Source organism: Phodopus roborovskii, unplaced genomic scaffold (genome assembly GCF_943737965.1).
Source record: "Phodopus roborovskii unplaced genomic scaffold, PHOROB, whole genome shotgun sequence".
Classification (NCBI taxonomy): domain Eukaryota; kingdom Metazoa; phylum Chordata; class Mammalia; order Rodentia; family Cricetidae; genus Phodopus; species Phodopus roborovskii.
The window spans coordinates 23899065-23970861 of NW_026125052.1; the positions used below are offsets into that span (position 1 = coordinate 23899065).

The window sequence follows — 71797 nt, forward strand, 5'->3', positions numbered from 1 at the left end:
CAATGGAGAAAACTCTAAGCTTTGAACGAGACAAACTTTTCAAGTAGTTTATTACATGACCCACAGTGGACCCCTAGGAGACGGGGGAGGGGGGGATCGCAGAAGGTGAACACAGGAGGAATAAAACATATGTGAAATAAACTACCACAAGGAAGACTTAGCCGATGCAATAACAAAAGAATTAACATCTTGGGGACATAAGTAGAACAAAATAATCTAAAAGGAATCTGAATTTTAAAAAGATTTTTAAAATTTTGCTAACGGATTTTAAAGGGAGGGGGGCTGTAGAGATTCTTAATGGGTAAGAGCACTTGCTATATGAACCTGAGGACCCCCTCGAACTCAGGGAAAAAGGCATGGGCCTGCATGTGCCTAGAACGCCAGCACTGAAGGGGCTGGAGACAAGAGAGTCATGGTGACTTACTTTGCATAACACAGAAAGAGATTTAAAAAAAAAAAAAAAAAAAAAAAAAAAAAAACCCTTTTGAAATAAAGGAAAGCAAAGCCCCCCAAAATCAACCAACCAAACAACAACAGCAACAATAAGGGCTAGCATCAGGCATTAGTGCCCTGAGTCCATTATCATCCCATGCCTTCGCCCCCTGCTGCGGCACAGCCCAGGAAGCTCACACCCACCTCCTTAGGTGGGTCAGATTTCCTAACTCACAGCCCAGGCAGTTGCCCCTGCTGCCCCCGTGGCGCAGAGCACTAAGCACAGTAACGGTGGGTTGGCCTGTCCGCCACGCATACTATAAACTTCCCGTACACGCCTCCCCTCGGGTACAACACCTCACACAGGGCAGGCACGCCTCACATTTCTGAACAATGCCACGTTGAAGTTTACACTTAAGCACGGTCCGTGGGTTGGTCCCCAAATGTGCCAGCAGCCCTAGCCATTTGCCTCTGATCTGGGCCACACACACAGGAAAGATGGGCTCACAGGAACTCAGGGCAGAAGGGGTAGCAGGGTGGGGGAGGGGAACCCAGGGAAGGGAGCAGAGCCTTCTCTTTCATTGTAACAAAACTTGAACTCATCTAAGGAGTGACGCTTCTCCCGGGGAGGAAGGGAAAAGGGCCAGCTAGGCAGGAAGCAGGGGGCTTTTTGCTGCCCTGGCTTCTGAGAACAAAAGGCCCTTACTTCTGTCCCAGTCTGGACCCAGTACTCCAAGTTCCAAGGACTAAGGAGTGTCTCTCACAATCTCAGACTCAGGGTAAAGTCCAGGGTCACCCTTGTGATTCAGAGGGTGGGGCTGGAGTTAGAAATTGCACCTTTGTTTTAAATTTAAAAAAAAAAAAAAAAAAAACCCAGACTCCAGGGAAGGCTTCAGTTCAGCCCTCTGTCCCAGGGGATTGGCAGAACTACTAGGGTTAAACTTTTCAATCAGCCACCTCCCGGCAAAGTCCCCAAGCCACGCCCACCCCTTTCCTCACCCTCCCAGAAAAAGCCAAGCTGGTTTCTAAGTCCTGTTGACCCTGGCTTTGAAAAGGGTTCTAGTCTCTCATACATAGCCAGTCGCTACCCCAACCCACCCCCACCCCCGCATGCCCGCCACGCTCTGGCTGACATCTCCCGCTCTCCACCATCTCTCCAGCACTGGCCATGTGATTTCACCTGGTGCACAGGTGATTCTCACTGTGACAAAAGTAGTAAGGAAAAAAGGATCCTGATGTCATGATTTGGAATCCAAACTCTACCTACTGAGACAAAATCATACCTCTCCAGCCTCGGTTATGTACTCGGTTTTTGAGTAATCTACTCTGCTTGGCACACACTGGCTCTAGGGCTCTCCCCCCCCCCCCCCTTGCAGTGCCTGTCGTCCACTTTCGATTGGCCTGAGAAATGGCCACCAGCTCCACGTAGCTACTGACAACCTGAAATGCGGCTAAGAGTAACAGAACTTCCCATTTTACTTAAGGTTTTAATGTAACGACACTCGCCGCAGTTACTAGAAAATGCTTAAATACAGTTGCCTGAAACTTGGTTTTTGTGACTCAACTTTACCAACTGTGAGTTTTGAGGTATCTAAACAAGGCACGATGATGCTGTATCCCAGCCCTCCAATCCCAACGCAAAACGTGTGTGCCTTTCATTACCTGAGTGCCCATGATGTAAATTATGTAGCCATGCCAAATTGGCATAGCACTTAGCAAGATCTGGACCCTGGGTTTGACAAAGGTGTCTGAGCCAAAAGCTACCCCCACCTCAAGTCATTTCCTTGGACTCTATACTCCTGGTGTCAAGTCCCAGAGAAACCAAAGACAAGGCTCCTCCCAGCACTTCTCACCCTGTACCCTACTCTAAACTTCTCCAGCCCAGGGTCTAGGCTTCCTGTCCCTTACCCCTCTCCTCATTCCTATATAAACCTGCTGTTTTGACCATGTACTCTCTTGATCTTCCACTCTTGGCTCCTGGTCCCCTCTCCTGCCCCTCTCTCTTCTGTTCCTCTCTCCCTGTCCCCCTCGTCTCTTGCCTCATTTCAATAGGGACTCAGATGATGCCTCGGGCATCTACAATAAAATCCTTCTCCTCAACCATACCCAGGACAATTATGCCCTTTTCATTCACCTGGTGCTCTCCAAATCCAGCTATTAACCCTCAGAAGTGCAAGCAAAGAGCAGACTGTAGCCAATGGCCTAGCCAACTTGAGTGGGTCCTCGCCTACTGAGACTTTATCATACACGCCTATTCCCAGAGTTTGCTAACTCTGCCCCTGCCCCCAAGAGGGCACATTCTGGCACGGTAGGCAAGGGAGAAGATGGGTTTAATATAGTGTGATGAGTACTATGATGGAGAGAAACAAGGATACTGCAGAACTTCAGAAGCCAGGTACCTTGTTCATTCTGGGGTAGGATGGAGAGCAAAGCAGGGAGAACTTTTGTTCTTTTCCAAGGCTAATGGCTGTACTAGTGGAATGGCCAAGACAGACTTGATGATACATTCACTAATCCAAGATGGTTGGGAGAAGGGAGGAAGGCTAAAGCAAGAGGGCTCCTAGCCAACTGAGGTTACTATAGTGAAAACCCTGTCTCCAAAACAAAACCAATGGCTAGAGGGATGGCTTAGTGGTTAGGAGAGCTTGCTGTTCTTGCAGAGGGCCCGGATTCTGTTCCCAGCATCCACATCCGGAGTTCACAACTGCTTACATGCTGGATAGTTTGTGTTGTGTCCCAAGTAGAGTCATCTGAAAGAAGGGAACCCCAGATGAGAAAATGTCCCCAGAAGATCTGGCTGTAGAGCATTTTCTTAATTAGTAATCAATGTGGGAGGACCTAACCTATTGTGGATGGTGTCATCTCTGGGTTGGTGGTCCTGGGTTGTATAAGACTGAGTAAGCAATGAGGAGCAAGCCAGTAAGAAGTACACCTCCATAGCCTCCCCATCAGCTCCTGCCTCCCGGTTCCTGCCCTGTTTGAATTCCTGTCCCAACTTCCTTTGATGATAACTAGTGACATGGAAGTGTAAGCCAAATAAACCCTTTTATTCCCACCTTGCTTTTTGGTCATGGTGTTTCATCATAGCAATAGAAACCTTAACTAAGACAACTTGTAACTCCAGCTCCAAGGGATCTGTTGTTCTCTGGCCTCAACAGGTACTTGCAGGCTTGTGGGCACATAAAGTCATGCAGATACACATATATGAATAAGTAAAAATAATAAGTAAATCTTCTTTAAGACCAAACAATATATATTAGGTATACATTATAGCAATATATATAACATATACTATATACATTAAATCTACACACACACACACACACAAATACACAAATACACATGGCTGGAACTGCTAGAAAGGAAAAAGATTAACCAAGAAAGCAATGTGTTATAGACACATTGCTACTCTCTCAGAAGACTCCACTAGGCTCTGGAAGGATAGCTTGTCAGAATCACCACATAGCTCCTAGTTGTTAACAAACTTCCCCATTTATTGGGATTTTGCCATTCTCTACAAGGCATGGAGGAGCAAATCTTTCTGCAAGCAGGTCCAAGTTGAAGGCACGTGGTTTTAGCCTTGCCTTTGGAACTTGCTGTGTTTCTCCTGGCAAACTTATCATGAGTGACATCTGGCTGTCCCAAGAGGGGTAAAATGGCATCCCCAATTCCAGTCCCTCAACTATTCAAACAAATGAGTCAGGAGTCTTGGTGATCCGGTCATTTCTTAGAAAGAAAACCAGGACAGATTTTTTTTTTTTTAATTCCTTTTTAACTCTAAGCACCACCCCCCACACCCTTGACCTGCCCCTTTGCCTGAGATCAAACCCAGGGTCTGCCACATGCCAGGCAAGCGCTCTACCACTGAGCTGTACACCCCAGTCCCCTCCACCCTTTTCGCTACACATGTGGCTCAGTAGAGGAGGGAGCTTTTTATGGGTGTCACACCCTGCCTCTGGTTTCACCTCTGACAAGAAGCAAAGCTACCTCTTCTTGAAATGTGTTTAACTCTTGGGGTTTCTTTCCTGAGCAGAAACCCAGGGAGATCAGATAACTGAGGGTTAGTTAAAAAATAATTTATATTATGCCCCTGCTTTTTCCATAAATTGTTATTTTGGCTCTATGCCCAGGCTGACCTTGGGAAGGGCAAGGATAACCAGAGCCTCCCCAGGCTCCTGTGGGAAGGGCACTAAGTCCCTAGCTGAGGACCAGCTAGTGAAGGACTGTGATGGAGTGACTGGGCTGAGAGCCACTTCCAGAGCCTGGGAACTTGGAAGCTGCTGGTCTAGTCTGGCCTCTGAGAGAGGGGCCTCTTCCCAGCCAGTAACACCTTTCACTCCAGGCAAGAGAGGCCTCCAGTTGGCTTTGACTCAGAGGATCCACTCTAGGCATCTCCTGATGCTGTCCCTAGAAATGGGCCAAGGTGAAGAGACCAATCAGGACCTATATATGCTTCCTTCTACCTCAAACTGCTAGTACGAAGACCCCAAACTTCCTTATTCAATCAGGTCATGTCCACTTGCCTGGGTATGAGTCTGTTAGAGGGGACCTCCATGCACTCAGCTCCAGACTGAGGCCTGTCTGCTGGTGGCTGTTGAACCCATGGATGTGGGAGGAAGAAACAAGGTCACGGCCGTGACCTTGACAACAAATTCCAGTTCATCAGTTGGGCAGTTCCAACAGAACCGAGTGTCTGCTCCACCATCTTCTAAAACTGCTGCTCTCTCCCTCTTCCCTTCCCTTCCCTCCTCCTCCCTCCTCCTTCTCTTTCCCTCCTCCCTTTCCTCCTCCAACCCTCCCTTCATCCCTCCTTCCTACCCTCCCCTCTTCCTTTTCTTTTGAGTCTCGCTAGCTAATTAGGCCATGTTGACCTCAAATTTTTGGTGACCCTCCTTTATAGATGTGAGCCACCATGCTGGCAAAAGCCCAAGCTCTTAATGTACTACTCCAAAAGCTGCACTTACCCCTCTGCTCTGGCTGATAAGATGATTCCTTAGGCTTCTGGTGGAACCACTGGTTTTTTGTTTTGTTTGTTTGTTTGTTTTTTCTCTCCTTATAACAGGCACTTGCAACCAGAGATGGATCCTACTAGGAACACACCAGCATCCGTGAGTAAACTCAAGCATGGGAAAGAGGAATCAGGAAAACTTGTCTAAACTGCCAATAGGAAGGCTTCGGAAGGATCCAGGGGCATTCTTGTTCTTTTTATTTTTTACTACATTTATTTATTTGTGTGCTTCCTATGTGTGCATGCATGTGTGCCACAGTGGAACTGGGGAGGTCAAAAGACAACTTGTGGGAATTAGTTCTCTCCTTCTACCATGTGGGTTCCTGAGATCAAACCCAGGACATCCAGTTTGGTGGTAGGTGCCTTTACCTACTGAGCCATCTCTCTGGCCCCCAAGAAGAACATTCTGACAATGACAATATTGCAAAGTTTCCTAAGAGTTTCAACACCATTGACTTACTTCTTCCTCCAATAGTCTAAAACAATTACACAACAGACACTGAGCACGTATGTCTATATTATTTAATCTTCACCACTCTTTACATGTAATGACCCCTGTTTTGCAGATAAGAAAGGCAAGATGGGGTCCATCAACCATTAACCAAGTTCTTACCAAGTTTCCTCATCGTAGTCCATTCCTTCTCTGAATTAGGAAATCACTAGCCGGGAATGAGTCACCGTGGTTCAGATGGAGGAACAGTGGCTGAGCTCTCTACCTAAAGGAGTTTTTGTTGTTTTTGTTTTGTTTTTGTTTTTTTCCTATTTCAGCTCAAGCAGTCACAAGCACAAATTCCTGGTCACATCTTGAGCCACTTCTGGCTTCTGCCGCCTCCTCTCCCTGCTGGATCCCGGCAGGCCCACCGAAAGGAAGGCTAACCCTGAAGCAGGAGGAACCTGGCCTGAGAGCCTTCCAATACCATCATTCTGACTCAGCAGCTGCTGTCTTGCCCTGAATCCTTCCTTTCTCACCGTTTTCCTTAGCAGCTGACACTGGACTCTGAAGGATGAGCTGATGACATTATTTGCTCCAGGAGCCTTGTCACAGACAGACAAAAGCCACGTGGGCCATTTCTCGGCATCCCTGGGTGAGCCTTTATGGCTGTGTGACAAACACAACCAGCTGACGTATTTTTTTAGTGAGGCAAAGGCCAGCTTAGCAGGCTGCGACATGTGACAATACCTGAAAACTGAGCCTGCCAGCCAGCCACGAGAGAGTGGTTGCCAGAAGTGGCAGGTCCAAGCCTGCTAACCCAGTGTTCCATGGGAAAGCTGCCACTGCCGCTAGATTGGGAGCAGATTCTATTCTTGTTTCTGTCAAGAAAAACAAGAGCCTCTCATCTTTCAAAGGGACAGGAGAAGCAGGCATGGTGGCATGCACCTATAATCCCAGTATACACTCAGGTGACTGAGGTGGGAGAATTTATTTCAAATATGAGGCCAGCCTGGGCTCCGTACTAAGACCCTGTTTCAAGGGGGGAGGGCGGGGATGGGTGGGGAGATGGCTCAGTGAGCAAGAGTGCATATTCTGCAAGGATGAGTTCAAGTGTATAGCACCCATGTAAAAAAGCTGGGCACCACTGAGTTGCCTATAACCCTCAGGGGACAAAGAGTGGCTATCCAGGTCTCAGTCTAATTGAAATGGGGAACTTCTGCTTCAACGAGACTTTGTCTTAACATCCTTCTCTGACCTCTGTATGCTCACCCAGGGGTATTTGCACCTGCACACCCCCGCCCCCCACAGACACACAAAGTGGTAGAGGCAAATAAATGAGATAGAGCGGGTGGCATGCTTTGGGGATTCCGGGAAGAGTCTCCCATGTGCTCTCAGGCCCGTGTGCAGTGCTGTATAAACGATAGCCTGTCCATGGGTTTGATGTTTCACAGTGAGGTGTGTCTATAGGCTCTGATGCATGCCTTTGACCAGCACAGGCTCCTGATTAAGGATGAGCTGAGGTTTCAGCTGACCATCAACAGCTCATGGGTGTGTTCTGGAGGCTGAGAGAAATACAACCAAGAATTAAAGTCATGTTTCCCGTTATTAACAACAACAAACAAAATCACCCACCATTCAATCCCACATGTCTACCTCCATATGAATCTTTCCACATGAGAAGCATTACCGAAACAGAAACATTGCCTTTTTAGATCTAACTCACGCTGAGTGAGTAACATATGGGGTTTACATCCCAGGTAAATATTGCCATAAGCTCTGCTCCTCTCCCCCCTACCCCCATCAGCCACCTGGAACATTTTACAACCGGAGCCCAAGCCCAAAGTAGGGAACATTTTACTAGAATAAGTCTAACAGCTGGAGAACTTCAAGATGGCAGCCAGCCTGGAAGGAGCTGAAAAAAACAGACAGACCAATCCGCAAACAAAACTGCAGAACTCTACAGTGTCTCAAAGCTAAATACAATTAACTTCTCGTCTTAGGTTTGAGTGTCGCACACCCAGGGAGCTTGAGCATTAGGGTATTTGTGTGTCCGAGAGAGAGAGAGAGAGAGAGAGAGAGAGAGAGAGAGAGAGAGAGAGAGAGAGAGAGAGAGAGCAAGAGCGAGAGCACTGTGGTAAGAGTCAAAGTAGGACCTACCCATGCTCATGCTTGTGATTCCAGCATTGAGGGGTTAAGAGTTCAAGGCAAGGGGCTGGGGGAGATGGCTCAGTGGGTAAGAACCACTGAGGTCTGAGTTTGAAACCCCAGCACCCACATTAAAAGATAGGTTGTGGTCCCATGGGCCTGTAACTCCACTGCTGCGGGATATTGAGACAGGAAGATTTTGGGGTTTGCTGGCTGCTAGCCTAGCTCTAGGCTCATGGAGAGACCCTGTCTCAAGGGATCAAGGGAACAAGGTGAAGAGCCATGAAACAAAACAGCCAAAGCCCTCCTCTGGCCCTTATATACACAAGCACAGTTGTGCATACCTGTACACGTGTGTGCATCCAATACAGACAATGAAAGAAATTCAAAACCATCCTCTGCTACATACAGAGTTCAGGACCAGCCTGTGCTATATCACATGAAACCCTGTCTCAAAAATGCATATAAGGAGGCAGGGAGAGGCTGGAGAGATGGTTCAGCAGTTAACAGCACCTCTTGCTCTAGGAGAGGACCCAGGTTCAGTTCCTAACACCCACATGGTGGTTCACTATTACTTATAACTCCAGTTCCAGAGGATCCAATGACCTCTCCTGGCCTCCTCGGGCACCAGACATGCATGTGCAGCCCATACATACATGCAGGCAAAACACTCATACACATAAAATCAATTAAAAATTTATTTTAATCAATTAATTAAAACAACAACAAAAGAGCTCAAGATGTGCTACAAGAAACCCTGTCTCACGCCCTCCCTCGGCCCTCCAATCAAAATAGGGTTCCTCCGGTTCTGGCAGGCTCTGTAGCTGGCCACAGTGAGCAGAACTTTGAGGGAGTCCTTTAAGCTTTTCCTCCTGGCAGCTCCTTGCAGTGGCCAAAGAGCATGAGGCTAGGGCCCGGTGTTCCGAGTCAGGCTATTGTGAGTAGTGAATGAGATAAAGTAGGTCAGAGTGCTTGCAGGCATTTTAAACATCACACTCTGCAGGGCTTGTATTATTGGGCTGGTGGGGAGGGGGCACGCTTGCTTAGGAATTCCCTATCCCCTTCCGGGAAGGGAAGAGGGCACAGGAGGGAATCCATGCCTGTTGATCTGTAAGAAAGAATTAGAATCCAACTATTTTAGACTTATGGCAGAGTTGTGCAAGGCTCATGCTGCATGTGTCATTGTCCCCATTAGAAAATTAACCCAAGGTTTAACTACCGAGTGATGTGACTGATTTTTAAATAAACATTTCTAAATGGCTGTTGCCCCACCCTGACTAGTAAGTAGCCACCTTGGCAAGCGACAAACTTATTTAAATTATATTTCCCATCATTCAAATGAAAGACTTTTTTTTTTTTTTAAACTCCTCTTTGGAACTAGTCCTGGAGCCTCTGGCACATTCTTTTGAATATGTCTGAGGGTGACACATTTTTGTCCTTTGTGGATAATACTGATTTTTGTAAACAGGCCAATGCTATTTGGCACAAAGGCTGGTAAATAAGCTAAGCAATACCGTTTTTTAAAAAGTAAAAATAAACCAGGACTACAAAACAAGTCTTTCAGCTCCCAAAGAAGGACTACAAACGGACTTGGAGGAAGACAGTGGATGGGGAAGGGCTCCTTCTTCTGTCTTGCCACTGAACTTCGTCCTTCCAGAAAGAACAGCCCAACTGCTCTAGTGTTCCTATCATTGTAACCCAGCTTGGGGGGGGGGGGGCAGGGCAGGCCTAAACCACTCTTTTGCATATGGATTAACTGGCTGGCCATGATAGCGACCTTTCCAACTAATTAACATTTGGACCAGTTAGAAACAGCACCCAGCAAATTCAGTTCTAACAGGTAGGCTCTGCCCTCCCTTAGAAGTTAGGCTATTTTGGTTTTCTCTAAGAAAAACATCATAAATGGAAATACCACCAACGCCATGACAGTGTGAGTGGAGACAGTGGGTAGAATAGGCTTTTGCTTCTGTTGTAAACCACTCAGACTGTATTAGTTTAAACACAATGATTGCCCTTTCATTCATTAATGTTACACACTGTGGCACTCCCATAACTTCAATGCCAAACGGTGTCGAATATCATTTTTGTAAAATAGCTCTTTGTTTTGTTTTGTTTTTCTTCTTCTGTAGTAAGATTCTCCTAACATACAAATCATCATCTGGCCATTTTCACACACTCAATTCAGTACCGGGTACATTTACAGGGTTCTGTCACCATCACTATTGTCTGGTCTCCAAACATGTTCATCACCCTCAAGAGCAACACTCTGTTAAACACCCACTCCCCCTTCTTACCTGCCACGCAACCCCTGGCAGCCACTACTATGTTGTTTCTGTAGGGTTATCTAGTCTGGACAGTTCACAGAAAGCAAACCATACACTATGTACCTCCTGCACTAAGGTTAATGTTTCCAAAGTTGATTCTTGTATCATGTATCAGTGTCCCTGTCCCGGCCACCACACACACACACACACACACACACACACTGCATGTGCACACGTGAGTGTATCTTAATCACTTGGACCCAGAACTTGCTGGTTTGGCTTATCTAGCTAGCCACTACGCTCTGGAATCCTATCTCTTGTCCTCCAAGCCACCATGCCCACCTGGCATTTTCATGGGCTCTGAGGGACTGGAACCACAGCCCTCATGCTTGTACAACAGGCCCTCTAAACACGGAGCCATCGCCCAGCCCTTGTATCAGTACTTTCACCCCTTTTATGACCTCGCAATCTATTGCTTCGATGAATCACATTTTGCTCATCCATTCATTCACCAATGGGCATTTGGGTGGTTAAGTGTTACGAGTTTATTTTGCTGTTATTCTTAACAGCTGCTGCAACGAACATGGGTGTTCAAGTTTCCAACTGAGCAGTGTTCCTAGTTCTCTGGAGCCCCTAGGAGTGGGGCTGCTGGGTCTCGTGCCAATGCTACATTTAACTTCTGAAGGACCACTCAAAGGACTCACTTTCATGCTTATGATTTACAAAGTGTCTTGATCACCAGTTAAAGAGCAGCAGCCAAAGGAGGGGGAGTGTGGGGGGTGGAGGGCTTTAAAGGTTTCTTTCCAGAAACCCTGACTAGAGCAGCCAGGTTCAACCGAAGCCACATTTGTTCCAAAGCAAGGTTCCACTCAGGACTTTGAACAGCCTCTCTGCTGTACTACATGTCCCAACAAGAACTGGCCGGGCAGGAATCCCTTCCTGCCTCCTAGGCATCCTTGTTTTTCCATTATGTTGTGCACACCTCAGGAAAATGAAGGTAGTTAATCTAAAGGCATGCATTTCCCTCCTCTGTTTTTGCTAAAGAGTTCATCTTAGAACCCGGTGGTAACTCAGGGGCTTCGTACTACCTGCCTGTCCTGGGTGGAAGCTATTTTATTTTCTTCTTGGCTCTAGAACGGGGCATTCCTAAAAGTGCTATCTATATACAGACCATCGTCCACTCACTTCCAGCAGGCTTTTGTCTCAATTAGGTCTGACCCTACATCCATGGATGCTGGCTGTGAGCTGAGCCCACTTTACAGATAGATGGTCTACTCTGTGGGCTCAGGTCCACTCTGTAGCTCTGGTGGGTGTAATAAGAGATAACTCTTGTTACGGGTATCGTTTACTGCAGCCAGGTACTGAGTCTCGGGCTTCTCAGTCACCAACCCAAATGACAGTAGCTGATTGACTTAGTACTGGTTTTTAAATTTAAACTTGTGCACTGGCCTCTCACTGTGCTGACCTCTTACCCCTGGCTCCCTCCCTAACACACCGGAAGCGCTCGAGTTGCAGGAGCCCAAAACCAGCAGCAAAAAAATATCGAGGCAAAACCAGACAGGCATCAACCACCGCCTTTCCCCTTTGAAATTGGCGAAGAATGAAGAAGTTGGCTTCTGAGGTCCCTGCTGCATACTCATGCAGGCAACCCAGCTGTCATTTGTCACGTGTGTCTTCAGGAGTCTTTTCAGGTGCCCTGGCCTCATCTGCTGTTGTGACAGGGAAAAAAAGTCTCTTGCCAGTCATATCCTCTGTAATCTGGCAGGAAACCTAAAATGTCCTGCTACAGTCCTACGCTGTTGGCTTATCTGCTTCCTTGGGAAGAACGCGCATCACAGTGTCCGGTTTAGGGGGATTTTCACCATGACCTCACCCTCTCCACCATTCCCTGACCTCAGCCGGCATTACCCAAGTCATTAGTGCAGCTCGGGTGGGATCCACATTAGCGAGCCAGCCAGCCAGTACATCGGGCTAGCACATCTCACATGAACATCAACTCCAACTCTCCTCAAACCAGGGCAGGTGTCAATAATGCCCTGAATTGCTAGAGAGGGGTGTTGATCAATAAGACATTTGACATCTAGTTATCCTTCTAGACTCAGGGTGGTAGAATGGCGAGGGAGTCGCTGCTAGTTAAATGCCAGGGCTTGTATTGAAGCGCTTGTCTGTAATCCCAGCAGTGGAGAGGGAGGATGAGGCAGGAGGATTGCCACAAATTTAAACCAGCTTTTGCTGTACGGTGAAATCTTATCTCAAGAGTTAAAAAAAGGGGGGGGGGGGAGAGGGGACAAAATGTAACGAAGGAAGGAGGCGGCACCGAGGAACCTTCCAGGCTTGCGCACGTCGGTGCGGTAATGTCCCAGCCAATGATCTCAAACTAGGGCGTGTGGAGGTGACAGCAGGCGGCGGGCGAGCAACTACGGGAAAGGACAGTGATGACCGCTGCGAGAAGGAGCCGCTAAGGGGATGGTGTCGGGACCGGCTTGCTCGCCTCCGTGCTCCGGGCTCGGGGAAGCCGCTGCACTGAAGGGAAACAGAAAGTCTGGATCCGCAGGCGCGCGCCCGGCCCGGCGCACGTGACCCCCGGGCCCCGCCTCTCCCCGCGCGCGCTCCCGGCCAGCGAGCGGGGAGGGGGGAGGAGGGGGAGGGACTCGCGCCGGCCTGCCCAGCGCTGCGTGCCTGCGTGCGCGCGCCCGGCAGGCGGCGGGGGCGCGCACGCCCCGAGGGCCGCCGCCCCTCCCTGGGCCCGCCCTCCCTCCCACCCTCCCCCGGCCGGCGCGGCCCGCCCTGGCGAGTCAGTCCTCGGGTTCCCTCCCTCCCCGGGCGCGCTCGGGCCGCCGCTGCGCTCCCCGCCCTCCGGCCGCCTCGCCGGAGCCAGCCGCTGCCGGAGGAGGAGGTGGAGGAGCCGCAGGGGCCCGCCGAGGCGGCGGCGGCGGCGGCGGCAAGATGGCGGACTTCCTGCCGTCGCGCTCCGTGCTGTCCGTGTGCTTCCCGGGCTGCGTGTTGACGAACGGCGAGGCCGAGCAGCAGCGCAAGTCCAAGGAGATCGACAAATGCCTGTCGCGGGAGAAGACCTACGTGAAGCGGCTGGTGAAGATCCTGCTGCTGGGCGCGGGCGAGAGCGGCAAGTCCACCTTCCTGAAGCAGATGCGGATCATCCACGGCCAGGACTTCGACCAGCGCGCGCGCGAGGAGTTCCGCCCCACCATCTACAGCAACGTGATCAAAGGTGCGGGGGCGCGGCGGGGACCCGGGGACCCCCGGGGAGCGGGGCCGGGCACCGCCCTCACTCACCCGCCCGTCCCAAGTCTGAGGACACCGGATCGGACCGGCGAGCGAGCGGGTGGGCGCGCCTCGGGCACCGTCCTGCGCGCCGCTGTGCCCTGGACCCTCAGGTCCGGGGCGCCCCGCTTGTCCCCCGGGCCACCCCAGTGAGGGTCACGGTCGGCCCCGCACCGCGCCGCTGGCCTCGCCCCCTCCGGGTGGCGAGCGGGGTGACTCCCGGCAGGGCAGCGGGGCACACCAGGCAGACAAGCCCACCCATCGGCAGCCCCACGTCCTACACTCCCAATCCTTCCCTGGTCTCCCCGCCACTAGTGGGTGACCGTGGTAACCGGCTCGGAAGCTCTAGGCGTCCTAAGCCACCTCTTGAGTTAAGCAAGTTCTGGAACCGCCGCAATGAGGAAACTTTTTTTTTTTTTTTTTTTTTGCCCTGAGACTCTTGTCAAGGGCACAGAGTGACAGCCTCTGGGACCTTTTGGGGCAAGAGTATGAAACTCAAGGGTGTCGCGTTTACTGAATTGGCATCAGGAAAGCCTACTTAAAAAAAAAAAAAATTCTAGCACCAGTGGTTTTATCACCCCAGTGCTACAGGATGTTTGTAATCACAGTTCAACATGATGCACACTTTCTTTTTTGCTTAAGAACTTGGGGCAGGAGGAAAAAAAAAATCCGGCATCATTGCTAATATTTAAATGAATGTATGTTTAGCTACTAAGACTTTTTGGCTTAAAAGTCGCAGGAGACCACACAGAAGTTAGTGGTAGTGAATATGTGTGCTGTTGGATCATGGGCATTGCAGATTCTGTTTGACAACATTTTAAAGTTAAAATATTGTTCCTCAGTGAAAAACACACGATGTCTTTATTTCCTAGCATTCAGAGAAGCGGTGAAGGTGGCTTTTGTCATTTAAAATGTCACCCTTGGTATTTTTCTTTAGTGTCACAAATCTTCTACATAAAAGACATTGTCAAAACTGAGGCACAGTGCCTGAGTTATGAGTGATTAAGGAGTCACCCTGTTTTAGCTGGGACCTTGAAGCAAACTAAGATTGTGGGTCTTCTTCAAGTTGTTATGTGGCTTTATTTTTTTTTTTTTTTAAGTGGGTTTTTCTTGTTCAGGAAGTACATAAAGCAAACCCCTTCATGTCTCCCCTCCCCCTTCTTGAGGATTTCAAATGGGGAAAAACTAGAGAGGGGGGCATTGTAGGGCAATGAGGGGAGATAGCCAGGCCAGGAGCTCACAGTCCGTGGCTCTTAGCCTTGTACCTCTGCAGTTTAACTGTAAAGAGTGCTTGTATTTAGTCTGCCTTAATGTTTAGCATAAAACTAATTAAGGTCTCTTCTAAGGCTGTAAAGTGTACCTTGCTAGCCCATAATTGAAGGTACCTTTGTACCCTCATGCAGTTGAACTTAAAGAATCATGTTAATGAATAGACTCAAGTATACACTGTAAGGTAAACACCTGCTTTTTGATATATACTGGGCCTAAGAATTACTTTGAGCATTATTGTATGATCAAGCCTAAGTCTAACTAGGCCCCTTATTTCCTTGGAGTGGTCAGAAAGTTGAAAGCAAAACAGTTTTTTATTTTTCACGTATCCCAAAAAGTAACTTCCTGATAGACTAAGACAGAAGTAACAGTTTAGTGATTTGAGTATTGAGTCTGAATCGACCTGAGCAAGTGGAGGCCTCTGTTTGTGAATCATTTTGCAGTTGCTCTGGCTTTTAGGTAACTGTACTGATTTGCAGCTTAGTCTTGCGTGTGTCCTGGAAGACAGTGTTGGTAGGGGCTAAAGGACTCTGACTGGACACAGCGACTTTGGGCTAGGCAGCATTATTTATTTTTCCCGTCTCTGGTTTTGACCGCCTCCCTCTCCAGAAATGATTTTATGGATTGCAGCATATTAAAATCCTTCTGAGAGTTATTTCTGTTATCAGTTATTGATACTTACTTTCCAGGGTTTCTAGTTTTACGACAGTGAATAATTGTGTGTGTGTGTGTGTGTGTGTGTTTTAAAACTTTGAGAAGATAAGGTTCTGTGTTGATTCTGGTCTCCATTTTGGGAGTGGGGGTTCTGTAATAGCTTAAAAAAATTAAGAAAACAATACTGAATAACACTGGGGTGAAAGGTTGTGATTGTATCTTAATGGCTCTTCCTCACTTTTTTTTTTTTTTTTTTTTCTTTTTAAACAAGGTATGAGGGTGCTGGTAGATGCCCGAGAGAAGCTTCATATTCCCTGGGGAGATAGCAAAAACCAGCTCCATGGCGACAAGTTGATGGCATTTGATACCCGTGCCCCCATGGCTGCACAGGGGATGGTGGAGACTCGAGTTTTTTTGCAGTATCTTCCTGCTATAAAAGCCTTGTGGGATGACAGTGGTATACAGAATGCCTATGACCGGCGTCGGGAATTCCAACTGGTAAGACATTTGCTTCTCTAAAATGTTTTATTTATTTTTGTTCCTTTGTTGTGTTTTTATTTATGTGTGTGTGTGGGGGGGGGTCATCTGCATGCCATAGCATATATGTGGATGTCAGAGAACCACCTGTGGGAGTTGGTTCTCCTCTAGCATGTGAGTTATGGGCATAAAACTCAGCTCCTCAGGCTTGGTGGCAAGTGCCTTTACCTGCTGAGCCACCCTAGCTCTGAAGGGTACCTTTGTTAAATGACTTTTAGTGATGCTGGTTTAGCACACTCTTACAGACTTTCACAGTATAATCTATTCCTTCAAAAATGTAGCCTCTGATACTTGGTTTCTGTGTGTCCCTTTTACTAAGCAAGATTAAAAAACAAGGTCAACCCTATAGATTTAATGAAGCTATTTCACTAGTTAGAAAGTAAGGTCATAATGACTTTCTGATGACCTCTTTCTTTTTAGAATAAGTCCAGTGAGTGAGTCTGTTGTTCACATGTGCCAGTTAGCCTCTGAAACACTTATTTTATGACAGAGATGAGATTGATAGAGAGAGATTAGAGCCTTTTTCTTCTCCTTGCTTTGTAGACCAGGTTGGCCTTAAACTTGCAGTGACCCTCATTTCTCTGCCTCCTAAGTGCTAGGATTACAGGCATGAGTCCCTGTGCCCAGCTGAGAGACTAAACTCTTTAACAGTAAATATTTTATAAAATATTTTATAAGAAACAAAATATTGCTTTTGTGCTCTTGTTTCACGTGGGAAATAATTTCCATTTGTTTTGCCTCCGTCATCCTAAACAGATTATAAAGTACTTCATAGCTCTTAGGACCGTTGAAGGGTAGGAAAGGAGGATCTAATCCAAGGCAGAGTTACAACATGTGTGGGGCTTGGAGCTCATGCCTATATGCTAAGCTCCTTGTAAACCAGAAGCAGAAGAATCACAAGTTCCAGGCCAGCCTGGGTGACAAAGCAAGGTCCGGACTTAGAAAACAAAGATACAAAACCAAGAATTGAGACAGCATTTTTAACCAAACGTTTTATAATTTAATTGTGAGCACTTTGATTGTATTTGGTTCTATTTGCAAGTTCCAGAAAGGGTCCATCAGCAGTAGCAATGTAGCCGGTGTACAGTGTAGAGATAGTTCAGATCTGAAGTGCTTTCCTGTAATATAATTAAAGTGACAGCTAAAAGTAAAACTGCTTAGGAAATTGTTTGATGATGTCACTAACGTTCAAGTGGTCCCCATGGGCATGTCTAGACAAGGATGTATAGCCACCAGTCTTCCTTGGTACAGTCTATGATCAGTAACAGTCTAGACTGTTCTAGAAAGGTTACAAGAAAGGTTTATAATGTTTTTACAAAACCCATGTCTTAAATCCTTAGTGTATTGTATGTTATATGCTGGCTAGAACAGTTCACGTATGTATGCACTGTTTCAAATTCTTGTATTGAGCATCTGGCAGCATTATATATTGGAAAGGATAAATTTAACTTGGTAAATGACATCCCGTCACCAGATTCCTGGTCAGCGTTGACCTTTGGTCCCTTTGTCGTTATATTTTCTGTAGACGTACTGGCACTCCACATATCCCTTCTCATCGTTCTCTTCTACCACCCTCCTGTTTAAGGGCAGCTTATTATTATCCTTCTTAGTTTATTTTCTCAATAGACACACTTTCCACTGTTTTCTCAGATGTTTGTCTTCCCAAGGCCAGGGAAAAAGCAGCCAACTACACAGTAAGCAGTCAGTACACCCTGAATGAATAAACGAACAGCGCAGTGTATCTGAGAAGTTCCCTGTGGGAAAGAAACTTCTCCATTTGTCCTAGGCCTATCTAATTGGGCTGCCACTGGCAGTTTTTGAATCTGTTCTTTCATGTCATGTTCTCATATCAGGGTCTGTGTCACTGTTAGGAAAGGTGCGTTATATATTTTATTTAACTAAGAACAGACAAAAACACTCAAGGGGAAGACCTATGTATTCTTGACTTGAGCCAGCTGTTTCAATGGAAGAATGCTAACAACAACTGGGATTAAAAAGTAGAAGCTTCTGGTATCTGGAAGCAAGGATTTCTCTACCCTTGTAGAGTGTAGTGTATTTTCAGAACTGTCAGTAGTACCTGACCCATGGTAGGCACTTGATTATGGGGTTTTTTGAATGGGCTGTGGTGTTTGGCACTAATAAAGCATGTTGCCTATTTAAACTCATTCTCAGAGTCACTGTCCTTGCCTTACCCACATGCAGCCAATTCCCAGGTGCTGTCTTTTCTGTAACTTTTGATGTACTTGTCCTCTTCTTTCTTTCTGCACTGTTCATTGTCTCTTAGACTCCAGAAGTAATCTTGTTGAAACAGTTTACTGAGTTTACTCAGAGAGCCCTGACAGTTTCCCCTGCCTTTAGAATATACCCCTTGTTGTGGGTAAAGACTCCAGCTAGCTTACCTGTGATTTCAACGATATAATTGATAGGCATCTGGACATACCTTACAACCTTTTAATTCCCATGTGTTCCCTACCTCTCTTTATATAGTTCTTCTGCCAGAGTTTTTCTGGGCCATGTGTGTTCATTAGATCTTTCTTCATTTGGTGTGATGGTATAATCAAATTTTAAATGTTAGTTGTTTTTTCTAATTACTTTGTGTTTTGCCTGCATATATGCTTAGTGCCTGTGGAGGTCAGAAGATGATATGCTATGGCTTTTCTAGAACCAGAGTCAGGGATGATTGTGAACTTCCACACTTGAGCTGTGTGTGACACACATGCCCCTTCTCAACTGATAATTAAATAAAGAAATGTCTTTGGAAGTTTTTTCATTTAAGCCAGTGGCTTGATTATACTTCTTACTGCAAATTGAAATGAGAAAAATTACTGACATTTTTAGAGACCCTTCCATATCTGACATTTTGTTTAAGATGAGTGAGGGCCTCTTGGTTTTCAGACAAGGGATAAGGGCAGTGATGCTGTAGCAGACCACTCTTTTATTAGTTGTCAATTTGGGTGCTGACAGTGTTTTTCTCAAAATTCTCATGTCCTGGTTAGTTTCCATTGTGGGTAAACTAAACATCTTAGGCGGAAAAGAAAAATCTCAGCATCACATAAATGTTGTCCAGATGTAAGCCAGCACTGGAGGGTAATATGTTGGAAGGAATGGTCTCTTTTAGATACTTATACCTTGGCTGTCAGTTCATGGTTGCCTACCACTGTGCTTGTGACATACACATCTTGTCCTTTAAAACGCTTCTAAGATGACAGTGGCTAGGGCATTTGGTAATGTGGATGACTGCCTAGGTGAGGTTGGCTGGGTGGAGGACTGGCTGGACATGATACAGCTGGCATCACAGTCAGACTAACAAAATGCCTGGGAGCCACCGCCTACTAGTCTCTTAGTTCAATTTACAGTTACAGTTAAGCAGTATAAGCAACACTGGCCACAGAGGACAGGACAGGGTGTGTGACAGCAGAGGAAAAGGGGATAGCTTCCTAGTTTCTGTAAACAGTTTAACTTTGTCAGCATTAATGCAGCTTCCTGTGAATGGCCAGTCTGCCTTTGCAGCTCTTGAAAGCAAAACTACTCTTGTTAACCATTCATTGTCCCTTTGGTGGGACTTGACTTTTCTTGCTCAGATGGTACATTTGGTGCTTGGTGATAGCTTCACTTCTCTGAGCTGATACGGCTGTTAGTGGAGGCAGATTCTCCTGCCGTCTATGCAGCATAGGAACCATTTTGCTTCATGAGTGGTCTGTAAAAAGGAGCTGAGTGTCAACTAAGTAAAAGTAGGAATTTCTGTTGTGGTTGGTAAAATAGTTATGTTTGCACTGTAGCACATATTGGAAATAGAATACCATATGAGTCTCTCTCTATGTCTCTCTCACACAGTCTCACTCTCTCTCTCTCTCTTTTTTTTTTTCTTTTTTTTTTTGTTTTGTTTTGTTTTTCGAGATGGCTTCTCTGTAGACCAGGCTGGATTCGAATTCACAGAGATCCACCTGCCTCTGCCTCCTGAGTGCTGGGATTAAAGGTGTGCGCCACCAGCACCCAGCCATATGAGTCTTTTGTTTATTCTTTAACACAAATTTGGGTTTGCTTTAAAAGGTGGTTGAGGCCAGGCTGAAGCAGAAGGATCTTGAATTGGAAACCAGCTTAGGCTGCATAGAGAGTTCAAGAGAAAACAAAGTTACTGGTAACTAATTGGTGCTGCTGCTCATGTGCTTATTAAGTTGGAAAGCAAAGGAACAATGGAGTAGTCTCACTATGACTAGTTTAGTTATGATTGGGCTTTAGTTTCAGAATTCTACTTCGTGTGTGGACCTAATCCAGGACAAAAGTTTATGAGTTCACTTTAAAGAAAACAACAGCCCAGGCACTTCCTGGATGGACGGTTCCCACTCTCCCCTTACAAATAGGATGCAGCTTGAACAAGTTGGGGGTTGTCTGTCATTTTTCTAGAGAGTTAATTGAGAGTACTGATAACTATAATTCCTGTTTAGAACCTCAAGGTTTGGGACAGTTGCTTGGTATTTTTCAAATTACTGTTGCATATAATATTATTCCCTAATTCCTCAACAACAAACAGTGATGAGATACTTGCTGTTGTCCTCAGCTCATAGATGGAAAAGAATGAGGCCTGGGCACAGACCTAGTAGGTGATAGTAGACTTCGAAGTGGGAGTCCTGCCTGCTCACCCCTGCCTGGTCCATCACTCCTCGCCCTGCCATTGAACCCTTCAGCAAGCACTCGAGCATTATACCCCTGGAACGGTTGCCTTTCCTCTCATTCCCAGCCTCTTTGGATTCCCTTTTCCCCAATAACCAGCATACCACTATTGAGTTCTAATGCATCACTTTGAGTATGTGGAAGGTTTTGTTAATGTTTGGCATTGCAGTGATAGTCACATGTCCTTTTTTTTACATTCGAAATGTTCATAATGTTCCTATTTATACCTTTTTCTTTGTTAGCTAACTTACAGCTAGGATAGAAGTTCTCTTACCTGACATTGGTGGTAAACTTGCCTGCTGTGAGTGAGTGGTTCATTGTGTGCATAGTTTATCTTGGGGCAGGCTCAGCCTCAGACCTCCCTTCCTAAAAGCTCTCTGTGGCAGCAACCCTCATCCAAGGTGCTATCTTTTCTAGAGATGTCACTGAAGACGAAGACGAGTGCCTGCCTTGTGTCTGTTTCCCACATTTGCTTTTGCTTTGGAGAGAGGAATGTCATTTTCACAGACTCCTTCTGTAGAGAGGCATCGGTGAGCCCATACTGTGTGTATGAGCAACCCAGATTGCTGCTTGTCACACATTTGTGTTTTGGACAGAAATGGCCTAATTTTAAACCACTGCAATTCTGGATTTATAATCACTCTTATTTCCTTGCTTGAACATACTTCATTCTTAGTCCTAGCCTTGTGATACCTTTTACCTCTGTCTGTATTATAAACCGATCTTTTTTACAAGATGCTGCTTTTCAAAAGCATTTGTTACAGCTACAGGAGCAGAGCTGTATTAAAATGGGCTGATAGAGATCAAGGAAATAGCTTTGAGAACTGGACTTCAGTGGACTTGGCTGAAATTGGTGATGCATCGTAGTGACGGTAGTTAATCTTTCACATTTAATTGCTCTTCTTTTGGAAAACTACATCCAAGTTTTTGTTTGTTTGTTTGGGGTGCCCTGTGATCCTCTTGCTCAGACTGCTGAGTGCAGCTTATTGCACCATGCCCAATTCAAGATTTTAAAATGAGTGCAGTGGATAGGCTTCCTCATCCTTATTGTGTCTGTTATAGACATAGATCCCTTGGATAGATTTTTCTCTGTTGTTTTATTTTGTTTTGTGGTCCAAGTAGGTAGGCCTGTGTAATTAGTTGTGCTTTTCTTTCCCATACTAGTTAAAAAGTTAACCACTTTCAAAGAATGAAACATTTTTACATGGGCTTTAACGTGATCCCTTACTTTTTGAGGTGACTTCTGGCTGGTGGGCTAAAAGTAGAGCAAGGTGGTCTGTCAACCAGAGTCTTCCTGGCAAGTCCCTCAGCCTCTCTCAATTGGCTTCAGTGACTATGAAATACAGGTGACTATGGGATGGATCTATTATCTGTTGTGAGGATCATGGGAGATCCATATAAGAGATGATGCCTGGCGTTTTTCAAGCAATATTATTAATATTAGCTATTAATATCCCTTGTATGCCATGTGCACATAAGTAGCTGTCAAAGGAAGTGCTGTCAGCTTTAATTGGTTTTCCTCTTCTGACCTTCATCACTAATAAAGCAGTCCTGAATTCTGAATAAGTAGTATGTCTGACTTTCATTCTTGGTACACCATGTTCTTTCCAGGAGGTACACACATCCAAAGGAACTGAGGTGCTCTTTGGTACATTGGCTCTGGCTGCCTCTTAATAACACTGTGCTTGATTTTTCAGATAAGATATATATTCATGTGTCTGTATGAGTTTATGTACAAATTATGTATATCAGAAGAGGACGTTGGATCTCTTGAAACTCCAGTTATAGGCAGTTGTGAACTGTCATTGGGTGCATATTTGTGAGTAGTTTTAAAAATAAATTCTTTAATCCTAAAGAACCAAATGTAATTCAGGTTGAACATCTCTTGTCTGAAATTCTTGGGATCAGACACGTTTTGGGTTTCACATTTTCCATCTTTTCCAATAGGAAGGACTAAAACCCAGGCCTACACATAAACTTCACGAGTATGCTTCATCCGTACTTTGTGTGCATAGCCTGAAGGTCACTGCAGTTTTGAGGTGTGCCTGTGTCTTGACTGAGGTTTGTCATGTGATGCCAGGCGTGGAGTTTTCCACTTGTGGCATCCTGTCAGCACTTTAAAAGATCGTGTTTTAGAGGGTTTCAGATTGTAGGTACACAGCCATAAAAATGGCTTAAAGCATTGTCTAGATATTTGATGGAACTGACTCACCATCCTCTCACTTTCCCAGTGGAATTCTCACCAACGGTATGCAGGTGGAAACGGTGTCCCTAACAGCTTTAGCTGTATAAGGAGAAGGGCTCAAACCCCTGTGCCCTACTGGAAGTGTGCCAAGGTCAGCTTCCACATAGGTGCAGGCGCCCTGCTTGCCATCCCACTGAATGCTTTCCCTCTCTTCCCCTTCCTTTCCCTTTGTCTATGGCCCATACACACACACACACACACACACACACACACACACACACGCACGCACGCATGCACACACGCACGCACGCGCGCGTGCGTACCCTTTCCTGCTCTGTCATTTCCCTGCCTGTGACTTGGCAGAGGTCCCGTGAGCTCCCAGGTTACAGAGGGTAATTAGCCTTCACTTCCAAGGTAAAAGAAAAAAAAAATCCTATGGTTTTTTTTTGTTTGTTTGTTTTGTTTTTTTTTTTGTTTTTCAAGGCAGGGTTTCTCTGTGACGCTTTGGAGGCTGCCCTGGCATTTACTCTGTAGACCAGGCCTCGAACTCACAGAGATCCGCCTCCTTCTGCCTCCTGAGTGCTGGGATTAAAGGTGTGTGCCACCAACACCCAGCCTTCTTATTTTTTTAATGCTCAGTGTTAAAAATGGTTTTATGTTGCTTTTTGTGAGATAAGCTTAGCATTTTGTACAAAAATAACTAAAAAAATTAGTTTAATCGAGAATATCGACTTTGTCTTAATAAAAACAGATTTCACATTTCTTCTCCCTAAAGAAAAAGAAAACAGCTATTAATTGGAGCATTTAAAAACAGTATTAATATCTGGGCAGTAGTGGTGCATGCCTTTAATCCCAGCACTCACTCAGGAGGTAGAAGCAGGATCTCTGAGTTCGAGGACAACCTGGTCTACAGAGCAAGTTCCAGGAGAGCAAGTCTATGTCTCAAAACAGTACCCCCCCAAACAGTGTTACTAATCAAAACGGTGTTACTAATCAAAACTTGTATCCTGTCTTTACATCCCCAAAGATCTGTGGGCTCTTTGAATCAGAGCGATTGTCTTTAGTTTGTAATTCTATTTAGTTAGAGCATTTCTTTTTTTTAAGAAGAGCTGAAATGATTAAGTGGAGTAAGGGGACTTTTGCTTTTTAACACCTTAGGGTGTTATTTTCTAGTCTTTTAATAAGTTTTTAAAAAGCTGTATGTATGAGTGTCTTGCCTGCATGTATGCTTATGTATGTTTGTGCTCACTCACATGCAGTGTACATGAGGGCCAAAATAAGGTGTCAAATGCCTTAGGATTAGGAGTTCTGGATGGTTGTTAGTTGCTATGTGGGTGCTTGGAATGTAACCTAGGAGAGCATCCACTGCTTTTAACCACTGGGCCACCCATCTTTCCAGCCCCAAGTAACTAAAATGTTCCTTCTGTTAATTTCTCCTGTCTCTACCTCCATGCTCTGTTTATTTTTAGGTAGGGCCTAGTATAGCTCAGGCTGACTTCAAACTGTGTAGCCAAAAATCCTCCTGACTCCATATCCCAAGTGATGGGACTATAGACATTCACTCCCACACCTGACATTCATTCATTCATTCATTCATTCATATGGGGAGGGTGCCTGCATGAATGTCTTTGTAGCACCTGCTTGCCTGGTACCCATGGGGGCCAGAAAATGGTGAGTTCAGATGGTTGTGAGCTGGGATTTGTGTTGCTGAGAATCAAACCTGGGTCTTCCAGAAGAACAGCCAATGCTCCTGATTGCTGAACCATCTCTCCAGTCCATCTGTCTGTCTGTCTGTCTATTTATCTATCGTGCTAGGCCTCCAGTCTAAGCGTTAAACGCAATGGACAAAGGGCTGTTTGTTTGGCCTTTTGAGAGAAGGTCTGACTGTGGCTCAACCTGGCATAGAACTTGTAAACCTCCCTCAGCGACTGTGCCTGGCTCCTAAGTGCTTTTTATTCTACTGTGAGACAGAAACTCACTACATCTCCTTTTGAGACAGGGTCTTACTCCACAATACAGAACCATGGAGCTCACTGTGTAGCCCTGGTTGGCCTCAGATTTACAGCTCTTCTCCTACCTCAGTCTTCTCAGTGCTGGATTACAGGTGTAAGTCACCACACATGGTACTTAAATTGTTTCTAAGTTTGAACAGCCTTGAATTTAGAATCCTCCTGCCTCAGTCTCTAGGAACTGGAACTGTAGGTGTGCTCTCCCAATTTAAAAGTGTGTGTGTGTGTGTGTGTGTGTGTGTGTGTTAAGTAGGGTAGAAATTACATAAAGAATCTGTCATCTTCTATTATGCGATTTTTGCTTAGCCTTCACACTGAAGGATGTGATGTGTAGTTTGTTACCCATTTGCTGTTAAGTGGAATTTATTAGCAATGAGCAGCTGCCCACGGTTTCCACATTTTGGGGGTGGTTTGCTTGTGAGTGCCCAGCTAACCTGATGAGTGAGGGACTTTGTATGGGCGTACTTCAGACCATGGCTACTGGGTATGGCACTTTCCAAATTTCATTTTCATTATTTTGGTAAACCCAAATAATTAAATTCCATATATTTACAAAGGTACAAAATACTGGTTATTCTAATCAAAAATGGGCCATAGGTATCATATATTTGCCTGCTGTGAGTAGGGCCCTGAGTTCAAAGCCACATACTTACACAGATTTGAAATGAATGATGGGATTTAGCCAATTCAGTTAGAAATCTTGCTATACACATGATTTGCTTTTGACTTTTGCTAATTTGCCGTGTTTGCAGTAAAACTTTTTATTTAGCTTTAACCTTAATATATGGTACCTTAATCTGACTTAAAAGTTTTATTTTATAGCAATTACATTTTTATAGGAATATTTTTTGTCTGATGTTTTTATGTGGTGTGTGTGTGCATGCTCACACATGCAGGTATTAAGGTATGGAGTTATTAGTTTTAATTGTCTGGTTTCATTATAAACTTTTTTTCCTCGCCATACATGTGGAAAACAAAAAGCAAATATAGAAAAGATGTTGAAGGTAGGAAGGCCCTGGGTAACAGAAAAGCTGGGTGTAGGTTCATAGCAGTTGTGTGCGCACACCTGGCAGCCATGCATTCACGTGCCGTTGCACACCCATTGATGAGGCAGGTATATTTTTGCAGGCTTATTCGCTAGGGGCCCAAATAAAAATAATCTCTGTGTTGGCCCCAGATGTTAATTGGAGTTAACTATGTCCAACAAATAGGCAAACATATATAATTACACATACACCAGTGCTCCGAGTGAAATGATTAGGAAGGGTCAAGACACCAAGAATTTGGTTCAAGGAGGTGATAGTCATTTAAGACATCATGAATGAGAAAGTGTCAGCCATGGGGGCGGGGGGATCCCCAGATGGAAGAAGCCCATGTGTGAAGTTGGAAACGCTGGTTGCTTATCAGAAAACTTGTTCAGTGTTGTCCAGAGCAGAGCATTCAGGGGGCTGATCAGGTGGAGGGGGCTGCAGACAGCTACTTACTGTCTGGCCTGTAGTCCATACTGAGGGGTTCCTGAATGCACTGAGAAGCTACCAGAGCACCATGGGCAAGGGATGGAGGCTGTTGTGTGGAGAGCCCTGCTCCTGGGCCTGTCCTGTGTGCGAAAGTCTGGCTGGGGGAGCTGCAGGAGGAGCAGGTTGGGTAAGACACCGTGGGGTTTGACCCTCGGTCTGGAATCCAGGGTAGAGTTTGAGCGTGGAGGGGAAGTTTGTGAACATTTTTTTTTTAAGTGATTTCTCAGAGTAAAAGGTATAAAGACAGGGCCTTGAGAAACCTCGGCATCTTTGGAGAATGTTCAGAGACCCAAGTCACCATGAAAAGGAGAAGTGCCCTGGAGTGTGCTGGCACAGCTCTTGGGAGATTGAGGCAGGAGGATTGCCTTCTTGAAGTCAACTAGTTACATAGTAGGACCACATCTGAAAACAAGCTAAATGCAGCTTTGTTTTAAAGAGAAGAAATGCTGCGGGAACTTGGGAATGTGCTGTAAGAGAGCATAGTGCCACGCATCAGCAAGGGGCTGGCCGCATCAGCAAGGGGCTGGGAGAGGCCAGACTGGCAGTGCCTGAGGAAGTGGAGAAGACTCACTTGAAGTCAGGCTGACTGTTCTCATTTCCCTTTCACAGCACTTTCAACCACCTGGCTTAGCAAGTTGTGGCTTTCAGGCCTTTTAAAAAGTTCAGACACATTGTGCTTGTATTAAGCAGTATCTTTGAGTTGCACTCAAGGAGAGTTAACAGTGAGCTCATTGGCTAGATAAGGGTATAGCTGAGTTGGTAGAGGGCCTGCCTATTGTGCTCAGTGCCTACACTTTGATCCCAGCACCACATAAGCTGGCCATGGTAGTTCCACACCTGTAATCCTAGCCCTAGCGCAGCACTTAGGTGATAGGGGCAGGAGGCTCAGTTCTCATTCTCAGAGATGTAACAAGTTCAAGGCCAGCTTCGGACACATGAGAGAATGTCTCAAAATAATTACTATGCTAAATAAATACTTTTTCTTTTTTAACAGCTGTCTCTTCATGTTCTTAGGGGTCTGGTAACCACCTGGGATAGCAAAATCTTAATATGTAGTCTCTGGTATAAAATGGTATAGTATTTGCATATAACCTAATTATAACCTGCCATGTGCTTTAAATTACCTCTATCATACTAATAATGCCCCATACAGTGTAGTGCTGGGTAAGTAGGTATTGTACTTCATTGTGTCCAGAATAATGACAAGAAGAGAGGTGTGTGTGTTTGGTGCACATGGACTTCTCGCTTTGCTACGTAGGCGAGGCTGGCCTCTAATTTGCAGTCTTTGTGTGCCACCACGAATGGCTCCAGATAGAAACTTTTTTCCTGGTGTTTTCAGACTGAAGTTGGTGGACTCTGGATGTGGAACCTGTGAATACAGATGTATACTTGAGTGTTTTACATGTGGTCACTTCCCATTTAGAGAAGTGAGGGCAGTAATGTGATGAGTATATACCTGGTGCCCTACAGGTCTTCAGCAAGCAGGCGTGCCCAGAGCAGACCCTGGGAGCCGTGCTGGTAGTTCTCAGTCTTAGTGGAGAGGAGTACAGTTGTGGCCATTGGCAGGATTGGTGCTGTTACTCACTGCACTGTTTGCATCTGGTTTTTAGTTTTAAGAAGATCTTAGAGAAAGCAAGTAGTTAGTTGACCATGATTCAAACTCAGGGCTGTTGGGCTCCATAGGCCTTGTCTGGTTGGTTACTCAGTTCCGTGCTCTTCTGCCTCTTATGCTAAGAGAATTAGCCAGATCATGATTTGGAGACAGGACCTGATGTGACAGGTTGAGCTAAGTATTTGAGATACTTTCAGATGGCCCGGTGTTGCTGTCTGATAGGATTCAGAGATGAGACAAATAGACTGGGCGGAATCTCACGGGGGGGGGGGGGAGTGAGAGCCTAGGAACATGGAGTCAACGCTAAACTCGGAGTGAAGCCATCTGGATTTCCCTGTCACCTGCTTCTCATTTATTAGTTAATGTTAATTATTCTGCAGGGTTTGAGTTGGGGGTTTGTAGTAGATCACTGTAGAGCCAAGCTGCCATCTGCTGTGCACCCATAGGGCACCAGGAAGCCTATGACCACACTCCCCGTGGAGACCACAGGGGAGGGTATGTTGGAAAGCTGTTTGTTTGCCCCTTTTCTCCCCTTTCTTCCTGCTTGCCTACAGTGGTGGCCATTGGGTTTTGGAAAATGGGGGAAAAGGAAACAAAACAAAAACCAAGGTACTATGGAAAACATCTAATTGTGGCAAAGCGCAATTTTCTTTTTACTGTATGTATTCGAGGGAGGGAGGGAGGGAGGGACAGATGCGTACACTAACACATGTGCTTGTAAAAAAGGCATGTGAGCATTATGGAGAGGAGGGCACATGTGGTGGTCAGAGGACAACTTGTGGAGTTGGTTCTGTCCTACCATGTGGGCCCAGGGCTTGAACTCCGGTTGTCAGGCTTTGTACACACAAGTGCTTTATCCACTGCCCTTGTTTGCTTTCTGTTGCTATGGTAAAGAACTAGTCAAAAGCATTGGGGGAAGAAATTAGCATGTGGGTTGTGGCCTGTCACTGAGGGATGCCAGGGCACAAACCTGGAGGCAGGAATGAAGCGGAGGCCGTGGAGAAGTGGTCCTCGCTGGCTTGCTCTCTCTCAGTGGTTGCTCAGTTTGCTCTCTTTTACCACCCAGGACCACCTTTCCAGGGATGAACCTCCTAGATCAATCAAGAAATTGTTCCACACACTTGCCGAGTTGACAAAAACCAAACCAAACCGATAACACTCACTGGGCTGTCTTATCAGCCCCTCTGCGTCCTTTACATGGCTTTGGGATTGGGTACCATTGACTCTTTTAAAAAATGTAACATTGAAGCAATTTTCAAGACTCAGAACTTTAATCTTTATTGTATCAAATGTATTATGTAAAAACAGAAGAGTAGGAAAATTGTTAGCTTGGAGGGAATGATTGAAATTTTAAGGTTTATCTGTTATTTTTCATTTGTGAGTGACTGAATGTACACATAGTGCACCGTGTGTGCACAGGTGCCTGAGGCCAGAACAGGGTGTGAGGTCCCCTGAAAATGTCATCACAGGCAGTAAGTGGTGAGCTGCCTGATGTGGTATTCTAAACCATGCATGTCCTCTGGGAGGGCGGGGGATCCCACAGTGATGCTCTGTACCATCTGAGACATCTCTGTTGACATTTTGGTTATCTTCCTCTGGTATTTGAATACATGTTGGGTATTGAGATAAACACTTTTGTGCTCTCTGTCCAGCTTCATATCCTGCTCCTTTATGGTTGCAACATTAGCGTTTCCTGGAGGTGATTTTTCTCAGTACCAGCGATTCCTTAGAACTAAAGGAGCGGTTCTCCACAGTACCATATGAGATAGATCTTACCGCATTGCTGCCCTGCTGGTCAGCACTATCCCACTCCTGCAATGTGTTCTACTTCCATGAGACACGGGCAGAATCGAGTACCTTTATAGGATGCGCATGCATTTATAAATGGTTGGATCCCTGTTCCCCCAGGATAAATCGTTTAATAAAACAAGGCACTTCTTTATGGCTTTTGTGGTAGTAGGTAAGCTACATCATTAAGATTACTAGCCACAGATTATTCTGGTGGTAAATCTAAAACACTGGCCAGAAAGAACACTTACTGGCTAGAATTGTGGCAAGTTAGAGGCAGCCTGGATAATACAGTTGATGACCTGGTTCTTTGCCCAGGCGTCTCTTCTCTTACACTGTGAACCTGTTTGTTGTTACAGTGTGTGTGGTAGAAAAAAATGGGCTAAACTTGGATCTAAGTAAGCCAAGGATGGTATCCTTTAGGAAATCTTTATTTTGATTATTAAAAACCATCTTAGGTTGGTTTAGAAGGATTTATTTTGAAAAACACAATTTTCTATTTAAATAGTAAGAGTTAATATAATGACCAATTTTGACCCTTAGAATTGTTAAGTGTGACTGGAAAATACTAGTAAGAAATTTGAAATTTCATTAACTTCAAGTGTAGTTGGTTTTTGTATATTGACAGAGCAGAGGAAAAGTTGCAGCTTCTTCTGCTATCGGTAAATGTTGTTATACCCCTTGTGAACCAAACAAAAAATAATGTGAGTGCTTTACATACGCAGTTTTTACAAAGATGACAATTCTGCCCTTTTTGAAAATGTATGTATCACATCAAATACCTTGTTCCCCAGAGAAAAGTGAAATAAAAATTAAGAAGAAGAAGAAAAAATAAACCTCAAAGATAAGAATCAATAGGAGGAGTCCCTTGAAACCAGGCAAGCCGAGCTGTTAGAAGGGCAGAAGTCAAACAGACTGGGGTTAGTGTGTGCTGTGTCACTCCTGTGTCTTATTGTGAATTAGGGTCTTGCTCTGTAGCCCAGACTGGCCCTCAACCTAGAACCCTCCTGCCTCGCCTCCCCAGCCTTCCAAGAAGCTGGAATTACAGGCCTATGCCAGTAGGCCCTGCAAAGTGAGGTTTGGTTGGTTGGTTGATTACAGGCCTATACTACCAAACCCAAGAAGTGATTATTGATGAATGGATAGAGCTTTTGAATTTTGATATATTCGAACAACCTTATTTTAACAGAAGACTGTTAAGTGATGGCAGTAACAGCTGAAAGAGACTGAGTAAATAAAAATGTGACCCTTTAAAAGTCTTTTTAATGTTTTTCAAAACAAACTTATTTTCCCATTTAGAAACATACTTAATTGCCTTGCATTTAAGTTTTTCACATGTTATTAGATTAAGCAATCAATGGTGGTTCATCTGACTAGAAAATCTTTTATCCCCAGTGCTAGGGATCAGGCTTGCTAACTAAGTACTGAGCACGGAGCTAGTTCTTAGTGTATAAACAAGCAGATTTCAGTGTGTCTCATGACTCTCATCATCACCTATAAAAATAGTTCAGTACAGTGAAGTTAAGACATACATACTACATACTACCTATAATTCTTGTCTTGTGTTAGCATGTAGAATATCTGCTTGTGGCAAAGAGCTTTCAGATTCCATAAAATCTGTGGCTCCTCCTAATCTCTGCAGATGGAGGAGACTTGGGCTAAGGTCTCACCCTGCCTGGCTATTGGTTAGAAGACAGGGTTTCGGGAACCTAAGCCTACTTAGGGAAAAAAGCAATTCTGAAGATTCACCATCATCCAGGCCTGTTTGAGGGCCTATGAAACGACTCCGTGGGTAAAGGAAGTGCTTGCTTTAATCCCGGAACCCATGCTGTGGAGAGAGAGAACCAACTCTGACCTTCAAACGTGTGCCACAGCTTGTGCATGTGTACACACATGCTCTCACATACATGAATAAATGTGATTTTAAAATTCTACTTGTGTTTCCTCCTTTTCAGCCCTCATCACTTTTCTTGCATGCCTTTTTAAGTGGTGGTAACATTTAATGACCACCATCACACCAAAGGTCTGGATTTTGTCTTCATGTTATCTTGATACTGTAACTTCCCATATTGCTTTTCTTGCTATCCAGACATACTGAAAAAATAAATGGACTTTATGCCTTGGAAGACCTTAGCCATACACACTTAAGTTCATTTCTTGTTTTTCTGTTGTCTGTGCTTACATCTTTATAAGCAGAGAGAACTTAGTAATCACTACTAAAAACCATCATTCCATATGTTACACTTTCAGTGAGTGACTGATGTTTGTAGAAATGCAAGATGGAAACAGGATGTCGGAAAGGGGAAGTTACAATACAAAGCATCCAGCTGATGTTTCCGTAGCTGTTACTATGTACAAGATAATAATCCCTTTCTGGAATTCAGAGAGCAAAAGTTCAAGTCTAGGTGTTTCCATATGAGACCATATATCAAAGTAAGGTGCTTTGAGAGGCACAGCTTTCAGTGCAAACAGCAGAAGGGTGTGTATGATTCCTGACAGAGGCAGCTGGGAGAAACCATAGTCAGTGGAAATAAAGTGTAAAAATGAGCATATCTCTTTTTTCCTGTTGTTGTGTTTTTTTGAGACAGGATTTCTCTGTGTAGCTTTGGGGTCTACCTATCCTGGAACTCTAGACCAGGCTGACCTCAAACTCAAAGATATCTGCCTGCCTCTGCCTCCTAAGTGCCACTACCGCCTGGCGAGTATATCTTTTTTTTTTTTTTTTTTTTTTCCTAAGAATAGAAACAGTCTTATTTTATATACCAATCTCAGTTCCCTCTCCCTCCCATACTCCCATGCCCCCCATCCCATCTCCTTTCTGCTTCATTGGGATCATCAAAGTCTGTCACATCATTTGGGGCAGGGCCTAGGCCCTCCCCCATGTGTCTAGGCTGAGAGAGTATCCCTCTATGTGGCATGGGCTCCCAAAGTCCATTCATATACTCGGGATAAATACTGATCCACTACCAGGGGCCCCATAGGCTGCCCAGTCTTCATAACGGACACCCCCATTCAGGGAGACTGGATCAGTCCTATGCTAGTTTCCCAGCTGTTAGTCTGGGGACCATGAGCTCCCCCTTGTTCAGGTCAGCAGTTTCTGTGGGTTTCCCCAGCCTGGTCTTGACCCCTTGGCAAGTATATCTTAAATTCAAGTTTTTTCAAGAACTGATTCTTACTGGGAAAAAAACCCAAGAATTTGAATTCTTGCCCCTAAAATAGTTTTCTTTCAGTTTCTACCCCCTAAATTAGTCTTGGATAAACCATATAAGTTCTGTCCTTCAGACTTTTCAGAATCTGTAAAATGGGCAAGATTAGCTGCTCTGGTCAGCTGGGATTCTCTTGGTCTCCCTGTGTGGAAAGTAAGGACCTCGGATGAAGAATGGAAGGGGGTTGTGTCGGGCATGGGTGTCAGGTGACGAGGAAGGAAGGAGGGTGCCTTTGGTTGGAAGTCAAGCTTTTCTTTTTCCTGAGTTGGCCTGATACTCACCGTGTAGTGTCGTCCAGGCTGTTTGAACTCATAGCATCTTTCCTGTCTCAGCCTCAAGTGCTGGGATTTATGGCATTGCCACTGTGCTTGGCTTTGGGGCTCATATTTAAGAGAAAAACAGGAGATCGTATAATCACTTGGGACTAGCTAAGTGTTCAGACAAGAAATTCTGGCTCACTGCTTCAATGTTTATCTCTGAGAATGACATCTTCCTCATGTTCTAGGTGATTCTAGTAAATAGGGATTTGGTTAGGTTTGAGTTTGGGTTTGGTTTTCTGTTGTGGACAAGGTCTTGACATACATAGTTCCAGACTGTTCAGAGATTACAGGTGTGGCTCACCACAGCTGCCTGAGATTTTAACCAAGCAACATTGAGTCCATTGGATATTTGATCCTTCATTACTCCCACAGTTTTCTCAAATCCTTACCTTACCAATCTCAGGTGAAGTTCTCAGTGTTAAGCCCATGTCTAACCCTGTCCTTTAGCCCTCCGTTCATTTTCATTCATTCATTATTTCATTTTAGGCCAGGCTGTCCCTAAGCTCAAATGGAGTCTTGATTTGTGTGTGAGTGTGCATCCATGTGTGACTTAATTGAATTATGAAGAATGTGCAGTATTGCTTAAAACCTACTCTTGAAATAAAAGTAAATTAAGTTTCTAACATGGTTTCTTCCTAGCTTGGCATTTTTAATCGGGCTTTTATTTTTTATTATTTAATTTTATATGTATGTGTATTTTGCCTGAACATGTGCCTGAATATCACATGCATGCCTGGTGTTCTTGGAGACTAAAAGAGCTTCAGATCCCTTGGAACTAGAATTACAGGTGGCTGTTAGCTGCCATGTGGATGCTGGGAATTGAACTGGGTTTCTGGAAGATAGTGTAATGACCGAGCAACCTCTAGCCCCTTTTGCCAGGCTCCTAAAGATTTACTTTTTATAGTTTTTAATTTAATTGAATTTAAATGAGTGTGTGTGTGCACATGTGTGCAAGCGTGTCTGTGGAGAGCAGAGTCATGGGTCTTCTGGAGTTGGAGTTGCAGGCATTTGTGAGCTGCCCCATAGATATGCTGGGAACTAAACTTAGGTCCTCTGGAAGAGCAGCAAGAGCTCTTAGTCTCTGAGCCATTATCTCTCTAACCCTTAACAGGCTTTTAAAAAGTTAATTTTGTATAACCACAAAAGATGAAGTTATTTTTAAAATGTATGTTGAGCTATGAAGTGATGCCTAAGATGGCTGCATCTAAATCTCTTCTCTTACAGCTTACTAAGATATTGGCATGGCAGGTTTCTAGTAGACCTGAGAGCCTGTGTTATTTTAATATGCACAAGTCTGGTCTATACCAGTAAGAAGAACTGTTTCTCTAAGCTGGGTGTGTTTGCACAGACTGTGTGGTCCTTAGGCTGAGGCAGAAGGATCACTTAAGCTCAGGTATTCGTGTGCCTGGGTAACATAGCATGACTCACAAAACAAAACAAAAGTAAGTGTTTGACATGCTACCACACACCTTTAATCCCAGCACTTCTGAGGCAGAGACAAGTGGGTCTCTGTGAGTTTGGAGCCAGCTTGATCTACACATAGTGAGTTCTAGGGCAGTCAGAGTTATAAACAAAATTTCTAGAATATATTTCCTAAAGAGCCAGATAATATAGTTGAGACTTCTCATGCCAAGACATAAGAGCATTTCTGTACTATTCATACATGAGCATTATCAGAGAATACAAGTTTCTACAAACCTTTTTTTAGCAATGCCATAAAATTATATATAGCTTTTTGTAAGAGTGGCTTTACCAGCTAGAAGAATTAGGTTATTTTGCCTATTCAAAGTCAGTTGTAAATATTTCCCTTGCCCATTAATGATGATGTGTGATAACAGTTTTGCACCTCTGATCCTTGAGAATGCCTTTGTTAGGGATGCAGCTCCGTGGTAGAGTATTTGCCTAGCATGTGTGAGGCCCTAGGCTCCATCCTCTGAGCAACAGAAAAAGTGTAGGCTTTTCCCACTGTGCTTTCTGGCATGCTATCACTGCATGCTGACAACTTCTGGTGGAAGTCTGGGAGAAGCTTTAGTTTGCAGTTAAATGGATTTTGTGCATGTATTAGGATCTGAAGAATGCTTCAGGAATTGGAGTTTGGAACTGAATGTGCCTGGCAAATTTATGTGGAAATGGGGATTCACTTCCTTTTGACTGTGGAGAGTGCATAAAAACAGTTTGACGTTGCTAGAGATTCAGTCATAATGCCAGTTGTTGAGGTGCATCTACGAGAGTATAAGCTTCCCCAAAATAGGCTGTTTTGCCTTATAATTTTAGGTTGAGTTCCTTCAAGAATAGAATCTACTCTTCCCAAAGCTAATTTCAAAAAAGCCAGTGTTCAGCGGCAGTGGTTAAGGGTAGTTCTTACAGAAGAAGAAAGTCCATTTCATCCCCACGTCAGAAAATTTAGTAAAATGTCACCACTCTTGAGCCACTGAATTTGTATTTTGGTTGTGTGTGCAGCCCTTTGCGGCCAAGCCATCTGTCAGCCCAAGGCACTGAACTTGTAAAGGGCACATCAGAATTTTCATTCCTCTCCCTCCCCTGTTAAGGCTGGGATTCATTTTGTTGCTTTTGGCCTCACACTTGCTGTGAGGAGAGGCTGATCTTGACCTTCCCGATTCTCCTGTCTCCCTCAAGTGCTGAGATTACAGGTGTGTGCCACCATACCCTGGGACTCAGACCCAGGGTTTCAGGCATGCAGGCAGTGTCCTACCAACTGAACTATATCCCCAGATGAGTATTGACTCTTATTTCTGATGAAATTCCTGGACATACTGATGGCCAAGTTGGCAAGAGTAAATTAAATTCCTCATTGGTACTGTTAGACTTAGTGTGTTTCCCACAAGGTACCTGTTCAGGAAGAATTCAGTGCCTAACCGCTGATGGCTTTGTGTTTGCCCAGCCACGCCCTTCCCTGCTGCTCTCTACTTTCCCCAACAGCAGAGTCCAGTGGTAGTTACTGTTGCTCAGTTCTTCCCGTACTCAGAAACTGACAAACAGCTGACTGAGCACCATTGGTGATAAATTCAGCAGGAGTGGAGGAAAGTCCAAGAAATCATTAGTCTGTTTGCTACTGTTACTAATTCTGTTTTGAGGCAGGGTTATGTAGCCCTGGCTGGCCTGGAAGTTGATATATAGACCAGATTGGCCTTGAACTCACAGAGATCCACCTAGTGTTTAGGTTGTTCTTGCTGCTGTCCTCAACTCTAAGCAGCTGTTCTCACTGAGAGGCTAACAGTCTGTCATCTCTGGACATTCTTGTTTGGGCACTGCAACCAAACATGACTTAATCAGCTCTCCAGCAGTAAATAACACTCCTCGCTTGGATAACAGTGAACCACATGGAAACTTTGGAAATAGGTGGGGATGTTTAGTCTGCGAGTGCTGACCCACGTTGTATTCTTTTAGTTAGCTGCAGTCATTACATAGCAAACACAATGCTTTACCATCTAACGTAATAACAACACAAATACTGGTGTCTTGCTGTATATTAAAAGCATGGCATTCAAAATCCCCTTTTTCTTTTTCTGGTGCATATGAATTTACTAGTGTATGTGGGGGGGGAGAGAGAGAGAGAGAGAGAGAGAGAGAGGAGGGGAGGGGATGTAGAGGAGAGTGGCAGTACTGGTACCATTTGAAACATTCTCAACTTGAAACTTGCTCTCTGTAACCCTTAGTGTCCCCTGTGCAGGGAACACTAGACATGAGAGTGTTGCACATGACTGTCTCCGATGCCCCCGCTGCTACGAGTGAGTAAATGAGTGTAGCTGTACCAATACAGCTTATTTTTAGACCCTGAAATTTGATTTCATACTATTTCACATGTTAAAAATACTCTTCGTGTTTTTCTAAATCATTTTAAAATGAACCTCAAATCTAGCAGTGGGCTGCATTTGGCCTGTGGGTAGACATCTGAGCTTCAGTCCCGATAAGTAAAAAGAATCCAGTGGTTCTCTATCGAAAGTAGTTTACTGTTGTGATTGAAGTGGCACGGATTCTTTTCAGTATACTCTAATGACAGTCTTTGTTATGGGTATTGCTACATATTGCCAAATTTTGCATTCTAGAGTAAATTAACTGTGTGTGTCTGCATCATGTATTTGGCAGCTCACACAGAGCTGGAAGAGGGCGTTGCTAGAATGACAGCTGGTTGTGAGCCACCTAACTTGGGCTCTGGGACCAGAGCTTGCATACTGGAAGAGCAACAAGTGCTCTGAACCACTGAACCCTGGCCAAGGCCTTCAAACCTCTACTTCTTGACTGCTTTAAGTAGTCTTTTCAGTATTGGCACAAGACTGCCAGTAATATTAGTATGTTTTTCTTAAAGAATAGGTACCTTCGTGTGTATTCTTGGACTCTCCACTGAAATGTGATAGTCTTCAGAAAAGGACACACACGGGTCTTGTCCTTTGGCTATTTATTTCAGGTATGTAGAAGAGCACCTGGAATTAACACCTTTCACTTGGGCAGTAGATCAGGTGAACAGGGTCTGTCTGTTTGCTTTATAGAAATTACCTTCTAACTCAGGCTCTCAGCTTTTGGATTACCTTCAAACCTAGGACTCCTGGCCCATGATGTCCTTACAGGCAAAGGAAGTGCATTTATAACATGATTCTTGGGAATGGGGGACAATGTAGCTTATTTTCAGCCTAGGTACAGCTTGGTAAAACTGATGTGAAATGAAGTCTTTTGAGCCTTCACAATTAAGTGAAGCTCACTGATGTGCATTGACTTTGCCAGCAGGATGTATGGGGCTAGAATCAGGTCTCCAGGCCACGGTGCCATCGTTTCCGTGGATCCTACATTTCCACAAGCCAGAAAGTACTAGACTTGCGTGCCATGCTGCTCTCAACTGAACAGAATCTCCTCACTGCTCTCTGCAGAGGAAAGGGAATTAGCGGTGATACCGTGAGATTTAAGTCTGAACCAGGAAATGGAGTCTTATGTGAAATTTGATTTAAAATTTCTTTCAGTAATAGAGAATGGGCAAAAAAAAAAAAAAAAAAATCTAATCCAATTTCAAGTTAGGACCAACAAGAGTCTTAACCTTGTAGTGTTTTTTGTGTACTCCATGAGATCTTGTATTGTATCTGTAGAGAGACTGAGTTGCATGACTCTGATAATAATGAGACAGCAGAAGCAAAATTCAGGGTAATAACATGACCTGTTCTGAAAGGATAATGGATGTCTGCCTGCCTGCTTCTGTTTCCTTCCTCCTCCTTCTTCCTTTTTTTTTTTTTTTTTTTTTTTTTTTTTTTTTTTTTGAGTCAGTCCTGGGATTTGATCTGTAGACCAGGCTAGTCTTGAACTCACAGAGATCTGCCTGCCTCTGCCTCCTGAGTGCTTGAATTAAAAGTTTTCGCTGGTTTTTCTATTTGAAAGCTACTGATAACAATTTCTAAAACTCCGAGATGTCAACAGAAGTATCTTGAATTCAAGGTCATCATAGGCTACAAGACCTTGCCAAGAAAGAGTGACAAGGTGGAGAGGGAGAGGAAGAGAGAAGCCAGATTGTCCTATCCCTCCAAGACTGGAGACAATTTTAGCCAAAATATTTTTTCCACAGGAATAACATTGAATGTATCATGTCCTTGAGTAGATGTGACTGAAAAGGCACACCATAAGTAGAAGTCCACCATATGCTTAAATGTGGGGGAATTTAAACTATTTCATTTCAAAGTCTTGAATGCTCAAAGGACTCTTAATTACTCCAGACTGTGTAGTGTCTGTAGAAGCTGGGGTTTGATAACAATTGCACATGCCTTTCTGTTTTTTCCTTCTTCGTTTTGAGACAGGATCTCACTATATAGCCCTGGCTGAGCTGTTTTTGTCTGTGTTACATGCTTTTTTTCTGTGGTCATTACCACTTGGTTTTGTGAGATTTTGAATTTGTAATAAATTATGAACTAATTTGGACCACACATTTCAGATGAATCCCTTCAGTCGGGTGTGGGAAGCAATCTGTTGAAATCCAAGCACTGAGAAACAGGCAGGAAGGTGGTGTAAAGTGTGTGTATGTGTGTGTGTGCACATATGTGTTAGTGATATCAGGTAATTATTTTTGATAATGTAATAATTTAGGTTTAATTAATTAATAATTTAGATTCATTACATTTCTTTCCTAATTCTGTGTAGAAAAAAAAAATAATGTTCCAGATTGTATTGTTGTAATTGGCACTGAATAATGACATTTTATTTTTTAATTCCTTTTGGGGTGGTGTCGGAAACAGGACCGCAGGTATCCCAGGCTTACATTAAACCATCTCCAAAGCTGTTGGTTATTGTAGACTCCTGATCCTCCAGTGTGGGCCACCACTCCCAGCTTAAATGTCCTTTTCTGAGCATCCCTTGTTTATGCTGTGTAAATTCCTAGGGACAGACCAAAGGCCATTAAAGGTTTTATGGGGCATAATGTTCCTGACTTTCTAAGAGTTTTGCATGGATTTGTACTATCACGAGGATGTGTACTGTTTTCTGTAAACTCTCTCAAACAATAGGGTGGTTTAAGTATTTACTTGGAAGGGAAGGAAGGATGCTGCTTTAGATAATACTCATGTACTCTTCAGGAGGGTGTTCTGACTTTCGTCTAATGCTTTTTATGTAGTTGGATTTGTACTGCTGACTTGGACGTGGGTTTCTTTTCTCTTTTTGGTTTTGCTTTATTCTTTGAGGCAGGATTCACATAACCTAGGCTGATCTTGACCTTTAATGTGACTGAGAATGACCTTCAACAGGTCCTCAGGCCGCCTACATGTCCAAAGTGCCAGATCACAGGCTGTACCACGAGTCAGCTTCTTTTATCACTGTCTGGAATTTCTATTGAAGAATGACTCGGTGTTTCACCTGTGCAGAGGGGAGGAGCCAGTTAATGTTGTGTAACTCTACCCAAAGGATCTGTGCAGTATAATTGGAAAGGTACAGAAAGCTGTTTTCTAGCATTGTTATTAAAGCTGCCAGGCCGTAGCCCACTCCTGTAATGGCAGCACTCAGGAGGCCAAGAAGTTCTGCTATGAGTTCAAAACCAGTCCTGGTTATTCAGTGAAACTCTGGAGGGGAGGAGAGGGGAGAGGGAAGAAATGGGGTGTGTCAGGAGGGAGGGAAAGAAAAAGAAATATTACAGCATATTCCTTAAAAAGTAAAACCCTGCCGAGTGGTAGTGACCCACACCTTTAATCCCAGCACTTGAGAGGCAGAGGCAGGCAGGTCTCAATGAGTTTGAGACCAGCCTGGTCTACAGAGTGAGTTCCAGGACAGCCAGGACTGTTAACACAGAGAAACCTGTGTGTGTGTTGGGGGGGGGGGGAGTAAAACTCTGCCTCAAGAAGAAGGAGGATGGAAGGAAGGAAAGTGGAAACTGTTTGTTAAAAAGATAGTACTCAGAAGTACTGTCTGTGCCACTGTGCATGGTGGCACACACTTTTAATCTCAGCATTCAGGAGGCAGAGTCAGGTAGGTCTCTGAATTCAAGGAAGATCATTCTCAGGGCTGGAGAGATGTGCAGCAGTTAAGAGTGCTCGCTACAGTCACAAGGACCAGTTTGCACAGTTTGCATTCCAGCATCCATGTAACAAGGTACCTGCTCTGTGAGGCAGAGACAGGGGATCTCTGGGCTGTGCCAGCTTCCAGCCTAGCTTAGAAAATGCAAGCCTTGGTTTAGGTAGAGAAGCCTGCCTCAAAAAGGACTAGACAGTGATAGAAGAGCACCCTCTTCTGACTTCTGTTTAGGATCACAGGATAAGCACCTGTTCACATGTGCACACATACACTCACATAGACACAAATTTTCTACTGTGTGTGTGTGTGTGTTAGATTTTATAGCAACTTCATTTCACCTTTACCAGGTCCTTGAGTACAAGTTGCTATGTGTTCATTTAGAAATAAAGAGGGCAAACGGTAAATGACAATTATAAGTGGCATATCTGTATTTATGTCCAGGTCTCCATTTGTATTCAGTGTAGCTGTAGAAATCTCCTTAAAACGGACAGGTACCTTCTAGAGGATTCTGTCTTGAAGCAAATATTCCAAGCACTTCAGTGTCCCGCCTGCCATAATGCTTAGTTGCTTCGCTATGTGTTTTGGGGGGTGGAGGGGATCCTAAGCCTACAAACAACACAGGCTGCTCAAGGGGATGGACACTACCCAGTTTGATGGGGAAACTTGGGGCTGGAGAGATAGATGGCTCTACACTGGCTGTTCTTCCAGAGGACACAGGTTCGAATGCCAGCACCCACCAGGCAGTTCACAACCATCTGTACCTCGGGTAAAGAGCGGCAGATCGGCATGTAAGCCTCAATCCATACTGTGTGTGTTCTTCATCTGTCTGTTTTTGTGGCCAGAAGTGTATGTGGACGTGACACGCTGTCCCCACCCAGGCCCCGACTACTTATCCTGAAGGCGGCTCTAGATTGAACAGTAAAATAGTTATTTGTGTTTGGGCTTCTCTTGGAGCATCTTTCTGATGAATAGGTATTGAAACAGAAACTGGACCATTGTCTCAAGAAACTGAAGGGTGACCTGGCTTATTTCCAGCGGCTTCAGCCTCCCTGCTCAGGCCACACTGCTTTTGCCTTAAGGAATGACTGGCATTGGGACACTTGGCTGCCCCACTATTTCAGGGAAAATGGCCTGCGTTTTTGTTGCTGGTGGTACAAAGCTGGGACTTCTAGCTGAGTGTAGAATATAGGGAAACCCACATCTGCCTGCCACTGGGAGTGCGCAGCCTCCCACAGACTTGTGGTAAGATTGATATTAATTGTTGGTATATGGTTTTAAATGCTGTAGAGTAAAACATGACAGTGTTAGAAAGCTTTGCGAAACTTAGTGATCTGCTGTGTTCCAATTGTCCAGTGTCAGGTGCTACTTAACCTGTGGCCAGGAGAAGACCCATTCAGAGTGCAGGACAGACAGGGCCTTCAGTGTGGCAGAACCTGAGAAGTTCTTTGCTAAGGTTTCTAGGCCCACAGGGACCCAGCCTTCAGGAAACCAGGCCTACCAAATGGGGGTGTCATAACAAAAATCTCTACGGTGACCTGAAAACTTTTGCAATGACAATTTTTGTAGTGCTGGGCATAGTTTTCCTTTCTTTCAGTCAGGCTTACCTGTTGTCACAAGTCAAGCAGAGGGACAGATATCCTGCTGTCATCCATACCAAATGTGGTAGCCTCCTGTGGCTGTTTGTGTGTTTGTTTGTTGTAGTGCTGAGGACTGACCCAGGGCCTTGTGTATGCCAGACAAGCACTACTCAGCTATACCTTCTGCCATTAGAAGTACTTTAAAGTTAGTATTTGTCAAAGTTTAAAGTCTCTTTTGTGTTTACTTGCTTGCTTTTTTTTCTTTTCTGTTCTTGGTAGAGACAAGAGTCTCCCTTGTGTATCTTTACACTTGGTAACCCTCCTGCTTCACCTTCTCTGAGTGTGACTAAGGAGAGTGTGTTTGGACCAAGTATACAGCACCACAGTACAGCATAAACTGTAGCATCTAAGCTCTTGTAACTTTGTTTTCTTCTTGTTTTCAGGGTGAGTCTGTGAAGTATTTCCTGGATAACTTGGATAAACTTGGAGTACCAGTAAGTTTCCAAACAATGGTCATTGAGAGTTGGAAGAGAAATTGGGATAGCATTGTTTTATTTGGGGGCCGCTTGTTAGGAGAGTTAGTGAAAATGCTGAGCAGCCTGCCTTCTCCTTCTCTTCTAGTGGCAGTGGCCTGATTCATCCTCTTTAAAGAGGGTTAATAACTACAAATATTCACGATTTCTTGATTTTCTTTTTCAGCATGAAAGAGATTTGTGTTAGAAAAGGAGATCACCCATTATCTAGTATTTTTCACTGCTATTGGGGTTTCTGTAAGAGAAATAGAGCAGGACTCCTTTGTATTGGAGTCAGGGAAATGGGGCTCTATCCTCCGGGCCTGCTGAAAAGACTGAGGTAAGGGAGTCACCCTTGGAAGGGGACTCTGTTACCTTCCCAGAGTTTACCAGAGCCTTTGACTCAGCCATGGCTCCCTGTACCCATGGCAGGCAGAGAGCGCTACTGTCTGCTGTCTATTGGCAAACACCCAAGAGTCGTTGGAATTAAGGTTTTCACTGCTTAGAGCTATTGCCCTAGAGGTAATTTGTTAGTCATGGAATCCAGTGCAGCTGCCTTTGCTGCCTCTTAGATCTCTGCAGGGTTAAATGCGCTTTGGGCTCTGAGGCTTCAGTGTTAGCATGCTGATGGAAAACCCAGAACAGACCTGCTGTCAGGAGGGCAGTAACATACTGTGCACTTGGGGCACCAGGACTGAGTTTTTTTTTCCTTTCACGTTTTCCTTATATTTCTCTAATGGAATTTGCCTGCTGGGTGTGATGGCACACATCTATAATTCTAGCACTCAGAAAGCTGAGGCAGGTGGATCCTAAGTTTAAGCCCAGCCTGTTTTAGAAAACAAAACTAAGTTTGTAATTGCATTTGTTTGCCTTTAAAGGAGTATTTTAATTTTTTTTTAACCAGCTTTCCCCCATAGATACATCTCCCAGAACTTGAGTTCTTTATAACTTACTTTGTACATGTAATACATAAACTGGAGGAAAGCATTAGTGAAAAGGGGGGGGTGTGTGGTTAAATATGTACTTATGCACACGCTACCGGAGGTGCCTGGGGTTAGTGTTGTGTGTCTTCCTCGGTTGCTTACCTTGCTTGAGACAGGGTCTCTCTCCCTGAGCTTGGAGCTCACGGTTTGTCTAAACTGGCTGATGACAGCCCATTGAACACCACCCCACCACCACCACCACGACCGCCACCCCCACCCCCACTCCCCGACACACCTCTCCAGCTCTGGGATGGAAATGATGCGCTGCTAGCACCCACCTTTTGATGTGGGTACTAGGGATCAAAACTCAGGCCCTCAGGCATCTAGTGCATGCATACATTTTACTGACTGAGCTCACCTCTGCAGCCCTAAACATGTTTCTTAAGTTATTTATTTTTATTTTGTGTATATGAGCTCTTGTCAGTGCAAGTGCTTACCTGGTGCCCCAGGAGCCCAGAGAAGGATGTTGGTTCCCCTGGAACTGGAGTTACATCTGCCATGTGGATGCTGAGAACTAACCCATGTCCTCTTCAAGAGCAGCCAGACCCTAGACCAGCTCTGATTTGTTGTTGTCTGATTTCTTGAGACCAGGTCTTGGAACCTGCTTTGCAGACTAGTCAGGCTTCAAACTCACTGAGATCTGCCTGTGCCTGCCTCCCGCTAGAATTACAGGCATGTACTATCATGCTTGGCTAATAATTTTTTTTTTTTTAAAGAGCGCTTCTTTCCGTCTAAACAGCTAATTTGATTTGCTTTTCTGTTTTCCAGTTAGGTTTTTCTCTAAACACATCATTCATATACACCCTCTTTTCATTGTTGCTGGGGATTTGTTGTTTGTTTGAGTAGTATTTTGAAGCTAGGTCTCTTGTAGGTCAGCCTAGACTTGAACTTACTATGTATTCAGAGATGACCTTGAACTCCTCCTGAACTTCAGTCCTGGCCCAGCAGGCTTGGCTCACACAGCTGTCATCCTTTCCCTGCATCAGCCCTTGCTTCTTTGTTGCATGTATCACAGTTGATAGTTACTTTGTCTTCTTCCCATTGTTTCCTGAGGACTAGGATTTGCCAGCTTGATTGTAAGAGTTAAAGTCCCTGGTGCTTAGTGACAGTGCCTGGCACAAAGTATGCATTTAACAAATAGCTTGTAAATAACTAGTCTGGCCAGGCCCAGCTGTTTATGGTAGGTGCTTAAACTGCTGGGCTGCGAAGTTATGAAGCCCATGTAGAGTGCAAAGAGAGCTATGTAGTTAGTGCGTTGTTGTGAAGGAGAGGAGACTAAAAGCTGGCAGGGCTACATTTATCACTCAGTCTGTGAACTTAGGGCAAGTCCAACAATCCCGTTTGCTTCTCTCCTATTAAAGCTACAGAAACCCTACTTTGCGTTGAGCCTTTGGAGAGGCATAAAATGCAGACACAGCTTGTAAGTCAGTTTTCCATCCTGCCATGACTTTTAAAATATTTTGACCATGAAGATAAGTATTAAAACTGCTCCTGTTTCATTATTGCCAAAGAGCCATGTGACTTACGGAAAAGTACTGGCCTGAGAAAGAAGAACCGTCGGGGCATGTAAGGAAATGTGCCACTGGGTGCAGTTGCTCTTTCCTGCAACTAGCAGCTGCCCTTGTTCAAGATCTTGTTGCTGCGCTCTCAAGGTCTGGAGAGCCTGACATGGTGGCAGGATCTGCAATCTTTGCACTGTAAGACTAAGGCAGGAGAGTTGTCAACAAATTCTAGGTCAGCCTGGACAACATATCAAGCCTCTGCCTTAAACATGAGAGCATGCACACATGCTGTGCTCACACACACACACTCACATACTCATGTGCATATAAGTGTATAATCCTAACACTAAGAAGGCCGGGGCTAGAGGATCATCACAGCGCCAGCCTAGTCACTGTAGCAGTGGCCACATGAAGAGTTCAGGAAGAGCTAACAATCTTGGCAGTGATGCTCTTCCAAGACAAGTATGCCAGGTGTGAATGTCTTCTGGGTGTGAATATGCTGTTCCTCAGCAGAAGTACTGGGTCTCAGAGTGCATTCTTCCTCAGTGAGTAAGAGCTTCTTGAACCGTTGCCTGGAAACAGACTAGCATATGGTCTACAATGTGATTGTTAATCACTTATGCTAGGTAAAGTGTTTCCCACATTCATGACAGTGTGGAGCTTATCCAGTGTCCTGAAGGAGGCGTGTATAATGGGGAAGCATTTGTAATGAATTAAGAGAGTGGGTCAGAACCAAGCACGGGAAGTGAGCCTCACAGATTGTTCCAGATCCTCCTGTTTTTAGAGGGGTGAGGAACAGCATGGAGATGCATGGGCAGTGAAATTATTCTGGCTTGACCTAGGACTAGGACTAGTACTAGTTGGTAGTGCATGTGGGTAAAGCCAGCTAGGAGTTCCACTTGTGTGTGAGAAGTGTGCCAGTTGTGGGGCTACACCTGTAATTCTAGCACCTGGGAGGCAGGGGCAGGAGGGTCAAAGGATCTCAAGCTAGAGACCTTGTCTTTTTTTGAAAATCGTTTAACTTGCATGTCCATTATTGCTACTTGTGGACTCCTAAGTATAAACCCTTTTCTCTTCCAGGATTACATTCCATCACAGCAAGATATTCTGCTTGCCAGGAGACCCACCAAAGGCATCCACGAGTACGACTTTGAAATTAAAAATGTTCCTTTTAAAATGGTTGATGTAGGCGGCCAGAGATCAGAACGGAAACGTTGGTTTGAATGTTTTGACAGTGTGACATCAATACTTTTCCTTGTGTCTTCAAGTGAATTTGACCAGGTGCTTATGGAGGATCGCCTGACCAATCGCCTTACAGAATCTCTGAACATATTTGAGACAATTGTCAATAACCGGGTTTTCAGCAATGTCTCCATAATCCTCTTCTTAAACAAGACAGACTTGCTTGAAGAGAAAGTGCAAGTTGTGAGCATCAAAGACTATTTCCTAGAATTTGAAGGGGACCCACACTGCTTAAGAGACGTCCAAAAGTTTCTGGTGGAATGCTTCAGGGGCAAACGCCGGGACCAGCAGCAGAGGCCGCTGTACCACCACTTTACCACCGCCATCAACACGGAGAACATCCGCCTCGTGTTCCGCGACGTGAAGGACACGATCCTCCATGACAACCTCAAGCAGCTCATGCTCCAGTGATGATAAGACTTACTGTTTTAATGCCTTGTTGTGGTTTTGATTGTCTTATGTTTGTCTTGTTTTTTTTTTCTTGTTTTTTTTGTTTGTTTGTTTGTTTTAATAGTTTACAACAGCAGTTAGAAAGATCTCAATTCTGTGTCTAACTTCTTGAAAATCATAGTCCTTCTGTGGCCTTTAGTCTGTGGCTGAAAGCTGCTGAATTAACACATTGCCAATATCTGCTGGAATTCGGGCTTTGATCGGTTTCACCATGGCTTCCATTCAAGTCCAGTTGTGACTTCCTGACCCAGCCTCACGCTAGGTGTATTTCAGGCTTTTAATTCTTCTGCTTGCGAACTGAATTCTCCTGCAGTGCCAAGAATAGGCAGTATCCTTAACTACTTGTAGGGACGAGATTAGGAGTGTTCAGCTCTAAGATGAGACCCAAGAGAGAGTGCCTTACACAGCAGTGGCATGCCTAGTTAGAGTGAGACCCTGTTCTGAAAGGGCTGTTAGAGAAAGTTCAGTCTAAGAAACGGCAGTCTAGATCTTCAGAGGCTTAGCCTTCCTGTGTTTGGAATTGCTTACATACAGCAGTAGTTTTCTTCTCCATTTCTTTTGTTCCTGAAGGTAATGTCTTAGTGTTTAAGTTTACAGTATGGATTTCGGCCTGATGCTGATGCATTCACAAATGGTACATGCACTATGTTGATCTAAAATGACCAGTGACTACGTGCATTTTGCCTTTTCCATATTTAAGTATCAGTAACTTGATGTGCCATGTTAGAAACATTGTGGCCATAGCAACAACTAGAAAGGGCAAGCACCTTGGTAACAAGAATCAGCATAGCTGTCCCAGAGTGCCGCCTTGTGACTTTTTAGTCCTCTCTTAAGTTGGTTTCGTGCCTTGCTGGAGGGAATCACTGTTGGATCTTCTTTCTTCTGCCCTCCTGTCTCAATCTCAGCAACTCTGAACTGTGACATTTGGGGGTTCTTTTGTCACCAAGAGCTTGGCGGGCAGTATTTTCCTATGAAATATTCAAGAAGGTATCATTTGAGTAGCCCATTCATGCTTTGTGTCCCTGTAGACACAGTTTGTGTGTATCGGTGCTGTTGTTGTGTATGAGATGACAGCATTATTGGGGGTACATGTGAATGTTTTAAGAATGCAGCTAAGGATAAGCAATTCTTTTGGTCCATACTTAAGGAGGCTTGCCTTTCTTACACACACACACACAAACACAACACTGCTAAGTTAAACCATGCCGATAAAGTAGCTTTGTGATTAGCTATTCCATAGTGACTGGTGTACTAAAACGTTTGTCATGTTCCAGCTGGCCTGTGAGAGTTTGCAAAAGCACATCCCTGCTGTCCTTGGAGAATGCATGAGGACTGTGGTGCCTGTCATTTTGCTGTGTGACTCTTCTCAGGCAAGAAATTGGGCCCTGAAAGATTGGTCAACTTTGTGGCTCACGGGCAGGGCAGTCCTTATTATTACTGGCGGGTGTGAGAACTGGGCCTCTTAGTATGCTAAAAAGGGGTGTGCTCTTGATAGACCTGACTCGTTCTTGGTTTTTGAACTTTTGCTGTCTTTTTGTTTATAAATTCCAAATGTTTTCTTGCCTTGGTAATACATGAGCTTAAGACATGTAGTCCAGTATCACAGTACAAGTGTTGTTAGCATAATTTATGTATATTTGAATGATTCTCCGTCTAGTCCTTTTTGCCAAAAAGAGTGTATCATCTAAATTCATGGGGTTAGCATAACTCCAGTGCTGAGGAACATTTGAACATGTGCACAGCAACACTGGGTTTGTTCTGTGTTAATTTAGCAAACATTTTTGTGCATTGGCCAGAAGTAACTGCAGTAAAGGCAAAAGTCAGTCCCTCCAGAAAGCAGTTGTATCCAGTTACACTTAAGCTCTGTGGTGAGAACAGAAATAGGACCTGGCTGGATAGAAGCACTGACTTTCTCCATTGTGACTATCACCAGGAAGTGACAGGAGCACCAGCCAGACACAGCATCCCGGGCATCTGCACTTCCTTCTGAGGCATGCAGAGTCTCAGAGCCACAAGCAGTGTAGGTACGTGCTGAAGCAGGGGATCACTCGCTTGCGATTTATACAGATTGTTTAGAGCACAAAGAACTGTGAGGCTCAGCCAAAAAGCTCTGGTCCACTTTGAAAGGAATCTTAACACCTACATCCTGAAAGTCAGGTCCTTCTGTGAATCGAAACCCTGAAATATTGTTGTGTGAAGAGGAAGGTGAGATTTAGCCAACAGCATTGAAAAGGTGCTCGACCCTCCCTATGCAGGCTCCCTAAAGTGTGACCTGGAGTTGAGGCTCTCGGGGGCACTGGGCTTTGCATGTCTTGGGGGTGAGTGGACTGACCCGTGCCTAACTCCACATTTCTCTCTTCTGAGACCCTGCACCCTTGCTGCATACCAACAAATGATCACACAAGTGTCTTGGTTGACTTTACAATTTTTTTATATTTTACAGTTGCCTTATAAAATGAAAGAAAACCACAAATTAGACCTTAATTTTCTTTTTAATGGGGAAAGGGCTTTGTTCCATAGTTTCTTATGATCTTAATTCAAGGTATATTTCTGCCACTTAAATATTTTTAATGTCCTGAAATACCTGAAATGTTTCTTTCTGCCAAATGCTGTCTGTATTAAACTGAAGCCTCCATTTTAGTTTCTCTGTCTGGAAAGGGTACTTGATAGCCAGAGGGCAGCTGCAGCCAAAAAAGACAGGGTGTCCTAAAGAGGAGCATGTTTCCTGTCACAGCACATTGGTGGGTACTTCACACCCAGGGGTCCTCTGGGAAGTTTCCAAGCCCAGGCTCTACAGGGAAATGCTTGTTCATTTGGTGGCAGCTGTTGATTTAAAGTAAGACACACTGGTGCCAGAAGTGACAAGAAATGTCATTAGATGCAGTAAACATCTTGTGCCTACTAAGTAAATCACCTTCCAGTGTAAGCCCAAATTCATAGGCTTCTGTTATGATGGGATGTATTTCTCAGCATTGGTATTCACATCCGGTTATGTCTCGTTCATATGAAGAAAAATGTCTAAGTTATGCGGTTATATTCTGAAACTCAAGCTATTTGGAAATCCCTCAAATTGGTGCTTTCATTATTTAATGATACATTTAGGCAAAACCCCAAACAAACCATTTGGAACGTGACTCTGGGTTACAATTTGTAGCAATGTTATTTTTCTCATTTGAGAAGGCCAAGTGTCAGTGTTAATCTGAATTTCCTGTATGAACCCATGCACCCTACCTGTAAAACCCAGTTAAATATTTGTAACAAATTCCCAAATAAACCTAGAGAAAGCCGAGCTCTGTTACCTTTTCATTTCTTTTCATTCTGTCTGAAAGATGGAGAGTAAAGTTTTGCAGGTCCTTAATCATTTGGGAATCGGCCCTTTGTTGTATGTCTCCTTCCTGTGGTTCCAGCACATTAAAGCCCATGAGCCAAGTGATCTTTGTGTTGTGCTGCTTGAATGAAAGCACTTTCTGTTTCCTTCTTTCTTTTTTTAAAGTTGGGATGGCTTTTCAGTCTAGAAAGGCTGGGGCACCAGATGCCCGTTTTCTTATGGTACGAGGTTAGTTAGGGCTTAGGCAGTTTACACTAGAGATTGAACTCTGTTTTAAAACCTGATGATGGCTTTTCAGATACCATCCGTTACATACTGCTAGCCATCGATCAAAACAGTGTTTGTCCACTAGTGTTCTTCTGTCTGCCTGAATTGACCTGCCCATCCCTACATATAGCATTGGGGTCTAAACAGCCAGTTTGAGTGCCAGTGTTGGCACAGAACATTGTTTTACATCTGTTTGCTTGTGTATTTGGGTGCTTTTGAGACAGGGTCTCCCTGTGTACCCAAGGCTGATCTCAAATTTGAGATAGTTCTGGCTCAGCTTCCCAAATGCAAAGACTCCTTCTTGCCTTTTAAAACACCAGGATGGGGCAGTCAGTGTTTTGTTGGCTGTAAGGTGATTTTGTGACCTTTGCTGTGTTATGGTGATGAAATTCCAGATGGATTGAAGCCTACCTGAATCCTGGAGGCATACATTTTCAATCTGTGACAATCACTGATCATAATAAACTACCTTCTTGGTTTGTAATTCTGATTTTATTCACAGACACAACCCTGCTAAAAATGAGTGGCGATTTTGATATTAACCATGCCTGTTTGATGGTATCGGGAGCGACAGGGAGGAAGGAGGCAATGTGTGTTTGTTGGGTGCGTATGGTCATGAAGCAGATGATATACTTTGTGGCCTCTTCACCTCTTTCTTACTTGAAAGCAGAATCGCAAAATACTCTAGGTGGCTTTTCTCCGTTAGGTGTGAGCTCACGGGGCACGAGAAGTCTTATCTGAAGCACTCAGTGCAACCCTCAGATACTGTCCCTAACGAGACATGGTTTATATTACCCTGTATAAAAGTATTTGTGGCTTAAGATTTTTCTTTTCATACATCTTTTTATAACTTTCCAGGAACTAAGCACATTATCTGATACTGTTGTAAATTTCTTTTTTTTTTTTTTTTGGCCAGTGTTTTGGTTCCAGAGTAGCAGTAAATTATTTCTACAGGTCTAAGAGCGGAAGGAAGGAACGGTTTCATTTTATATAAAACGAGATGCTATTCATTAAGGCTTCTTCTTTTTTGTACATATTTTGCAAAATTTGTCTCTTTACTATTAATATTTGCTTTGTAAAAAAATTACTGACATTTAATAAACATTTATAAACGACTTGATAGCATGATGTCCTTTTCACTACTGACGCTTGAGTGTGAAGCAGGCAGTGAATTTCACATTGGAAAGCAGAAGTTTGCACGGCCTGCAGAAGGCACCGAGATCTACTCGGCGTCTCTCCAACTCAGCCACTGTGGAAACAGTTGCTGACGAAAGATGTGAGATGTGGCTTCACGGTGTCCTCAGGTCTCCACTGATGTAAGCAGGAAAAGGGGCACACACCCGCTCGCAGCTTCTCTTGCAGGCTCTGGGTCTCTGACGGCTTCTGGGCCCCAGTCTCATCCAATTACAGCAGGATTGCTCTTAAGCTTGTTGTGATCAAATTCATATCTTAAAAACCAATTAACATCACCACTCATCTTTTTTTTTCCCCACCAGTAAACCTTGCTTTAGAATAGAGTTAGGAGTGTGGTTGGGGCGGGTAGGGTAGTAAGGATTCTGAGCATTTTACCCTGTAACTGCTTCCCCAGTGAATGGCCTGTAAGCTTGTGGCTTACAACTGCTAATCGCAGCTCTTGGAGGGTTATGGCAGGAAGATTAACCAGAGTTCCTGGTTAGACTAACTGCAGTCTGCTTTAAAGTGACACTTTGTCTCAAAGAGCCAATACGGAAAGCATGGCAATTATATAGGAAAGCCTCCCATGATCCTCAGTTTCCCTCTGAAGCCTTCTGGAGGCCATGCAGGACCCACATTATATTTTTTGTCATGTCTCCCTGAGCCCCCTCAGCTGTTGGACCTCCCTTGTTCTCCAGCCTTTCTTGTTCATTCCAATGGTAGCAGCTTTGAGGAGTGCCAGTCAGGGATTTTGTGGAATGTTGTATTGGGGTTGGTCTGTACCTTCTTATTAGGCAGCAGTATGGGGTTTAGAACCACAAAGTATCCTTTTGTGTTGTATATTCCCATAAATCTATTTATAAAAATAGATGGCCAGCCCAGAGGCCATGGTAGATGATAAGAAATAAGCATTCCTGGCTAGGGAGATGACTCAGCAAGTGCCTGCTTCATAAGCATGAGGACTTTGACATGGTCCCCAAAACCCACATGAAAAGCTAGGCATGGTGGTTGGCACCTGTAATGTCGGGGCTAGAGATAGATTCCTGAAGCCCATTGCCCTGCCAGCCTGGCTGAATCTGTGAGTTTCAAGATTGGTGAGAAATGCTGTCACAAAAAGTTGAAGAGAAATGAAGATCATAATGTCAATCACTGACTTACACACACACACACACCATGTGCTTACATGCATCAATGTACACAGCCATACAAGTACATATGCAGACTGCATACAACATACCACACAAAAGCACCATTCTCATGAAACTATGTCAAGTGTACCTAATGGCCCTGCCTAGCAGTGGAACATGCCTTTAATCCCACCAGAGGCAGGCAGATCTCTGTGAGTTTGAGGCCAGCCTGATCTACAGAGCAAATAGGACAGCCAGAACTGCATAGTGAGACCCTGTCTTGAATCACCTCACCCAAAGTAAGTATGCCTAATGGCCATCATTCACTCTCCAGAGGTTTTCAACCTTCCTAATGCTGCAACCATTTGATACAGTTCCTCCTGTTTTTGGGGGCAACCATAAAATTATTTCATTGCTATTTCATAACTAATTTCAATATAAATACCTGTGTTTTCTGATGGTCTTAGGCAACCCCTGTGAAAGCTTTGGTCAGCTGGCCGGGATCGAGACCCATAGGTTGAGGACCACTTCCTTACTCTTATAAGGAACCAAGTTAGAAGCTGCCAACTTTTTTAAAAGCTTTTCTTGAGAGTCTCATTATGTAGCCCAAGCTGGTCTTGAACTTTCAATCCTTCTGCTTCACCCTCTTAAGTGTTGGGATTACAGCTATGGCTCAGCACTCCTGTTTTATGTCGTCTATCTACTTGTATATGTGTTTGTGACTTACATGTTCAACTGTATGTATGTTATGTATGTGCAACACCCAGTGTTACCATTGGGTGTGGTAGTGATAGCTCTCCATCTTATTCATTGGGGCAGTCTCTCAGCTGAAGTCAGAGCTCACCAAGCTAGTGGGTTCATTCCCCTTCCTGCTGGAATTACAGGTGGGCCACCATGCCCATCTGGTATTATTTATACCAGTTCTGGGGATTCCAGCTCCAGTCCTCACATTTGGGTGGCAAGGACTTTATCCACCAGCATCTCCCAGCCCTGAATCTTCCTACGTGGCATTCACTGATGGCTGTCTCCCCCACCTGAACTTGGGTCTCCCTCAGGCCTGGACCTGCCCAGCAGCTGCAAGGAAATGTCCAGCAGCAGCACTGGCTCCTCCAGCCTCTGGCAAATAAGAATTCTTTTCTAGGGTCTCACTTTCACATGATATTTAACTCTGGATCCTGAAAAGAAAATTACAATACAAAATGTGGACTTTATGTAAATGTTGTTGGAAAACATATGATTTCAGAGACATATGATTTCAGAGACAAGTTTTTAAAGGGTTTTTTCCGAGGTCGGAGAGCTTTGGAAATTGAAACTAATTTGAACATTGGAATTCCCCTCAAAACAAAAATCTTTTTAAAAAAAAAAAAAAAAGGAAAAGAAAGAAAGAGAAAGAAAAGGCTTTGCTGGGGGGGAAGGCTCAGCGGGTAAATTGTGTGTAACACACACATGACCTAAGCTCAGATGATAGAAGAAGATACTCAATTATCGTGGTTTAATAAGGATCAGGAAAAGCAGATAGGCTGAATAGATGTTTATTCAGGGAGAAATAACTTACAACATAGATGAACATCCTGGTCCCAAGGATGCCTCCAGATCCTCTCTGTCCCTGTCCTGCTAGCAAGAGAGCTCTCTGGAGCCCCTTTCCCAGACCTAGTTCCCCCCCAGGTCACGTCAGCCCCTGTCCCCACCCCCAGTGGGCGTGGTCAGTGCCACAGGTGCAGACAAAGTGAATATCATACTCAATGTCTATGATGGCCTGCAAACACACACACACACACACACACACACACACACACACACACACGAGCTCTCTCACACAATACACCCATGCATGGGTTTCCATACATACATATGCATGGGCACACTCCTCCCCACATGCATAAGCTCACTACACACACACACACACACACACACACACACACACGAGCACTCTCATACACCCGTGCCCATACATATACATTCATGGACACACCTCCCCCCACACACACACATGAGCTCCCACACCCTCAATACACACATGCAAGGCAACCTACACACACAAAGCAAAAGCTAAAACCTTTCTTCTGGAATTGAAACAAGGGAATGTATTCACTGTTGGGAAAAGAAACAACAGCTAAGCCTCAAACTCCTGTCTGGGAAGTGCTTTGGCACAATCAGGGTTAACTGACAGGCTGGTATAAGATGAGCTCAGTGACCTGAGTCCAGTGTAGGTTGTTGGAAGAGAAAGGGGGCCTTTTTTGTCCCATGGAAATCCAAGAAACCCAAGGTTTACATGTTAAACCAGAGGTTTGTGTGAGTGACTTGAGAAATCAAGCAGGTCCTCCAAAAATGATCAACCTCAGGCAATATCCTAAAATACATGCTGTGATCTTTGCTCAGAAAGGAATGGGGCTCTCGAATCCAGTACTCTGGAGAAGGCGGGCACCGGGAACTAGATTTTGCAAGAGCTTCTTTTTTGAAATATTCCAAGAAAAAAAGGGAGGGGCTCTAACAAGTTTTCAATATAAACTAGCTAACTAGCTGTTCAGCTAGCTGTGTCATCCTGTGTGTTCCTCACAAGAGTGTTGAGAACAGTTGTGTCTGGAATTCACACTTACATTGACGGAGATCTTCCTTTTCCCCATAAAGGTACATGATAGGAACACAGAAGCAATGAAGTCCTCTGAAAAGTTGGTACTATGGGGCTGGGCATGGTGGCACACACCTTTAATCCTAGCATTCAGGAGGCAAAAGCAGATGGATTTCTGTGAATGCAAGGCCAGCCTGGTCTGCATGCATAATGAGTTTTGGGTCATCCGAGGCTACATAGAGAGACCCTGTCCCCAAGTTGAAGAGAGAAAGAAAAACGTAATGGGGGCCGCATCTGGTTCAATTGCTAAAGTGATTGCCTTATGTACACGAAGTTGTGGAATCCATCCACAGCAAGGCCTGAGCCCAGAGTGGTTGTGCATACCTATAATCCCAGAATTGGGAGGCTAGGCAGAGACTGGAAGATCAGTAGTTAAAGGTCATCCTCAGCTACATACTGAGTTCAAGGCCAGCCTGTGCTAATGAGATCTTGTCTAAAGCAAAGCAAAACAAAATACTTGGTAATTCCGGGCAAGGTGTGCATCTCAGTGATGGTGGACCCATGGTGGGGTCTGCTGGCTAGCACTACAAAACAGGTTGATTTTCTTTTATTGTGATTATCTACTTAGAGCTTTTGGCAGACTTGATTTTCTGTCCCTGTCATGTGAAGAAAAAAAAAAAAAGTCAAATGTAAAAGATGAAACTGAAGGCCAAGTACTGCTGACGAGGAGAAGGTCTGGCTGTGTCAGCTCACTTTCCTACTGCTCTGCATGTCCTGGATTTAACCAGTGGGCTTTTGTTTTAACATCAGAGTAAGTTCATCAAAAGTGGGTTCTTCTGATCGGACAATATATGAGGCCACTGGCAGTGGGTCCAAGATCTGACACTAATGCACAAACTGACGCGGTGGAGCCCATTCTATATGGAGAGATACTTGCTCAGCCTAGACACAGGGGTGTGGAGGTGGAGAGGTGCCTTAGTCCTGCATCAACTAGATGATGGGCAGACTTAGTAGACTTCCTAGGGGTGGCTTTATCCTCTCTGAGGAGCAGATGGGAGGTGGAGGAGGGTGTGGGGGGAACTGGAGGAGAGTAAGGAAGGGGACTGGAATTAGAATGTAAAAAACAAATTAATAAACTAAAAAAAAATGTAAGTGGGTTATTCTGAGAATGGAGAGGTGGCATGCCACTTAAGAGCACTGGGCTGCTTTTCTAAAGGACCTGGGTTTGTTTTCCAGCACCCACATGGTGGCTCACAGCCATCTGTCACTCCAGTTCCAGGGGATCTGACATCCTCTTCTGACTTCCACAGGCACCAGGCTTGCACGTGGTACACAGACATACCCACACAAATAGAATAAAGGTAAAAATTAGCTGCATTTGTAGGAAGAGTGTGTGAGACAGGATCTCACTATGTAGCCCAGACTGGCCCCCTGCCTCAGCCTCTCAGGCCTTAGAGTAACAGATGTAAGCCACCATAACTGCAACTAAAGCCTCCCGTTGTCTTTTACTGAAAAGGCTTGGTTTTGTTGGCTTGATTTTCACATCTCGGTTCATTTGACTTTTTCCTTCCTTCCTTCCTTCCTTCCTTCCTTCCTTCCTTTCTTTCTTTCTTTTTTAGACAGGGTTTCTCTGTATTGCTTTGGAACCTGTCCTGGAACTAGTTCTGTAGACCAGGCTGGCCTTGAACTCACAGAGATCTGCCTGCCTCTGCCTCCCAAGTGCTGGGACTAAAGGCATGAGCCACTTTTTTTTTTCTTTAAACCTACATTATAAAATTTTTGAACAGGGCTGGAGAGATGGCTCGGCAGTTAAGAGTGCTTTCTACACCATCATTAGGACTCGGGTTCCAGTCCCAGTACCTACATAATGAGCTAGGCATGCCGCACACCCATGTCTGGAGCCCCACATCCAAGGGAGGCAGAGAGAGTATTACTGGGAGTTGCTGGCTTCCAGCCTAGCCCAGGAAACACAAGCCACAGAGAGAGAGAGAGAGAGAGAGAGAGAGAGAGAGAGAGACAGAGAGACCCTGTCCAAAAAGGAAAAATTCAGTGGAGGGCAATACAGGAGGCCCCCTGAAGCCCACCTCTGTCCTTGGTATTTGTAGTGGAAGGAGCACCCATACAAACACACAGACTTACACAGAACACCAATAAATTACATCTGTAAAAAAGACAGAAATTTTAAGAGAGACTAGGATAATAAGCCCATACATGCCACTCAGCTCCGAGAGTATCTTCTAACTGCAACTGAGCATGGTGATATGCACCTGTAATCCCAGCACCTGGGAGGCTCAAATAGGAGGGTTGCTGTGAGCTGAAGGCTAGCCTGGGCTACCTAGTGAGTTCTGGCCCTGACAGCTCCACAGCAAGACCCTGTTTCAGGAAACCAAACAAACAACCAAAACTCACTATCTCATGGGCAATCGTGTTACCTTTCCACATCTCTAAAGACAGAAGAATACTTTCCTTAGTTTGAAAAATTATTTCAAAAGAAAATTTGATATCTTCTGTTTTAAACGTCTACAATCCATCCAGATCCTTCATTTTAGACCGTGATGCCAGGAATGGTCAGATTGAACTTTTACTGGCTATCCCCATAACTTAGTGACTGAAGACAACACCTACTTTATTTGTCTTGATCCAAGAGTAGATCTAATGGTTCTTTTGGTCTGGACAAGCTGGGCTGCCCTGTGAACTCTGGTCAGTTGGGAGCTGTAGTGAAAAATGCACTAGATGTAAGCATGGGAGTCAGGATTCACTAGACTCAGTATAGAATGAAGTGGAGTTTATCTGGGGAAAGGAACTTACTCAGGAAACAAGTGTATTGCTCCAGCTCCAAGGGTGCTCCCCCTGATGCTCTAAGCGACCTGAATGGATGTTGTGTGGGGGTGCCTGTGGAAGCCAGAGGCCTCATGGCCCCTGGAGCTGGAGTCACAGGTGGTTGCGAGTTTTCTGACACTGGTACTAAGAGACAAACTCCCTAACTGCTGAGCCAGCTTTCCAGCCGAGATTTACTCATTTTTATTTTATGTGTATATGTGCACACCGTGTGTGCCTGGTGCTGTTTGAGGTCAGGAGAGGGTATCAGAAAGCCTCTGAAACTAGAATTACAGATGGTTGTAAGATGCCATATGGGTTAGAAACTGAACCTGGGCTGTCTCCAAAGTCTTTGTACCGTGGCCTCGGGATGTGATCTTAGCCACTGAGCCATCCCTCCAGCCAGTCTGAGATTCTCAACGAGAACAACTCTCAGTCTATCATTTTGCATTCTGCCAGTCAAGTCCAAAGCCCACTTTAGGGTCCGGCGCTATTTTCACAACCCTATAGTGCCCGAGAAGCATGAGCCTTAAAAGGTAAATCAACTCCCTGACTCAGATGCCAGAGGAGTGATGTGCTTTGAGCCAAGAAAACAATTTCCCTATTAGGGTCTCGTCCAGTGACATTCTCTGGCAGTGCAGGGCTTATAGCTAAAGATGTCCTCATGATTGTTTACAAAACCCAGCTCAAGGTCACCAGTGAACTGAGCGTCAGGAAGGACACTTGACCTCCAAAACACAGGCTTCATTTCCTGAAAGTTGATCCTTGCTTTAGCACAGCTCTCAAGCAACCAAAATTTGCGCAGTAATGATTCCATAGATGCTGAGCGTGGTGCTCACACATTTAGTGCTTGTACTAGGAGGCAGAAGCAGATAGACCTCTGTGAGTTTGAGGCTAGCCTGGTCTACATGGTGTGGTCTAAGCTGGCCAAGGCTATGCAGTGAGATCATGTCTTTAAAAAAAAAAAATTAATCTGAGCTTTCAGATGGAGGACAAGTCCATAATCTTGGCATTCAGGAAGCTAAGGCAGGAGGATTGCCACGAGTTTAATACCAGCCTGAGCCTCATATTGAGTTTGTGGCCAGCCTGAATTAAACAATACCAAGATCCTGTTTCAAAACAAAACAAAAACAGACGCAGATGGATGCCTCAGTGGGTAAAAGGGCTTGCTGCAAGGACAGATGAGCTGAGTTCGATCCCTGGGACCCAAATGGTAGAGAGAGAGCTGACTACCATAGATTGTCCTGTAGCTTCTCCATGTGTACTGTGCTACATGCAACACACACACAAACACACACACACACACACACAAATAATTTGAGGGTTCTATTGATTCTATTGACATGGAGAGCCCATCCCAACGTGGTGGTACCACCCCTGGGCTCATGGTCCTGGGTAGGTTGTTCATCCTCCTTAGCCACCAAGGCTATGCAGATCCACACAACAAGAAGCCACTTCATACCTACTAGGATGACTGAAATCAAAAGCATGGGTGGGTGTAAGCACTAGCAAGAATGGAAAGAACACACAGCCAGAATGCAGCACTGGAGAGGTTGTAAAATGGCAACGATGCTTTGGGAAACAGTTTGGTAGAGCCTCAAAATATCTCCATTTCTGGCTAGTGTTTATGTCAACTTGACGCCGCCAGCTACAGCCACCTGGGAAGAGGGAACCACAGTTGAGCAAATGCCTCCATCAAACTGCCAGTCTGTGGTGTAATTCTTAATTGATTGATATGGGAGAGACAGGTCCAGTGTGGGTGGGGCCACTCCTGGGCTGGTGGTCCTGGGTTCTATAAGAAAGCAGGCTGAGCAAGCCATGGAGAGCAAACCAGTAAGCAGCGCTCCTCCATGGTCTCTGCATCAGCTCCTGCCTCTGAGTTCCTGCCTTAGTTACTGCCCTGACCTCCCTCAGTGATGGAGTGTGAGCTGAGAGTTATTAGATGAAGAAACCCCTTCCTCCCCAAGTGGTCATGGAGTTTCATCACAGCAATAGAAACCCTAATCAAGACAGATAACCTACGTGGTGGCCATTTTAACCCCAGATGTAGACCCAAGAGAAATGAAAACATTCACACAAAAATGTATGCATGAATGTTCATAACAGCGTAATCCACAGTAGTCACAAAGTACCAGGAACCAATCGTTTATGGATGGCTAAGTAAAATGTGGTGTATCCATACAATGGGCAGCATTCAGGATGAAAAGGGGTGCAGGACTTAGAGATGCTGCAGCATGGCTGAAATGGAAAAAACACTATGCAAAGTGAAAGAAGCCACTTGCAAAACGATTCAGCCTTACAATGAGACCATCAGGTCGTATTAATAGGAAATGTCCGGAATATGCAAATATACAGGCAGCAGTGGAAACAGGATGAACAGCGTGGAGAGGCAGCTCTGAGGCAGACTTTATAGTAAGTATAGTAATCTTCATAAGGTTACTTAAAAAAAAAAGATTGTAACCTGGGCTAACCGCCATGGCGGAGCATTTGCTTAGCATGTACAAGGTCTGGGTTCAGTCTGTTCCCCAGCACTGGACTAGGATGGGGAGAAGGAGGGAAGGAAGGAGAGGGGGAAGGGAAAGAGAAAGAGAAGGAGGAAGGGAGGAGGGGAAGGAGGGGGTATATGGTATGGGGTGGGGTGAGAGGAGATGTAATTCTTTTCCAGTCAACTTCTAGATCAGAGTTTCAGATCTCAAAGGGGAGAGACTGCTAATTCTGTCTCAACCTACCCCTGAATCCTCAGAATGTACTCTCTGCTGTGTGATTCAGGTGATGGATACTATTAGCAATAAAATGACCCACGTGCCAGGCATGGTGACACACGGCTTTAATCCCAGTACTTCAGAGGCAGAAGTAGGCAGATCTCTGTGAGTTCAAAGCCAGCCAGCCAGGGCTACCTAGCGAGAGACGCTGTCTCAAACAAACAAACAAACAAACAAACAAAACAAACAGAATTTAAGGTGCTCACAGCCAGGCTAGAGAGCAAAAGCAGATGTCCACATCATTAAACGGAGATGGGCAGTAATTTTTAAGAGGCATTTGAAAGAACCGGAAAGCATTTGCTCCCACCCACGTGGATCCAGGAGCACTGGATGCAGGAGTTAAGCATCGGTGCCAGGCTTTAAGGGTGCTTTTAAAGGTATCTGGTCGTGGCAGTTGTGACGGATCACACCGATAAAGCCCGAGGTATGAAGTTGCCACAAATTCAAAGCCAGGATGGGCCACAGAGTGAAATCCTGTCTGTCTCAAAACCCACAGCAACATCAAACAACCACAACAAAGTTGCTAGGATGTAAGGAACCGGACAGGCTGCATGTCCGATCAACGGGCCAGCACAGCAAGAGGGAAGCTGAGAGCTCACCTTGTGTGGAGCTTGGCCTGGGCAGGCACCTTTATTGGAGCCATCTTCTGCAAAGCAACAAGAAGACAGAGGATGGCCCCAGCCTCGCCAGAGAAGAACACTGGGTAGCCACGAAGGAAAACCGTGGCTGACTGTGACAAGAGAAGAGGGAGACACAGACAGGGGTTCTACAGAGAGGGGACAACCTGTGGGAGGATACTGAGGCACAGTGGGGCGGGGCGTGTGAGAGGTCACAGCAAGAACTCTAACTGGTTTTTGGAAAATAGGAAGGTGTAGTATTTTTCTCACCTCTGTGACAACATCTGGCAAAAGCAAGTCAAGGGAGGAGGGGTCAGTTTAAGAAGAGACACAGTCCGCTGTGGTGGGGAAGACAATGGTGGCAGGAATAAATGACAATCGTGACATGTCCACATAATGTAACACAGAGAGGAAAGGAAGCAGATCTGGGTCAGCAAACCTCAGGGCCCCTCCCCAGAGACTCACTTCCCCCAGTGAGCCCCCCCCCGCCCCGGCCCCCAGTTGGGAGCCAAGTATTTAAATGCTAGAATTTAGGGTGTGCTTTTCACATTCAAACCAGCGTAGAAGACAATGAGAATGGGGAACTGAGAAGTGACCAGGGGCATGACCACATTCACCTCCTAATACTTTAAAATGCATTTAGTCTGTTCTCTGAGAGTAGCCCAGATCTTAGCAGTCCGGAGTCTCTCTTGAGTCGAGGGCAATTCCTTCCCTGTCAGCCTTTCCCATTCATGTTAGCACAGTACACATACATTCCACACGGGATGAACAGGATACCAAAGAAGATCAGGCTGGAAGCTGGGGTGATGATGGTTCAGGGGTTAAGAACACTTGCTGCAGAAAGGAAAAAAAAAAAGAAAAGAAAAGAAAAGAAAAACAAAACAAAAAAGAACACTTGCGGCTCTTCTTGAGTTTGGTTTCCAGTGCCCAGGTCACAGAGGCCTTCACAGCAAGAGAAACACTAAGACAGCAAAACAAGACCAAATCCAGTGTCCTGCTTGTTCTCCTCTGAGACATAATGAACTCAGTTCCCACTGTCACTATCTCTGTCTCTGACTCTCTCTTCCTCTGTGTGTGTGTGTGTGTGTGTTGTGCATGTGGGTATATCTGTGTGTGCATGAGTATGTGTGCTCTCCTGTGCAAGCACTTATGGAGACTAGAAGTTGGTGGAATATTGCTTCTTCATTGTTAGTTTTGCTTTATTTTGTTTTTGTAGATATGATCGTTCACAGAACTTTAAAGTTTTTGCTAGACCAGCTAGCCAGAGAGTCCCAGAATCTACTTGTCTCTGCCTCCAAGCACTGTGATTACAGATGTGTGTATTCATGTCTGGCTTTTACGTGGCTTCAGGAGAACCAAACTCAGATCCACATGTTTGGGCATCTCCCATCGTCAACATTTCTGTCAGCATTCTGGTCTTCAAAACCTCCAATAGGATGGCCTATTAAGCTGTTTGTATCATGCTAGGATTTCTCTAGCCATATCCCCAATCTTCTATATTCCTTCCACAAGTCATCTCCAATGGCCTACAAAACACACGGTCAGGTTTACTAAAGTAGTAGCCACATTTCTCAATAGCATTTTTAAGTGTGTATGTGTGTGAGAGAGACAGAGACAGAGATAGAGACAGACAGAGAGAGACCGAGAGAGAGAGGGAGGGAGAGGAGAGTATGTTTAAAAAGTCTTGTCATGTAGCTTTGGCTGGCCTGGAAGTTACTATGTTGACCAGGCTGGCTTCAAACTTACAAAGAGCTGCCTGCCTCTGCCTCCCAAATGCTGGCATTGAAGATGTGTTCCACTATGCCCTGCCTCTGTCGGAATTTTCAAAGTGAGTTATTTTTGTCATCCCTGTGACCAAAAACCTGACGAGAGAAACTTTATGTGATGGTAACATGACTGTAATGGGGTAACCACCCACTTTTCCAAAGATTGGCTTGAGCCCCACCCCACAGGAGGAAACATGTGTCTCACCACGTCAGGCACTGCAAAGCTGGCCAAGCATCCCTGGTCAGAAAGCTCACAAGTCCCAGGGGCAAACCTGCTACCATTATTTTGCCAAATACACCGAGCATGGAAATGCTTTTAAATTTGTACCTCTCCTCTCACAGATTAATAAGGCTCTCCAGGCTCCCTGAAGAAGTCTCACTGTACAGTAGGCAGTGGCTAACACCGGAACTCAAAACTGTTCAAAACGTAGAGCATGAGTATCTTTGGAGTGCACAGCCACAAATGAGATGTCTACATCACAGCCCTCACCCCAAGGCTCATGACCACCCAGCAAAGATCGTAAGAGCCAGAGGATGGGGAGAACCAGAGTAGTAGAGTCGTCTGGATGAGACAGAACTGTAGCACCCGTGAACTCACCGCAGTCATGATTGCCTGCAGCAGATCAAACCACTCGACATTCCAGCCCAAGTGCGGAATGGGAAGGACTCACACATTCCCACCCTTGCCTAAGAACTATTGTCAGTTGGTGGATTCTGGGGGAGAGAGTCCATTTTCCTTAAGACTGTGGTCCCTGCTAGGTTGACCATGCTCCAGTGGATGGCCCCAAACCCAGAAGTGTGTGAACAGCACAAATCAGAGTTGATGGGATACAAGTTTAAAAAAGAAGAGGAGGCACTGTAGGAAGGGAAGGTTTATTTGGGCTCACCATTCAGGGCTGTGCACTCCATCACAGTGGGAGGCCGCATAGTGAGCGGAGCGGAGCAGCTCCTGCTCTGCCAACAGGAGGCAATTTGCTCACATCTCAGAAGACCGGGAAGCAGAGAAAGGAGAACACTGGGGTTCCCAGACAGCGATTTTTGTTGTTGTTTTGTTGATCTTAATATGTCTCATGCTAGCCTGGATTCACCACATAGCCCGGACTGGCCTCAAGCTTTCGATTGTCTTGACTCGGGCTTTTGAGTGCTAGGATTGCAGACCTGCAGTGCAGGGCATTGCAGTGGCCTGTCTCTTGGCGTCTCTCTCAAGATCATCTTCTCCACATACCTAGTTTCTTTATGCTCCCTCTGGTAGACATACCTATACCTGCACAGTCTTCACATAACCATCCAGGCTTGTCTTCCCCGTCTCAAGTCTTGACCTCATCACACACATACACACACACACACACACACACCACATCCTTTCTTTTATATGTGATATATGCGATGTCCACAGGTTCTCAGGATTAGGGTATAGACATTTGGTGGGTGACGGGTTTCTACCCCATCGCGTCCAGCTGTAGAGAGAATGGAATGCCTTATTGGCTGTGCTTCTTGACATTGTTGCATGTTTGCTGTGGAGACATGAGGACATGTCTCCAAAATTCCCTAACATCAAACACGTCACCTTCCCCCTCTTGGCTCAGCAAATCTCCACTTCCTTTTTTTTTTTTTTTTTTTTTTTTTTTTGTTCAGACAGACACATCATTTTCTCCACAGCACCCCCTCAGGGCTATTTTTGACCTTACAAGCTCCTTCCTTTCCCTGACACCCACCCACCCTTAGCATGAGTCACCAAATCTCTGTCTCACAGTCCCAGAGCAGAAGGGAAACTTCTCATTTCCCTCCTCACTTCCCAGGGATGAGGCTACTCAGGGCAAGGCAGGGAGGACAACCGTCCAGGCTGCTGCAACCTACTCCTGACCATGCAGGTGACAGAGGAAGATGTCCCCTCCGTTGTGAGATCCACCCCTGCTGCCCCTTCACAACCTGGCCTTGCTCTTCTTAGGAGACTAAGGACGCCTCCCAGCTGACTGTCCAGTCTTCCTTTTCGGCCACTCTCCTTCAACTCTTTGCACATGGGCTCCATTTGGTCTGCCTCTTGGCAAACAGCTTCAGTATCTCCCAGTGACCCAAAGGCAAGACCACCTATTAGGTGAACCTATGTTGAACATTTGTGCTGTGCTAACTGTGGGGAGATGTGCCAGATGCAGGCCCAGCCTTCCGTCCCAACCTGCTGCATATTCTGAGGTCTGGCATCCAAGCTTCTCCTCTGCTTTTCCTGCAACCAACCCTCAATCCCTCTGCGGCCCCACAAGGCCTGTGCCCACTGTAACCAGATGGCTGCACCTTTAGGGCATGGTCCTAGGTAGTCAGAACACCCTGCTCTTTCTATCCCCTTGAAGCCTGGGCAGTGTTTATGGTGTCTGTCCTGCCTGTGAGGCCCTCCTCACAGGCCCCCAGTCCTCTATGGTGGAGTGATAAGTCCTGTTTTCTGTCCTGGGTTGACTGGCTACAAGAAGCCTCAGGATCTGCCTTTGATACTTTGGGTGTGTGTGTGTTTGTGTGTGTGTGTGTGTGTGTGTGTGTGTGTGTGTGTGTATATATATATATATATACCTGAGAAAGCCAGAGGCATCCGAGTCCCTGGATTACAGATGGCCAAGAGCCACCTGATTTCGGTGCTTGGAAGCAAGGTGCGTCCTCTGGAAGAGCAACACATGTTCTTAACTGCTGAGCCATCTCTCCAGACCCCTGTCCTTCTTGGCTTTAATTGTCATCTTGACACAGTCTAGGGTCAGCTGAGAGGAAAACCCCAATTAAGTAATTTCCTAGATCAGATTGGCCTGGGGCTATGTCTGTGAGAGACTGTCTTGGTTGTTAACCGACACTCGAGGGTCCCGCCTGCTGTAGGCAGCACCAATTCTAGGCAAGTGGTCCTGAGCAATGTAAGAAAGCTAGCTGAGGCTGAGTGAGGGGGTGAGCCAGTGAGCAGTGGTGATCTCTGCCTTCAAGTTCCTGCCCTGTCTTCCCTCAGGGATGGGCCACATGACTCGAAAGTGTAAACCAAATAAATCCTTTCCTCCCTTTCGTTGCTTTTGGCCAGAAAGGGAAGTAGGACACTCAGCCCGTCAGAACGGTGTATAGGTTATGTAGCATCCATAAGGTCAGCACCACCTCTGAGAATTTGGAAAAAGGAAATGAGACTTCCCTGGGAAATAAGGTTGTCACACTTAGCAAGTAAAAGCACGGGAGCCTGGGCCAAGGGTAGCCCAGCTGCGCAGTATCACCAGAGAGCGCACAGTGCCCTGGGTTCTTTGCTGGTCCCGCCAAAATGGGAAAAATACAAAAAGTCTATTCACTTAGAATTTCAGGTGAACAAAAAAATCTTTTAGCTGGGTGTTGGTGGTGCTCGCCTTTAGTCCCAGCACTTGGGAGGCAGAGGCAGGCAGATCTCTGTGAGTTCGATGAGGCCAGCCTGGTCTAGTTCCAGGACAGGCTCCAAAGCATTACAGAGAAACCCTGTCTGGGAAAAAAATTCTTTTAGTGCAAATATATCCTATGAAATATTTGGAATGTGTTTATATCAAGAAATCATTGATTATTTATGTGGAATTCAAATGTATTATACCTGGAAAGCTTTAGAAAACCCAACTTTAAAATTATTAACGCACGTGGGTCAGAACAAGGAAGTGGAAGTCACCTTAAGTCGAAATAAGCCCTTCAGCAAGGTTTCATTGTAATTGGAGTATAAGAAAAGTGTATTTACAAAAACACTTCTCATTTTCTCTTGTATCGTAAGGGTGTGCCAATCAGGGTTGGTCAGCAACAGAAATGGAAGGCCAAAGAGACAAACAGATCCCGGAATAATGCATTCCAGGGCTGGCCCAGCTCGGACCAGAGTCCTACTGTCTTTGGGTTGCTATCAAGACTTCCTTTGATGGTATATTCCATAAGCTTTTGTGACTCACTGTAAAGGATGGGAGTTCAAGACTGGGGTGCCAGCATGGTTATACTCTGGTGAAGGCCCTCCTCCCAATGCCAGATGGCCAAATTTTTGCTATGTTCTTACATAGTGAGTATCTTAGTTTGGGTTTCTATGGCTGTGAAGAGAAACCATGACCATGGAAACTTTATTATTCATTATTATTATTTTAGTTTTTTAAGACAGGGTTTCTCTGTGTAACCGTCGTGGCTGTCCTGGTACCCACTTTGTAGGCCAGGCTGGCCTCAAACTCTGCTTACTGGATTAAAAGAGTACACTACCAACACCTGACAACCATGACAAACAACTTTTATCAAGGAAAACTTTTAATTGGGGCTGGCTTACAGTTTCAGGAGTTTAGTCCGTTATCTTTATGGCAGAAGACATGCAGGCAGACACTGGTGCTGGAGAAGGAGCTGAGGGTCCTACATCTTGATCTGTAGACAGCAGAAAGAGACTGCCACACTGGGCATAGCTTGAACATATAAGACCTCATAGCCTGCTTCCACAGTGACACACTTCCTCTAACAAGGCCACACCTACTCCATCAAGGCCATACCTCCTAATGGGCCAAATATTCAAACCACCACAGTGTGAAAAAAGAAAGAGAGAAAAACAAGTTTGAATGAATGCTGAGGGCTATAAGGATTGTCCAGCAAACCTACCGTCTGTGTTTACACAGAGTACACTTGCTGCATTCTGCCCTTCCATGCCTCTTGGGAGCAAAGAGAACGATGTATGAACGTATGTGTTCGTTCAGTCCTGCTTTGTGTGTGTGGTGGGGGTAAATGGGACACAGCATTACGGTCTGTTTAACACCATTTTCTTTGTGAAGTTGAGTAATTAAGATGAGCCTAGTGCATGCTTGCTGTGCTGGGTCACTGATGGTTATATTCAAGTCAGTATGTCACTTTTATTCCAGCTAACACACATGCATGGTAGTGCACACCTTTAGTCCCAGCACTCGGGAAGCAAAAGCAGGAGAACTCCGTGAGTTTGAGGCCAGCCTGGTCTACCTAGTGCGTTCCATACCATCAGAGCTACATAGTGAAAGTCTGTCTTAAAAGAAAAGGTTGGGGGGGGGGGTCACAGCCTGCTAGTACATTTTGGCTTTTTTGTATCTCTATCCCAACAAATAGCTTAACTCACTTCTTTGGGGTGTAAGTGCACAGTACTATTTTATACAGCTCTTCTTGGGGGACATCCGGTACCTAATGCAAAGCCTGTAGCAGCATTCTCCCAGTCAGTCGCTCAGCCAGGAGGGGACACAGCTGAGACTCTTCTGTACCTACCTGAGGCCTGCTTTCTGCCCTCCCAACCACAAGCTAGAAGAGCTAGAAGAGCTTGAAATGTCAACAAATACTTTGACAGTAAATAAGCTTGAGGATTCTCCAGATAAGAAATCCAAATACTGAGGAGGAAGGACTGATGTCATTACCTCTTTCCCACCCAGATCCTTGTATAGAAACCTAATCCAGGCCAAAAGCCACGTTACAGCCATGGCTGCCCACATAAAACAGAACGTCCTGGCCTTTGTGTTTTTTTTTAGTAATCTGAATTACCTTTTAAAATATTTCCCCCGGGCTACAGGCCAGACCACGGACTGATCAGAGGTGTGTGTAAGTATGGAATGAAGTCTAAAGGAGTGAGCGCAGGAGGAGCTGTGGGGGAGTGGGAGGGAAGTGATGTTTGCTACCTGTTGTTAGAGCAGCAGGTCTCATTCAAATGTGAATATCTCTGCTCCTGCTGGGGAACACCCCAAGCCCAGAGCGCTAACCACCCCAATGACTCACATGACAGGCCATTCTATCAAAGAGTAAGTACTTCTGTAATTAGACTTTGTGACCAATGTGTCCAACCACGAGGCTATGTCATGAGGCTTTGTGGCTACTGCTAGCTTCTCAGCTAAAAAAAAAAGGTCCTGCTGACTGTCAGGGCACTGGGCATCTGTCATGCTGCTGTCTGTTGTCACCCAAGTTGGACCATCCGCTCATCCACAGGGGTGATGTGCTGTTCTCAGGGCATACTGTCCTCTCCATCCTCTTGTTCCTCGGAGCTTCTTATTGTCCTCATTTGGTAACAAGGGCACCAAGTGGCCTGGAGGCAAATAGCTTGTTTGAGATGAGCCACCAAGAACCTGGAAGATTCTCAGCTTGAACCCAAGCCCACTCTCCAGGTTCTGTGTTCTTTCTACAGGCAGTACTGAGGCCTGGGCTCAGGAACACAGGGAAGTAGGCTGGCTTACTCCTCACAGTGACTCCACCCAACAAAACCTCAGGGAACCTGCACCCTACTCCGTCAGGGCCCCTGTAGGTACCTGGTTGGTTCCTGGGAACAACAGAGACCCAGAAAATCCAAAGGCAGAGCAAATGTGCCAGCAAAAGATCTGAGCTGTGTTGTGACTTCACGTGTCAGGTACCTGCTATTCCCTTAATTGCTGCCGCCCTGAGCCAACCTGTGTTCTTCTACAACTCAGCCCCAAACATTACTCCTTTATCACCGACATGGAAATATCATTACTTGAAATACAAGAAATAACCAGTGCCATGTATATACATATGCAAAAATAATGTTGAAAATGAATGTTTTTATTTATAAATGTTAAACGATGTAATTTTTTTTTTCGATTTTTGAAGTCAAGATTTCTACATGTAGCCCTGGCTATCCTGGAACTTGCTCTGTAGACCAGGCTAGCCTCAAACTCAGAGATCTGTCTACCGCTGCCTCCCGAGTGTTAAGATTTAAAGTGTGTGCCACAACTGCCTGGTGTAACTTCTTTGTTTATTTATCGTGCTGAAGGGTAAACCCAGCAAGGATGTAACTGGGTCACAGCAGTGGGACCCTCACGAATAGGACCCGTGCCACCATAAGGGACCCTAGAGGGGCTGGAGAGATGCTTGGAGGTTAAAAACATGTGATACAGAGGACCCGAGTTCCATTCCCAGCCGCCTACATAAGGAGGCTTATAATTACCTGTAACTCTAGCTCCAGGAGACATGACACTTCTAAATGCTTACGTGGGTATACACATAAACTTCAGACAGCTAGACATTACCTATGAACCAGAAAGTGGAGACTGACCAGATACCAGATAGCAACTCTTGTCAAACAAGCCCTCTACAACTAAGCTACATTCTCAGACCCAAAATATGTATACTTACATAGAAAAATATAAAATAGGAAAATAGTGTCATAACGTGTATGTGTTTTGTAGCCCTCATTTACGCTCACAAACTATATAATGGTTATATTTCATATCAATAAGAAAAGATGTATATAATTTGTGAGGAGGGTTTTTCTCTGTGAAAAAGTCCTGGCTGTCCTGGAACTCACTCTGTAGACCAGGCTGGCCTCAAACTCATAGAGATCTACCTGCCTCTGCTGCCCGAGAGCTGGGATTAAAGGGGTGTGTTGGCACTGCCCAACTATATAACTTTTTAAAGTGAGTAGGGTTTTAAAAATATAAAACTAATGAATGCTAAATGCAGAAGAAATATAAAATAAAAGTGAATAGCACAGAAAGTCCAACTTTTAGATGTTTTTAGGAAACATTAAGCATATATATCCATGCTTTTATATAAATATCAGTTATATATTGTTTTTTAATTTTTTTTGAAAATTTCTTTTCAAGCCAGGCATGGTGGCACATCCTTGTAGTCCCCTTATTCTGGGAAGCTGTAGCCAGAGGGTTCTAAATTTATGCCAGCCAGTCTACACAGCCAGATGTCATATCAAAAAGCCAAGCCAGAACAAAACAAAACCTGGAGACCTTGGGGACAGTCTTCTGTGTTACTGCAGTATGAAATTCGTCTTTCTAATGGCTGCAGGACCTTTCTGACATTGAGTTGACTTTGTTTACCATGTGGTCATTGCCTAGTCCTCGGAACTGTAAACAGAGCTGCAGTGAGCACCCTTAAACTCAAGAGCATTGTTCTCTCTGGAGAAAGAAGTGAGCTGAAAAAAGAATGTGTGATTGGCAAAGTCTCATACTGTCCCAATTTTGTTGGTAAAAACAAACCAAACCAAAACAAAAATTCTCTGGGCAGAAGCACCAGGAGCGATCTTTTTGCTTGTTCTTTAGCTTGCTTCCGTCCTCGTCTAGCATGCCTTACTGCCTTCCTTCATGTTGTTGGCTAAAGTAGAATTTTCTACATTGCACAAGAAATATGCTTTTGGACCGTGCTAATGGCACATCTGGTGACATACACCTTCTGATTTCCTCTCCATCACATTTGTTTCCATTCCCTGACCCAGGGTGCTCAGAACCTGCAGCCGGTGTGACCTATCAGAAAAGAGAGACCCCGTCCCCACCCCACCCCACCCCCAGGCAGGCATTTGATGCTGGCGTTTAAGA

The 71797-nt window shown here is 44.9% G+C and overlaps 1 protein-coding gene across 1 annotated transcript; it reads left to right on the forward strand.

Annotated features, from left to right (window-relative positions):
* The first annotated feature begins 13035 nt into the window (after positions 1–13035).
* On the forward strand, positions 13036–50381 carry Gna13 (G protein subunit alpha 13). The gene is made up of 4 exons (XM_051179641.1): positions 13036–13511; positions 15759–15985; positions 42847–42897; positions 46481–50381. The coding sequence occupies exons 1-4, from the start codon at positions 13229–13231 to the stop codon at positions 47051–47053; spliced, it is 1134 nt and encodes a 377-aa protein (XP_051035598.1). The 5' UTR covers positions 13036–13228; the 3' UTR covers positions 47054–50381.
* Positions 50382–71797: the final 21416 nt, after the last annotated feature.

Bases quoted from the DNA above. Each gene is read 5' to 3' on its own strand.
- Gna13 (XM_051179641.1), top strand. From the start codon at position 13,229: ATGGCGGACTTCCTGCCGTCGCGCTCCGTGCTGTCCGTGTGCTTCCCG. The intron at 13,512-15,758 runs GTGCGGGGGCGC...TTTTTAAACAAG, and splicing joins CTACAGCAACGTGATCAAAG to GTATGAGGGTGCTGGTAGAT. The intron at 42,898-46,480 runs GTAAGTTTCCAA...TTTCTCTTCCAG, and splicing joins TGGATAAACTTGGAGTACCA to GATTACATTCCATCACAGCA.